At 44.9% G+C, this 72,089-nt stretch overlaps 1 protein-coding gene, 1 long non-coding RNA gene and 2 pseudogenes across 3 annotated transcripts; 1 reads left to right on the plus strand and 3 right to left on the minus strand.

Moving 5' to 3' along the window:
• Window positions 1–9,225: 9,225 nt before the first annotated feature.
• Window positions 9,226–42,664, minus strand: LOC126061598 (uncharacterized). Of its 2 annotated transcripts, XR_007513847.1 has the most exons (4): window positions 42,339–42,664; window positions 36,237–36,355; window positions 22,209–22,347; window positions 9,226–9,429 (listed from the first exon to the last, which is right to left on the minus strand). It is a non-coding gene; the product is annotated as an uncharacterized LOC126061598 (long non-coding RNA). The 2 variants fall into 2 exon arrangements; XR_007513846.1 differs by lacking the exon at window positions 9,226–9,429 and having other exon boundaries at window positions 21,968–22,347.
• LOC126061597 (40S ribosomal protein S15a-like) lies at window positions 14,722–15,596 on the minus strand (annotated as a pseudogene).
• On the minus strand, window positions 34,124–34,242 carry LOC126061841 (uncharacterized; annotated as a pseudogene).
• Window positions 42,665–43,986: 1,322 nt separating the features above from the next.
• On the plus strand, window positions 43,987–44,144 carry LOC126061604 (60S ribosomal protein L39-like). Its single transcript, XM_049858254.1, has one exon. The coding sequence runs from the start codon at window positions 43,989–43,991 to the stop codon at window positions 44,142–44,144; it is 156 nt and encodes a 51-aa protein (XP_049714211.1). The 5' UTR covers window positions 43,987–43,988.
• Window positions 44,145–72,089: the final 27,945 nt, after the last annotated feature.

Here is a 72,089-nt window from a genome sequence, read left to right on the forward strand (position 1 = left end):
GCTTTTCAACACTTTGAAGAGGTCTTTTGCAGCAGGTTTGCCCAATGTAATGTGTCTTTTGATTTCTTGACTGCTGTTTTCATGGCTGTTGATTGTGGATCCAAGTAAAATGAAATCCTTGACAACTTCAATCTTTTCTCCGTTTATCGTGATGTGACTTATTGGTCCAGTTGTGAGGATTTTTGTTTTCTTTTTGTTGAGGTGTAACCCATACCAAAAGCTGTAGGCTGTAGTCTTTGATCTTCAGCGGTAAGTACTTCAAGTTCTCTTCACTTTCAGTAAGCAAGGTTGTGTCATCTGCATAACGCAGGTTGTTAATTAGTCTTCCTTCAACCCTGGTGCCCCCATTCTTCTACAGTCCAGCTTTGCTCAGCATACAGATTGACTTATTAGGAATAAAAGAATGTAAAATATCTCCTTAATATTTCTATGTTGTTTACCTGTTGAAACGATAACATTGGCTGTAGTGGATTAAATAAAATATAACATTAAAATTAATTCCACCTGTTTCTTTTTAATGTGGCTATTAGAAAACTTTAAATCTCATACATGGGTTGTATTACAGCCTACTGGGCAGCACTGTTACAGCTCTTAAGTGGCTATAGAGTATTTCTGGGATGATTTTAAAAACTGTTTACAGCGATTAACCCTGGAGAAGGAAGCTGGAAGACTGAGGCGGTGTGGAGAAAGACTCAGCTTTTACCATTTATCCTCTGGTGCCTTCTACATTTTTTCCACATGTGTATATTATCTATTTAAAACCTAAAAATTTAACATAATAATTAAAGTAAAATGAACTCTTAAAACTCTATAATCAAATTATTAATGTTATTTGATCAAAAAGGCGAAGGCTTTATTCTTTGCTGTCCAGGAAAAAACAGCTATCAGGGCATGCTATTTCTTGTTGTTACTAAGTGTGAATTGTCAGTGTATTTTTACAATTTTATTGCAGCCAGAATTAGGTCCTATTGGCTCAAGGCCTTACTCTTCCAATTTATACTGAAGAGTAGTTTTTGCAAATTTCAATTAGAGACAGAAATAATATTTTTGTGGTGAAAATTAAAATATATTTCCAGAATGCCCTCTATTAAGAGGAAGACAGTAGGTGGAGTTGAAAATCCTGGCTTGGGATACATCTTCCACAAAGGAAGTAACTTAATGATCTTGTGGCCCATTTAAAACAACAAATACTTTTTCCACAGACATAAAAATACAATTGTTAGCTTTTACTATAAATCCAGTTTACTTTCTTCTTAAAAAGAAATCAATTGCAAGACAACAACCCTTAAAATTAAACACGTTATCTAAACTACCATTTAATTTTCTTTTGTGGAGAATCATTCCTTGAATTATAGCCAGAGATCAAATTCTGTTAATTTCTTAATTATCAGTTTTGTTACTAGTGGTCTTGTTCATCACCATCTTAAAAAACAATTAAACTCTAAAAAGCTATTCTAAATATTAATTTGTATTCAGTTAATAGCTTTTTTTCCTAGCACTCTAAAATGTGATAAATTTCACAAAGCTCGTATGTTAAGACTCTGATTACAGCAACATTGCCATTTAGTATGAGGTTAAAACCGTATGAAATTGCTCTTATTAGATCACCTTTGACTTAAAAATAGCAATTTTATATGGTTCAACCAGTCCTTACTGAAGTTTCGTCATTTCTCCTCGATTGCGTTTTGGGAAACAATCTGTGTTCTAGACGCAGGTCACTGTTTCTGTGTACATTTTATTTACTCAGCCACATTAGCAGACAGAATGAGAGGGCTCTACTCCAGGCTGAGGGCATGATGCCTACAGGTAAGCAGCTCACCTGCTTTGACTGTATAAATTCCTCTATCCTTCCTGCCCCACGTTCTTCACTTGTCCTCTTCTGTTGGGCCAACACCATCTAGGCTTTCATCAGCCTTATCACAGTTTCCTGAGCTTTTCTGGGAAAGAATTTCTACTCAAAAGGTCAGGCATGTTTTTCCCACTGTGGTCACACATCTATTAATTTAAGAAAGCCAACACAACAATTGAACTTTTTAAGGTTGTTGTTGCTGGTTGCTGTCAAGTTGGTTCCAACTTATGGTGACCCCATGTTTTACAGAGAACTGCTCCATAGGGTTTTCTTGGCTGTAATCTTTATGGAAGCAGATTGCAAGGACTGTCTTCCACAGCACTGCTGTATGGTTCCAAACACTGACCTTTAGGTTAGCAGCTAAGCTCAAATCATTTGTGCCACCTACAATAGATGCTGGCAGGCAACTATTAGTTTTATATTATCGTTAAAAAAGGAATACCTTAGTTGAAAGGGAAAGGCTGGCTCCATGCTGAACACTGGAAAGTCAGCAAAAACAGATAAAATATACAAGTCTTCTTTGGTGGCAGATGGAAAATGAGCGTTTACGAAAACGCAATACCGATGGCAATTCAGGCCTGCTTAACAATTTGAACTTGAAAAGCATTGAAGGGTACCTTTTAGGGATAAAAAGATTTTGAACTCCCTGTTTTTGCTTAGAGGGAAAATCCCATGGTTCCTTAATGTTCAGCTTCCAGGATTTGCAGGCTAAATTAAAATGATAGTTTTTTATGCATTAATGTTTACATAAGTGCTATTTTTGTAGCCATTTAAATTATAGAGAAGAGCAATTGTTGGGGGGGGTGGAGCAATATAAATAAATAGAAGCTAGAATTTCCCCTTCAGAGGTAAATGTTTGCTATTCCTAGCAGAGAAAACTTGTGCTGTGTGTGTGAGGTTTTCTTCAGGCCACTAAAAACCAGTTTTCCCCAAAATAAAAATATCTCAACTAGGAAAACATACACTAGGCTAATAAAACAGCTTTTGGATCTCCACAAGTGATATAATAAACTATTCAATTTTTTTAGAGGTATTTCTGCTTATATTAGCTATCTCTGTTCTTTTCCAGAAAACAAAAGAAGAAAAACAAATAAAGTTTCACATTATATGTCTTTAGCTTGGGCACAGTATATATCCCAGGTAATTTGGTATCTGACATTTTATATCACAAAGTACCTGTCTGGCAATATTATGAGCCATTTGTGAATTCCTCAGGGGGGGTATCCAAAATGTTTTATGGTCTTGAGGATGGAGGAAATGGATTAAAAAATATGTGTTTCAGCTTGGCTGAGCCATGATTCCCAGTATTGTGTGCTGTCCTCCATTTTGTGATCTGATTGTCCTCAATTCTGTGATGTGTTCTAAATTCTGGGCTCCATGCCTGTGGTTAAAGAGCCCTGGTGACACAGTGGTTAAAGCAATCCATTGCTAACTGAAAATGTCGGTGGTTTGAAACCACCAGTGGCTCTGTGGCAGAAGGATGTGGCAGTCTGCTTCCGTAGAGATTTACAGCCTTGGAAACACTGTGGGGTAGATTTGAGTCGAAATCAACTCAATGGCAGTGGGTTGGAAACCCTGGTGGTGTAGTGGTTAAGTGCTACGGCTGCTAACTAAAGGGTCAGCAGTTCGAATCCGCCAGACACTCCTTGGAAACTCTATGGGGCAGTTCTACTCCGTCCTATAGGGTGGCTACGAGTCGAAATCGACTCAACAGCACTGGGTTTGGTTTCGGTTTTTTTTGACAGTGGGTTTGGGTTTTCTTATGCTTGTGGTTATGGTCCCATTTAGGAGTGAGTTGCCCATTATGTTAATAAGGCATGATTAAAAAAAATAATAATAAGGCATGATTAGGTCATGTTAATGAGGATTAGGCTGGGATGCAACACCTTTACTCAGATCCACAGCCCTGATCAGATGTAAGGGGAGTTTCTCCGGGGTGTGGCCTAAATCACTTTTTATCTCATAAGAGATAAAAGAAGAGAGAAGACATCAGAAAGGAGGGAACTCCTACTACCAAAAAAGAGCCAGGTCAAGGGTTGTGGTTATAGAGGGTGAGGGGGAGCCTGGTCAAGGGCGGTGGTTATAGATGGTGAGAGGGAGCCTGGTCAAGGGACAGGAAAGTACAGAAGTTTGAGGCTGGGATGGTATTAGGACATACATGTGGTATAGGACATGTACGAGTCACAGGACATGCCTGTGTTGTAGGACACGCATGTGTTGTGGGATGTGTGTTACAGGCACACGTGTTGTAAGACATACATGTGTTGTAGGACATGTGTTTGTTAATAACCCAGGGTTTCCTGCTTGGTGTATTCATTTCTTAGAGCTGCTGTAACAAATTACCACACACTGGGTGCCTTAATTAAAGCAGCAAAAACTGATTGTCTCACTCTTCTGGAGACTGGGAGTCTGAAATCAGCATGTTGGCCAGCACAGGTCCCACCTAAAGGCTCGAGGGGAGGACCTTTGCCTGCCTCTTCCAGCTTCTGGTGGCCGCCGGCAATCCTTGGCGTTGCTTGGCTTGTGCCTGTATCACTCCAGTCTCTGCTCCCACTTCACATGGCCTTCATCTCTGGGTGTCTCTGTGTCTCAGACCTCCCTCTGCCTTTCTCTTATAAAGACACAGGTCCTAAATCCAGGAAAATTTCATCCTATGACCCTTAACTTAAAGTCTGCTTTGACAAACGAGGCCACATTCACAGGTCTGGGGTGGACATAACTTTTTGGGGGCCACCATTGGACTCACACCATCTTGCAAGAGCGGGCCTTACTCAGAAGCATGAAACGCAGCAGAATTGTTACTGCGGAACTGCGTCCACTTCTACCAAACCAATTGCCGTTGGGTCAGCTCTGACGCGACGACCCCATGTGTGTCGGAGAACAATTGCTCTCCATAGGGTATTCAGTGGCTGATTTTTTGGAAGTTGATTGCCAGGCCTTTCTTTCAGAGCACCTGTGGATGAACTCAAACCTTCAATCTATCGGTTAACAGCTGAGAACATGAACTGTTTTCACCACCCAGGGATTCTCCCACCCTTCTAGTAGGTCATAAAAACTTCTTTCTGCCCCTTGACTGCCCACTGCACCTCACTCTGTTGCTTTCCCTTGAGTCCCCCTCACCTGTCTGGCAGGTATCTGAGCTGCGAACCTGCTCAGATGAATTGTATTCTAATTGTGTCATACCTATATAACTTATACGTGCTTTAAATTCATCTGCCGTGTGTATAGTTTCCATGTTTCATGAGCAAGCAAGCAGGCTGCTATCACAGCAAAGGGGGAGGTTCCATTGTACCCCTTCCATCGACAGATTTTCATCTGACAAGGCTCTTCTCAGGAGGAGTCCCTGGGTGGTGCAAGCGATTAACACAGCTGCTAGCTGAAAGGCTGACCGTGTGAGGCCACCCAGAGATGCCTCAGAAGAAAGGCCTGGCAATCTACTTCCAAACAATCAGAAAACCATATGGAGGGCCGTTTTACTTTGATTCACAGGGGTCACCATGAGTTGGAATCAACTCCATGGCTGCTGATACTGGTACTTCTTCAGGTAATGCGTTGACTTTGGGGGAACAGCATGTGAAATACAACGCCAGTGTGCTTGAAATCACGCTGTATCAACATCCGCCCCCTTGCAGGGCAGGCTGGCCTGAGTGTCTGCCTGCGGCTCCCTAGTCTGCCTTTTCCTTGGCCAGGTCCCTTTGATCATTTTCTCACTCCATGCCAAAAATAAACCTTGTTATCCACTGTGTCTGGAAGTCCTCCCACTTCCCAGGCCTTGTTGTTTCGCGTTTCTGAGCTGATTTCCAAGTCCTCCTCCTTCAGGTTAAAGGGATGTCATGACGTCATCACCCTTATACTTCTTAAAGGTGAGAGTTTTTAAAAAACAAACGTTGCCATTGGAGGACAGATACTGGATGATTGCACTTACATGAGAAAGGCGGATGTACGGGGACCAGGTCTTATCAGTGTGACCAGGGGTGGGAGAGAGGAGGAAAGGGGAACTACTGTTTAGGGGGGCTGGGTTTCTTTTAATGGAGGTGGAATAATTTAGAAAAAGACATGGGAAAAGTTGCACAACATGATGAATGCGACCAATTATACTAAATTATACACGTAAAAACTGTTGAATTGGCAAACATTTTACCAAGATAAAAAGAAAAAAAGTTATATTACAAAAATGAAAAACCCCAAATGTTTCCTTTTGAATAAACACCTAAAAGCCAAGAGTTGTGCCCACACTGTGACCCGCTCATTGGCCCAGGATGGTGATGCAGATACTGAAGCTAGGTCACAAAGCCTGATTATGCATAAGTGAAAGACATCTCCAGAAACCCCTGGGTCTTCCTTATCACAACGACTTTGCGCAAGCCAACCCATCTGCCTGGGAATGATTTGTAGTAAAAGTATCTAAGGAACCTATGCAAGATTTATCCCTGGTGAATGAGGCAAGAAAAATGCCAGGGTGCTGACTTCCCCAGAGTACAGCAAAATCGGAGAAATATTAACATTATTTTTTCTCTTAGCTTAAGACTCTCATATTTCATTTGAATTATTAAAAAAAAAAAATGCTCCACGAAATGGTTTGATTAAATAAGCATTCTCTACTTACATGGTGAAAATAAATATCAAAAGAATAATTACACAGGCCAAGCGTGTTCACTGAAGCAGTATGTGTAGGCAGCACTGGAAACAGTGACACAGTGATTATCTGTGCATAGCTTGGTCATAATATCATCACTGTCTAGACTCCTAGACAATTAGCAGCCAGACATACTATAGCTCATATTGAGGAAAATTATAAAAAATGAAAGGGAGAACAGGCCTGTTTGGGGAAGAAAGATCCGGTTCGTTCTTCTCTAGAAAGGTGAGTTATTGGAGCTTGGCTTTGGACTGAGATGTGCCTTCAGGGTTGGCTTCCTTTTATGAGTCTCTGTTTGGCTCATGTTTCTATAAATGCACGTAACAAAAGCTACTTCTTCCAAACATCTGGTTGTGTGTACGTGTGCGTGTATTCACAAACACGTGTATATATATATTCACACATACATGTATGTGCGTACATATGTATATGCGTACGACGTATGCATGTATGTATGTATCTACACATATAATATATGGAGCACCTGGGTGGCGCAAAAGGTTGAGTACTCGGCTACTAACCTACAGGTTGACAATTTGAATCCACCCAGAGGCTCTTCAGAAGGAAGGCCTGGTGACCCACTTCTGAAAGGTCATACTGAAAACCCTGCGGAACTCCATCCTACCCTGACGCCCGTGACGGCCACCAGTCAGAACCGGCAGCAACCGGTATATATGATGTGTATACATAGAAAACCCATCGCCATCAAGTCGATTCCGACCCTACAGGCCTGAGAACTGCTCCTCAGGGTTTCCGAGGAGAAGGTGAATTCAAACTGCTGACCTATTGGTTAGCAGCTACAGCTCTGACCTACTACGCCATATGTATATATGTATATATGTACAGTGGACGGCACATTTGTTTGATGTGATAGTTTCCCCAGTTTCCACCTCTTCGTCCTTCTTCCTCTCCATTACTTTAAAGACAAACTTCAACCTTTAAGGAAACATCAGCATTATAATGGAAGTCCCTGCATAGAAGATGCCATGCCAAAAAAGAATCCTCAGAGGAGGCTAGGAAAACCTAAACAGACACACCTAAAGGAAAGGAACAGCATGCAAATTCCAAGTTACTTTCATCCCCCTCAGGTATTGGAAAATGTACGTGAAATAAATCCACAGGGCAACAGGAGCTGCTGTGCGTTCACAATTTCCTGATTTTTTTTCACCCTTCTACACAGCTAGACCGCATTTCCCAGGCTCCCTTGCAACTGGGTGGTTTATGTGACTGAATTCTGGCCAATGAAATGTGGGCAGAAGTAATGTGTGCCTCTTAGGGGTCTGGCCCCCAAAACTTGCCCACCAGTTCTCCATGTGCAAGCCCTATCTTGTCTACTACCATCTCCTACAAAGCCTGGAGGGTGGCAGAGTCAGGAATAAAGAAGCCTGGGTGCCAAGTCTTTGCTGACAGGAGAGCAGTCTCACCTGGAATTCCTGTTTGTTTATTGCACGAGTGAGAAATACATTTTGATTTTGTTGAGCCACTGAACGCTTGGGTTGTTTCTTAACAGCAGTTAACCTATACTGAGTCATATGTATGGCTAATATTGTAGCTATTTAGTTGGTGTGCTAAAATAGGAAACTTTCAGAGAAAGTTTCACCTAGGGTGGCTGAAGTCTATTGTCTCATATGAGCCTAAGGAATCACTCTTTGCGTGGATATGTCCCACGATATGTTTCCCAGATTAGAATATCCACTGGTTTTTAATACCACCCTTTATAGAACATACATACTTTTTAATACAACATGTTTGGCCTGTGTGTATGTGTATGTATATGTATGTATTCTGTGTATATATATACACAAAACATGTTTGTATTTATGTCTTTAAAAATACCCATTTTAGTTATGAGAAAAAGGTCACACAAAGCCAAATTAAGGGAAATTCTACAACATACCTGACCGGTACACCTTACAACTGTCAAGGTCATCAAAAACAAGAAAAGCCTGAGCAACTGTCACAGCCAAGAGGTTCCTGAGGAGACATGACCATTACATGTAATGTGGTGTCCTGGATGAAATCATGGAACAGAAGAAGGACATCAGGTAAACATTAAGGACATCTGAGTGAAGTATGGACCTCAGTTAACAACGCTGCCTAGATACTTGTTCATTAGTTGAGACAACTGCACTGCAGTGGTGTGAGATGCTAACAACAGAGAAAACGGGGCGTGGGATATACCAGAACTCTCTATACTGCCTTCCCAACACTTCTGAAAATCTAAAACTATTCTAAATAAGAACTTTGTTAAATTTTAAGTGAATACAAGATTTTCACATGACAACTTGCAGGAAAAAAACCTCAAATTCCTTCCCAAATACAGTTGGTTGACCTTTGGTAGTAAAAGCACAGGTGTGGGGTCAAGGGACAGGTGTACCTGGGCGTTGCTGGCGATGAGTGAGGCAGTGAGCTGCACACACGGCAGCTGTGGTTAACCCCGTGGCCGTTCCTTGGTGATCAGGAAGCGAAGGTGTAAGCTTTTATCGCCGTGACCAGACACTGATGCACAAGTCAGGTAGAAGGGCTGGTGTTGGGCGAGTGGCATCATGAGCTTGCCTTTGCCGTAGTGGTCCCGTGCCATTCATTTAGCCAGAATGGCCCCAGGTCGTAACTTCACTTGACACCTGTTCTGTCCTACTGCACTGTTTGAGTCATAAATCCCCTGAAGGACTGACTGTGCTTTATTCATCTTGCCCTCTCCTTACTCCCCACAACCACACAATATTATCATCAGCCCACATCTACTCACTCACACACACGCCCTCACAGCACGTGGTATGCCGGAGACCTTCTAAACACTGGGTTCAGTGGGAAGAAACATCATTGCGGACTACATGGAGCCCGGAAAGTATCCTAGGCAGAAGGCCTTGATTCTTCTGCCAAGGATGCTGTTGCCGTTAGCTGGTGTTGAGCTGGTCCCTGACTCATGGTGACCCCCAGGACACTGAAATGAAAAATGAACAGGTCATGAGCCATTCGCATGATCGGTTGCAGACGGGACCATTGTGATCCATGGTGTTTTTCATTGGCTTATTTTCAGAAGTAGATCACCAGGCCTTTCCTCCTAGTCTTAGTCTGGAAGCTCCACTGAAATGTGTTCAGCATCTGTCTTAGTCATCTAGTGTTGCTATAACAGAAATACCACAAGCAGATGGCTTTAACAAACAGAAATTTATTTTCTCACAGTTTAGGAGGCTAGAAGTCTGAATTCAGAGCACTGGCTCTAGGGGAAGGCTTTCTGTCTCTGTCGGCTCTGGGGGAAAGTCCTTGTCTCTTCGGCTTGTTTCCTGGTCCCTTGGAGATCTCCATGCGGCTTGGCTCTGCTCCTGTTATATCTTGTAAGAGATTGGCTCCAGACAAGCCCTACACTAATCTGCCTCATTCATATAACAAAGACAGCCCAGTCCCAAGTGGGGTTATAACCACAGGCGTAGAGGTTAGGATTTACTACACATATACTTGAGGGACACAATTCAGTCCGTGGCATTACCATAGCAACACACAGGTGCTCACTGACAGACGGGTGGTAGCTGCACATGAGGTGCACTGGCCAGGTTTCGAACCCAGTTCTCCCTCATGGAAGGTGAGAACTTTACCACTGAACCGCCAGTGACTCTCTGCTCAGGACCGAGTCCTTCACTAGCTGTCCAGGAGTTGGAGCAGGACATTGTGAAGGGACCGCGAGCCGGTCTAACCAACGCAGTGGCTGGTGGAGGCAAAGGAGCAGCGAACATGCGGAAACTGACACAGAACCAGGAAAGCCCGGAGCAAAGCCCTTTCTCCGGACTTAATTTTTTTCTTAAACCTACTTCAGTTCTCAAACTTGAAAGAGTTAAGATTTTTTTTTTTCCTTGAAAGGAAAACACAATACCAGAGATACAAAAAGTAGGCTTTCAAAGACAGATGCTGAAATAACAAAGTTGGTTTCCAAATGAGTACTTAAGAAAATGGCCCCTTTAAGTGGCATGGCACCAACGTGGTTTACAGAAGTGTTTATTTTCCTATGGGACGTGTGTATATTGTGAGTTGTAAGTGGAACGCTGGCCGAGCCCAGCCAGGCATAAAGGAATCATTTAGGGCCCTTCAAATCATTCGGACTATTAGCCCTGACTCGCAATGAGTAAAATGCACGCGCTGCTGCCAAAGGGCGGATGGCTTCTGCTACTTTTCAAAGTCATCAGAGCCAGCCTTGCCAGGAGGAAATATTTCAGAGCAGAGAGCCTTCCTGTGCAGCTGTCAATGACCTGTAACGAACGTGCCAGGCCATGCCCTTTGCCATCCCCTCAGCCCTCCACCCTGTGAAGGGAACCCACCAAGGAAAATGCTCTCAGTGGCCCTCAAGTGTTCTTTGCAGGCAGGATGGACGCTCTTCTTTATCTGGGCGGGTGATGGGCACATGCTCGGGGCCGCCCCTCCTAAAGACGCCAGCCTTGATCCCAAGGAGCTCTTCCTGTACGAGGGGTCCTGACTTCAGCCCTCCACTTGTCTCAGTTGTTGTTATCCCTTTCATGGTACAATGGGGGCTGTTTATGTTGTTGTTCTTGGTAATTGCCCTTGAGTCGGCTCTGACCTATGGTGACCTCATGAACAGAAAAAACGATGCCCAGTCCTGTGCCATCTTTGTGATTGTTGGTATGGTTGAGTCCACGGTTGCAGCTATTGGGTCAATCCAACTCATGGAGGGTTTCCCTTGTCTTGCTGGCCCTCTACCAAACATGATGTCCTTTTCTAGAGATTGGTCTTTCCTGATTAAAAAAAAAAAAGCCCATTGCTGTGGAGTTGATTCCGCCTCATAGCAACCCTATAGGATGAGTAGAATTGCCCAAAAAGGTTTCCAAGGCTGTAATCTTTATGGAAGTAGACTGCCGTATCTTTCTTCCTCCCTTAGAGCAGTTGGTTGGTTCAAACTGCTGACCTTTAGGTTAGCAGAAGAGTGCTTTAACCACTGTACCACCAGGGCTCCTTCTCCTTGCTGCTGACGGGTCCAAAATAAGCAAGGTGAAGTCACCATCCTCGCGTCTAAGGAGCATCCTGGTTATAGCTCTTCTATGGCTGATTTGCTTGTTCTTCTAGCAGTCCACGGTATATTCAATATTCTTTGCCAATACCATAGTTTCAATGTGTCCATTCTTCTTCTGTCTTCCTTCTTCGTTGTTCAGTTTTTGCATGCATATGAGGCGACTGAAAAGACCGTGGGTTAGGTCAGGTGCACCTTAGTCATCAAAGTGGCACATTTGCTTTACAAAACGTAAAAGAGGTCTTTCAAAGCAGATTTCCCCAACGCAATATGTTGTTTGATTTCTTGCCTGCTGCTTCCACGGATCTGTTTATTTTACAGATTGTTAAATGGAGAGCCACCTGGCACCTGCATTACTGAAAACCTTCTTTTAAAGCATGCTGATACACATGCGGTTTGGGAGAAAACATCTGAGTAGATGAAATGGGTTGTTGTTGTTTTTTCCAATAAGTGTACACACCCACGGCCTTCTGAACAATTACATACACTGAAAATTTGGACAAGCCTCTTAACCTTGCAATGTCTGAGTGATGTTACCTTTCAAATGAGGGGACTGGCTTAGGCCAGAGCTTTTCAAACTGTGGGTGGTGAAATCAGTTTAATGGGTTCCAGCCAGCATTTAAAAATATAGAACAGGAGATGACAGAATAAATCACAGTCGACAAACACTCGAAGGAGTTGAGATAACTGGTCCACAGGATGTTTGAGAGAACATTCCGGGCAGAGGAGACACCCTAATTTGGGGAACATGGCTGGAGGGCAGAAGTACCACCTGGAGACCCCTGAGGGTGCTCAGAGTGGGTGAGGGCAGGAAGGAGAAGAGAGGGGAGCATAGGGAATTCTGAGATTTCTCCACTTGAAATGGGGAACCACCGAGGGACTTAGGCAGTGACCTGAGGTGACATGAGGGGACACTGGGGTGGGGAGAGCAGTAGGAGACAGTTGGCTCAGATCACAGAAGCAGTAGGAGGTGGTGAGAAGTGATTAGATTCTGGATGTATTTGGAAGGAGAGCCAAGAAGTTTGCAGTGAGAGGAAGAGAAGAAACAAGGATGATGTCAAGATATGGGACCTGATTAAACTGAAAAATGCCTTTCATGAGGCCCATATCACAGGAAACTATGGCTCCGGGAATCAGCTCTAATGCTCTTCCCAAACCATGTGATGAATCACATTGCAAAAATTATTTTTCCTAAGAATTCGCAGCTAACTGTGAACAGTTAGAGATCTCAAACAGAGCTCAGTTCAAGTTCTCCTCTAACTTTCTGTCTTCCTATGTTGACTATTCCATAAGCTTACTCTGAGGCTCTCGTTTACGTGGGTCAGGTCATGAAAGGTGGCTGTGGAAGACTTTTGAAGGAGCCAGACTGTAACTCTGAGGCCAGATTTCATATTAAGTGTGTTTCGGTGAACAGCGTCCCATTAAAATAACATCTCGGAGCCTGTTTGCCTGCCTATGTAACTGCTGGTCCACATGCAAGCAATTAACCACTGATGTGTGTACTTTCATTCCAACGGGTGCTAAGAAAAGACACATTCAGTGGATTATTTTTAAAGATTTGAGTGCTATATAGACACGACTGGGCAGTAACTGTAGAAGAAAGGAGGAATATGTAAAAGCTGCCATGTACTATAATTAATTCCAGAGACAGGCTCTTTAATACAGCTCAGATAACCAAAAATTCCTTAAGACACAGAAGTGATAGCCAGAAGGGATTATCTTCATCAAAGAGTTCAACCGCCAGCCTGAAACAGACGATGGAAATGAGGACGGACCAAGAGCACACAACTCGTTAGCAGAAGAGTTGCTCAGACTAGAACCTGGATGCTCCTCACATACACAGACTGGTTCCTTCTCTCAGGTCTGTGTTGTTGATGTTCGTGCCGCAGAGTGGGCTCTGACTCATGGTGCCCTAATGGTCCTGCGCCACCTTCACGACCATTGGTCTGTTTGAGTCCACCGCTGCAGCTATTGTGTCAATCCATCTCATGGTGGTTTCCCTTAATTTTTTGCTGATCCTCTACTTCACCAACCATGATTGGGCAGTAACTGTAGAAAAAAGGAGGAATATGAAAAAGCTGCCTTGTGCTGTAATTAATTCCAGAGTTTTTCCAGAATTTTCTAGTGATTGATTTTTCCTGATACTGTGTCACAAATTTACATATAATGAAGGGACTTATCTTTTGAGTCAAAAACAAAAAAACCCTGACAGCATGAAGACCAAGGGATTCTGGGCAGTGGAGCCCATGAGAAGGACCCTGGTCCATTTTGCACAGACTCTTCTCTTCCTGTTAGTCTTTGACTCGTGTTCCTCCAGGAGTTACAGACGCCCAGCTCCCAGCTCTGTTGGTCTGTTTTACGAACATTCCCCGGTGAAGCAGGGTCCGTAGCCTCAGCGTCATCCTTAATGGTACTGAAGGGTATGTCTTTCATGAAGATGCTCTTGGGCAGCCCCAACTTACCTCGAATCAACCTCAGATCTGCTCCCTTGAAGTCTCAGCTTGGCTGCCCTCCTCATCCGTCAGTGTTGCTGGCTCAGCCCTGAGTGACAGGGAAATGGCAGACAACCTGCTACTGACTTCACTACCCAACACTGGGTTGGGGGCATAACAGCCACACCCAGAAATAGCTGGGGTGCCACTACTCAAGGGGAAACCTCACAGTAACAACTGCCCACTGGCCCAGCCATGGGTAATATGGGTAATTCGAATCCCCTGTTAAGGTCTTCTACCCATGCCACATCACAGGGGTGGGCTGTGGGCACAGACTCCTGGCTGAATCCAGGGTGCTGACTTCTGCAGACAAGTCAGCACCCCAGGCCCTAACCTGCCCTGATTCCCAGGACTTCTGCTGGGTTTCACTCTCTCTTCATTCTTCTCTCCACACTGTTGCAGTGTGACCAAATCATTTGTCTAAAATCAGTCCTGAAGAAGCTGTAGGGGCATTGTAGAGTACTAGATAAGGAGTTAGGTGAGCTCAGATCTGGGAAGAGGGATGAGGAGCCTTGCTGGTTGAGCCTGCTTTACAGAGCTGGTGTTAGCAGCAAGCGAATGTGAATAATTCGCGTGGGCGCAGACCTTTTGTAAGCAGTGAAAATGCAAAGCAGATGAGAGACACCGTTACAACCAAATTACGCTGTCTTTCACTTGTGAAGATAATCCCAGCGTACTGCCAACATTTTTTCATTTGTTTTCTCATTCAACATTCAATAAACATTTTTCAGATGTTTATGGTAGGCAGAACTCTAAGATAGCCCCAAAGATTCCTGCCCTCTTAGGACAATCAAATGTTACTCTAGGTGCTGCTGTGAAGCGTTGCTGCTGGTTTTTTCTCCAATGAGGCATTTTATTTGTATGTATCACATCCCTAGAAAAAGAACCCCAGGATTTTCCCTCTGATGTGCTTTCGGCTTGCTTCCTCTAGTCCATGATGCCAGCTGAGGTCATACAATGAAACTAAACTGACGGGTTGAGCAAATCATTCTGTCACTTTTCTAGATCCTTGAGATGTAAATCAGGTCTGGGGCTGATCACTCCACACTTGTTTAAACTGCTGTGAGGCTCACAACAATTTTCTCAGCCCCGTGAACATCCATGATTTCAAACTTGCCAATGTAACCCTGCTTCATCATCACAGTCAGAAGCTAAACAATGACCCTGGAGCACAGCCTGGCAAGAACCTGGAGTTTGCCTCTCTTCTTTGCATCGTTGACGCTCTTCAGACGTCTGCCAGGACATTCACACGCACCATCGTGGCAGCATGGAAAGATATCAGAAAGAAACTGCTCAGAAGGATTTTGCAGATGCATCTAAGGCCCCAAATCAGCTGGCTTTAAGAAAGTGAGATTATTTTTGGTGGGCCTGACCTAATCAGGTGGCTAGAGCGATTCAAAGTGTGGGAGGATTTAACATGGGTGGAAGAGATTCTTCATTGCTGGCTTTCGAAATGGAGGGGGCTATATGGCAAGGAATACAAGAAGCCTCTAGGGGCTGAGAGAGGCCCGTGGCTAACAGCCAGCAAGGAAACAGGGACCTTAGTCCAACAAGTTCAGGGAAATGAATTCTTCTGACAACCTAAAAGAGCTTGGTAGCAAATATTTCCCCCAGAGCCTCCAGATGAGAACAAAGCTTGTTATGGACTGAATTGTGTCCCCCAACAAAAATACAAGTGTTGGAGTCCTCACCCCTATAGCCATGGATGTGATGCAATGTCATCACCCCCCATCATGCCATCTAATGCAATGTAATCACTTTTCACACCTGATCTAAAACCTAATCACATCTGAGTCTATAAAAGGGCAGGTTAGACACAGTGGCTGGCACACGTGGGGGAGGACAGGCCGTGTGTCTGCCAGGATCACCAGAGAACCAAAGAGCTTCCAGGGCTATCAACAAGGAAGGAATTGGCAGAGCTGAGACCCTGATTTAGAACTCTAGCCTCTAGATGTGTGAGAAAATAAATTTCTCTCCTTTAAATCCACCCCCTGGCGGTATTTCTGTTACAATAGTACTAGGTAACTAAGACACAGCTTTATTCAACACACCTTTATTTCAGCCTCCTAAGACTCTGAGCAGAGAACCCAGTCACAGACTTCTGACCTACAGAATTGTGAACTAGTAAGTGGGTATTGTTTAAAGTTGCCATGTCTGTCACAGTTTGTTACATAGCAGAGAAAACTAGAACAATGCTCCTGGTAGGCAAGAGCTATGATGCTCCAGAGTCAACACAGTGTCTTCTAACCAAAAAAGCCACCGCCGTCTATTCAACACTAGCTCATAGAGACTCTACAGAACAGAGTATAGCAGCCCAATAGAGTTTCCAAGGGTGTGAGCGCTCCAAAAGCTGCCTGCCATATTTTCCTCCCACGGAGTGGATTCCTACTCACAGGGACCTACAGGACAGAGTAGAACTGCTCCGTGGAGTTTCCAAGGAGCAGCTGGTAGATTCGAACTGTCAACCCTTTGGTTAGCAGCCTGAGCTCTTAACCACTGTACCACCAGGCCTCCTGAAAGCACAGAGATTTGTCTTTTTTTCTAGATTCTACCTTCCCCTAAGACTTCAGAGATTTTGGCACCAACTTTTAAGCAGAAGGCAAGCCGTGTATTCTATGCTTCTCTCTCCTCCAAAATCTCTGCGGGGAAGAAGCCACTGATGTTTCCCTGTGACACTCCCCTCTGTGTGTATACTGTGAGAGACAGCGCTCTTCTTCAGTCATTTCAATTGAGTGCTGTATTCACGTTCATCTTCATTCCCACTGTTCGGCTCCCTCTGCCCACCATCCCATCCGCAGCACCCTGGTATGACACCTTCCGTGGCTTTGCCCACTTTGAGCTGCAAGGAGGCAAGCTTGTAGTGTAATTAGCAAAACCTCTTAACTGCCCTAAAGTCTTCACATTCCTGTGTAGTTTTTTTTTGTTTTTCAAATTTTTGCCTTCGGAAAGAACATTTGGTGGCAGCGTTCCTGAGATTTGTTTAAAAAAAAATTTTTTTTAATTATGTTCCTGGGGGAAAAAATGAGTATAATAGAACATAAAAATTCCAGAATACACTCCTTCTTAGCTGATATTCTGAAGTATTTGATGGTTGCAGCCTTCGAAATTCCTGAATTGCTTAATTCCCATCATTGTCTGGGATATTCTCCCAACTGTGTGTTCTTTAAACACATCCAAATTGTTTGGAGAAAACTGCTGATAGCATCCAAAGAATTTAGCTCCATTCCAATTTAAATTATCCTAAAAATCTGATGTAAGGAGTCATTCTCGACTTCTCTCCTCCTTTTTTCTCTACATCCTATTGGTCTTCATGTCGTCCTCGGCACTGACATTGTTATCCTTTGAGTTGTTCTTTCCTCTCTTCACTCTTGCTGCTACTTCCTTGGTGTTAACCTTGGTCAGTTCAGATAGATCCACTGCCCCATACCTTGGCTCCCTGACTGGTCCTTCTTGACCCCAATCCAGTCTTCTGTGGGTACATCCACCTGATCACGTCACCTCTGATCAGCACCTCCTTAGATTCCCGTGGCCCCCAGTGTAAGGGCCAACCCACGAGACAGTGCACCCAAAGCACTCTGTGATTTGGCCCTTCTCTCCTCTTCAAGCTTTGCCTCTAGTCTCACCCAGGAGTGACTCAGCTTCCAGCGTTCCCATCCAGGAGTGACTCAGCATCCAGCCCTCCCACCCAGGAGTGACTCAGCATCCAGCCCTCCCACCCAGGAGTGACTCAGCATCCAGCGCTCCCACCCAGGAGTGACTCAGCATCCAGCCCTCCCACCCAGGAGTGACTCAGCATCCAGCGCTCCCACCCAGGAGTGACTCAGCATCCAGCGCTCCCACCCAGGAGTGACTCAGCATCCAGCGCTCCCACCCAGGAGTGACTCAGCATCCAGCGCTCCCACCCAGGAGTGACTCAGCATCCAGCGCTCCCACCCAGGAGTGACTCAGCATCCAGCGCTCCCACCCAGGAGTGACTCAGCATCCAGCCCTCCCACCCAGGTGTGACTCAGCATCCAGCCCTCCCACCCAGGAGTGACTCAGCATCCAGCCCTCCCACCCAGGAGTGACTCAGCATCCAGCCCTCCCACCCAGGAGTGACTCAGCATCCAGCCCTCCCACCCAGGAGTGACTCAGCATCCAGCCCTCCCACCCAGGAGTGACTCAGCGTCCTGCGCTCCCACCCAGGAGTGACTCAGCGTCCAGCGCTCCCACCCAGGAGTGACTCAGCGTCCAGCGCTCCCACCCAGGAGTGACTCAGCGTCCAGCCCTCCCACCCAGGAGTGACTCAGCGTCCAGCCCTCCCACCCAGGAGTGACTCAGCGTCCAGCCCTCCCACCCAGGAGTGACTCAGCGTCCTGCGCTCCCACCCAGGAGTGACTCAGCGTCCAGCGCTCCCACCCAGGAGTGACTCAGCGTCCAGCGCTCCCACCCAGGAGTGACTCAGCGTCCAGCCCTCCCACCCAGGAGTGACTCAGCGTCCAGCCCTCCCACCCAGGAGTGACTCAGCGTCCAGCCCTCCCACCCAGGAGTGACTCAGCACCCAGCCCTCCCACCCAGGAGTGACTCAGCACCCAGCCCTCCCACCCAGGAGTGACTCAGCACCCAGCCCTCCCACCCAGGAGTGACTCAGCACCCAGCCCTCCCACCCAGGAGTGACTCAGCACCCAGCCCTCCCACCCAGGAGTGACTCAGCATCCAGCCCTCCCACCCAGGAGTGACTCAGCATCCTGCGCTCCCACCCAGGAGTGACTCAGCATCCAGCGCTCCCACCCAGGAGTGACTCAGCATCCAGCGCTCCCACCCAGGAGTGACTCAGCATCCAGCGCTCCCACCCAGGAGTGACTCAGCATCCAGCCCTCCCACCCAGGAGTGACTCAGCATCCAGCGCTCCCACCCAGGAGTGACTCAGCATCCAGCGCTCCCACCCAGGAGTGACTCAGCATCCAGCGCTCCCACCCAGGAGTGACTCAGCATCCAGCGCTCCCACCCAGGAGTGACTCAGCATCCAGCCCTCCCACCCAGGAGTGACTCAGCATCCAGCGCTCCCACCCAGGAGTGACTCAGCATCCAGCCCTCCCACCCAGGAGTGACTCAGCATCCAGCGCTCCCACCCCGGAGTGACTCAGCATCCAGCCCTCCCACCCAGGAGTGACTCAGCATCCAGCCCTCCCACCCAGGAGTGACTCAGCATCCAGCGCTCCCACCCAGGAGTGACTCAGCATCCAGCCCTCCCACCCAGGAGTGACTCAGCATCCACTGCTCCCACCCAGGAGTGACTCAGCATCCAGCCCTCCCACCCAGGAGTGACTCAGCATCCAGCGCTCCCACCCGGGAGTGACTCAGCATCCAGCGCTCCCACCCGGGAGTGACTCAGCACCCAGCCCTCCCACCCGGGAGTGACTCAGCATCCAGCGCTCCCACCCGGGAGTGACTCAGCATCCTGCGCTCCCACCCGGGAGTGACTCGGCACCCTGCGCTCCCACCCGGGAGTGACTCGGCACCCAGCCCTCCCACTCGGGAGTGACTCGGCATCCAGCGCTCCCACCCGGGAGTGACTCGGCATCCCGCGCTCCCACCCGGGAGTGACTCGGCATCCCGCCCTCCCACCCGGGAGTGACTCGGCATCCAGCGCTCCCACCCGGGAGTGACTCGGCATCCAGCGCTCCCACCCGGGAGTGACTCGGCATCCAGCGCTCCCACCCGGGAGTGACTCGGCATCCAGCCCTCCCACCCGGGAGTGACTCGGCATCCAGCCCTCCCACCCGGGTGTGACTCGGCATCCAGCCCTCCCACCCAGGAGTGACTCAGCTCAGAGTGCTCCCACCCAGGAATGACTCAGCTCAGAATGCTCCCACCCAGAGGTGACTCAACGCCCAATGCTCCCACCCAGGAGTAACTCAGCTCACAGTGCCCCCACCCGGGTGTGACTCAGCTCCAAATGCTCCCACCCAGGGGTGATGCAGCTCAAAGTGCTCCCACTCAGGAGTGATCCACCTCACAATGCTCCCATCCAGGAGTGATTCGGCTTCCCCAAGGGGACATTTGGGAGCATGTGGGGCACCATTTGGTTTGTCACAATGACTGGGGGCATTTGCTGATATTTTAGTGGCAGGGTTGGGGATGCAGGTGGTCCCGTGATGCACAGGATGATTCTTAGACCATAAAGAACTACGTGTCCAAATTCCCAGTAGTACTCCACTGAGAAATACAGGGTCTTGGTGCTGACCTCAGCTTCCGGTTGTGGATCTGCCTCCAGGAGGAGTGTGACAGGGGCTGGCCATAGCAAGCTCAGGGTTCACAGACATCATGTCTAATTAAGTGGTTGGAAAAGACTCCCCTCCAGCTCCAACTAAAAAATTTCAAGGAAGGACTCCAATTGGTCTGACTGGTCCATGTGTCCCCTCTGACCAGTCGGTGTGGCTGTAGGGATGCCTGTATGATTGGCTTTCTGGGTTGTGACTGTGACCGGGGTCTGCATCAGAAGAAAGGACGAACTCCAGGTTGTGACTGTGACCGGGGTCTGCATCAGAAGAAAGGAGAAGCCAGATGTGGTGGGTGTTGTTTTCCTAGAGCTGCTATAAAAAAGCACCACTAACTGGGTGGCTTATAAGAAGAAACAATTATCATCTAACAAACTAGAGCCTAGGAGTCCAAATCGGGGTAAGAGCCGTGTTGATTCCTTTTGAGGGCTCGGGGGAGAAATTGTTCCTTGCCTCTCCCCCAGCTTCTGGTGGCTCACAGCTGCATCTGCTCCATCTCCACACGCCGTCCTTCCTCTCTGTTTCTGCGTGTCTTCTCTTTCATAAGGACCAAGCAAACCAAACCAAACTCACTGCCTTCGAGGCAATTCCGATCCATGGCGATCCTACAGGACACAGTTGAGCTTCCCTGAAGGGTTTCTAAGGAACGCTGGTGGATTCGAACTACCAACCTTGTCGTTAGCTTCCGAGCCCTCAACCACTGTCATAAGGGCCAGCTGACATACAATCAATCCCAGCTCATGGCGGCCCCACATGTGCAGAGGAGGACTCTGCTGTATGGGGTTTTCGGTGGCTGATTTCTCAGAAGTAGATCACCAGGTCTTTCTTCCAAGGTGCCTCTGAGTGGACCTGAACTTTCAGCCTTTTGGTTATAACGCAGCCGAGTATGCTAACCATTTGCCCCATCCAGGGACTCCAAGGACACCCATCAAATATGATTGAGGCTCATGCTACTCCAGTATGACCTCATATTAGCCTACCTGATAACACTGTCAAAGACCTATTTTCAAACAGGATCCTATTCATAGGTGCAGGGGTTAAAACTTCAGCGTTTCCTTTGGGGGGCACAATGCCATTCATAGCTGGGTCCTAAGTGGACATAAACAGTGGCCTAACCAGTGATTTTCTCTCCTAGGTAAGTCCACACAAAACTGACGCTATGATCTGAAGGCCGGGTCACGTTCCCCACTGCTCTGAGGAACTCAGTGATCCACAGGAGCCACGGTGGCACAATGGTTAAGCACTCAGCTGCTAACCAAAGGCTGGAGGTTTGAACTCATCAGCTGCCCCCTCGGGAGAAAAGACTGGTAGTCTGCTCCTGAAAAGATTACAGCCTAGGAAACACTACGGGGCAGTTCTATTCTGTCCTATAGGGTCGCTGTGCGTGGGAATCGACTTGACGGCATACAACAATAACAACAGATACTTTACGATTAGTTTCTATCCGAGTTCAAAGACTCAAACCAAATGATATGCTTATACCCCAGGAAGTGAAAGGAGCTTTTCCTTTCGTAGGCGGCTTGGTTCTCCAAATTCATAATCTACAGCCACGGAACACAAATCATTCATGACAAACACACTTTTCAAAAGCAAAGCTTCAGAACAAATGTGTGGATGCAGAAACGAGCCCCACGTAGGCTCCTTCTGTGACAAACCTCTCAGAAATGCATTAGCTCTATCTTCAGTGAAAAGCACTGTAAAATCAAGACTGGATAGGAAGATGATATTTGAAATGGCTTGAGTTCCTTTTAATGGAACTAAAAGAGAACGAATTTACTGCGATTATGATATGCTTTTAGCCACACAGGAGTCAAGGTCAGAGACTTAAATGAAACCAACAAAAGTGTGGCAAACTGTGGTTTTGTCCTGGGGTGAACTGGTGAAGTACAGTGATCAGCAGCCCCAAAGATAGAAATGTTTTCTGTCTATACATGGTACCTTCATAGCTCGATACCTTCAGAAATGGGCTCTCTCAGGCTCCTCAGAAGAGATTTCTCCTCTTCCCACCTGCATTTCCAGTATTTTCTTCTTTTGTTCTTAGTGCTGAGAAGGGGTGAGAATTGTGCCTTTGACTGGAACTGGTGGCAGGAACTCTAAGAAATAGACACACAACCCATTTTACTGTAAAAGCAGTAATAATGTGCTCCAGACCTTCACACGGCTTCCTTCTGTTAATCTGGTGTCTGCTCAAAGGTCCTCTCCTCACAGACCCGCTTCCTGTCTCTGCGATGGACCCCTCCGCCCCGTCCCATCCTCTCCCATAACAGATCCCTCCGTCCCCAGCTTTCTTCACAGCACTACCACCACCATCACTAGTTGCCATTGAGTTGACTCTGCCACATGTATCAGAGTAGAACTGAGCACTATAGGGTTTTCAGTGGCTGGTTATTTGGAAGTAGATTGCTAGGCCTTTCTTCCAAGCCACCCCTGGGCAGACTTCAACCTCCAACCTTTTGGTTAGCAGCCGAGCACGTTAACTATTTGCATCACCCAGGGATTCCAAGTGGGACCTTGTTTTTGCCACTCCAGGAATATGCATGTTCGCGCAAGTATTTAAGGGAATAATCAAATTCTCGGATACGGAATCCATGAATAATGAAAGGTCAACTTGTACACTTATCTGGCTGTGATCTGTTTTCTTTCTAGACTATAAGCTCCAGGAGGGCACGGACTTTGATGGTCTTGCATCCCCAGGATACAAACAGTGCCTGACACACAGGGGGTAGTCAGTACTTGTTGAGTGAATGTATGAACGTAGCTGTGAATTCATTCACCGTGTGAGCTGACTTTTTTAGTCCTCGGTATTGTGACAAGGATGGCAAAGTGAGTCACTGACAAGCATACTTTTGTTGCTAGCTGCTGTCAAGTTGGTCCCCGACTCATCGGCACCTCATACACAATGGAACAAAATGCCGTGCCATCTCCATGATCAATGGCAGACGGGACTGTTGTTTTCACTGGCTGCTTTTCAGAAGTGGGTCGCTAGGCCCTTCTTCCTAGTCTGTCTTTGGAAGCACCCCTGAAAGGTCACAGCAACAAGGCTGTGACCTTTCGGAAGCAGATGACAGGGCTTTCTTCCAAGGAGCCTCTGGTGGGTTCAAACCACCAAGCTCTTGATGGAGTGGAGCTCTTAACTGTTTGCAACACCCAAGGACTCCTGAGAGAAGCAGAGAGGTTGAGAAGTTAGAGAAAGGCATTAGTGAGAACACACACTTTGAAGCCAGACTGCTTGGGTACTGACACTGATTGGCCAGGTCCAGCCTGGGTGGCCTTGGCAGGTTACTGCAGCATACCCTGCCTTTACTTCCTCATCTGTAGAATGGCAGCATAGTGGTACCTATCTCCATGGCTGTTAGTATGAGAAGCAGTGACACACTGCGTACGCTGAGAGCAGAGCCTGGCACCTGGAGAGCACTCACTAAGCACCAGCTAGCACTGCGCCCCTCGTACAGACGAGGAAACTGGACTTACAGTCAGGTGTCCTGCAAGACCGCAGCATCTCAGAGATGGCAGAGCCAGAATCTCCACCCAGATCTTAGTTGCTCTGGAGCCCAAGTCTAGCCGTGGCCACACATGAATTTACTTGACAAATTTGAGGACTTGACAAGAAGGAAATTAGGCTAATGGCAAGAGAGTGCTATAGCGATTTCAAGGTTGGTGCATTTAACACCGCAAATGGCGCCATTACCAGATGGGCTGCTACAGTAAGGACATTGGTCAATATGGAAGAAAACAGCACTAACCAGTGTGGGAAAAAGACTTCATGTCTGTGCAAAACCAGATCTGGCAGCTTTCATTTTGGCTTCTCAGAAATCTTTTTTTTTTTAATTATTAGTATTTTTAAAAATATATATTACACAACATTTGCTAACTGAGCATTTTTCATGTATGCAGTTTAGTGGTATCAATTCCCCTCGCCATGAACAGATGCTGCTTCCTTCTTGACGGCTTCTCAGGGATCTTGATACGGTGGGAGAGGCCAGCTGTACCACTCGACTGGGAAGCAAGCTGCATTAGACCCACGTCAGAAGATGCAAGAACCTTTTAGCTTAAGCAGTGGTTCCGCATGAGAAAAAGCAGAAATCGCTGGATGACTCACAGCAGCTATGGCCCCAGATTCCTGCCCTGCTCAGTGGCCTTCACCGCGACATGTGTGTATCTGCTATGTGTGCATCTGCTGAGGTCCTGTTAGTCCATGGATCAACCAGACCACGGAAAATCCAAACTACAGACACATTGTTCCTTTTTTTCCAAACTCATCTTACCTTCCTTGCTATTTTTTTTCCATCAAAAAATTATAATTTGTATTTTCATATACAAAAATTATAATTTTTGTATTTTCCATGGTTTTGGAATTTTCTTAGGCATATGGTGGGACCACTTTTTACATCTGTTTTAAATTTTTCCATTGATAATGTGTGATGCAATTGTGATTCAGAACCAACAGTTCTGAGCATCAAAGCTGTACTACAGCCTTAGGCATCCTGGTCATTAAGCCTCAAGGGCATCGGGAATACTGCCACTGGGGTCTTGAAATTCCAGCTAAGACGCTGGGTCTTTTTTATCTGTTCATTTTTTTTTTTTAATCGTGTTGAAAATACACGTAAGCAAACATATGCCATCTCAACAATTTCTACATGTTCAATTCACTGACATTGATTATATTCTTCAAGTTGTACAACCATTCTCCCCATTCTCTTCCCAATTATTCCACTATTAATCATAAACTCACTGCCCCCTAAGCAAAAACTCCCGTTTTACCTCCCACCTCTGGTAGCCGCTAATAATCTTTGGTTTCTATACTTCGCTTATTTCATATAAGCCAGATGATCCAGTATTTTCCTTTTGTGACTTACTTCTTCTGCTCAGCATGATGTTTTCAAGGTTCGCCCAAGCTGTAGGATGCTTCGGAACTTCATTTCTCTTTGTAGATGAGTAGCGTTCCATTGTATGTACAGAGCACACTTTGTTTATCCTTTCATCTATTGATGTTCCTTTGGTTGTCCCCTCTTTTGGGCTATTATGGCCAGTGCTGCGATGAACACTGGTGCACAGGCTTCTGTCTGTGTTCCTGCCTCCATTTCTTCTGGGGACATAACTAGGATGGGGATTGCTGGACCATACGGTAGTTCTATGTTCGACTTTTTGAGGAGCCTCATCTACTGATTTTTCTTCTATGCAGTTTTTAGAAATAAAATCTATTGAAAATAATTGACCAACTGCTTGTTGTAACAGCAGAGAGAAGAACAATTTGCTTCAACATTTATTAATTTAGCTAATCACTAACCACTCTGAAAATGTCAAATTGAAAAATACTCCATCTTCTTCTCACTGGTGACACATTAAGAAACTGCTCTAACAGCAGTAGTAATAGATTTAATTTGTCAGTTTTCCCAGGGATTATTTCCTGATAGTCAATGACAACATTAATGTATTTCCAAGCTGATTTGTTTTTATTTATTTATGTCTTTATGGTCTCTGAAGAACATCTACAGTTTTCTTTGAACTTTGGTCACTGTAAAAAGAACTACTTGTTCTTTTCTAGGCTGGTCCTTGGGAATTAGCATTATAGCATAAAATCCTGTGAAACTCATACCGATAAAACATCAGTTTACATTTTCCCCTAAGTTACACCTCTTTTCCCATGCACGCACGGGAAGTGCTGTTACTAACATCCAGAATAACTACAATTTGCACGGAATTTGTTTTAACAAAGATACACAGTGAATCACCTATTGTTGTTGTCGTTTGCTGCCATGGGGTCAGCCCCATTCTCATGGACTCCAGGCACAAGAGAACAAAACACTGCCTGGTCCTGTACCGTCCCCAGGATTGCCTGTAGATCAGACCGTTGTGGTCCACAGAGTTTTCATTGGCTGGTTTTTGGAATTTGATCTCCAGGCCTTTCTTCCTAGTCCATCTTAGTCTGGAAGCTCTGCTGAAACCTGTTCAGCATCATAGCAGCATGCAAGCCTCCACTGACAGATGGGCGGTGGCTGCACATGAGGTACATTGGCTGGGAACCAGCTCCAGTCTCCTGCATGGAAGACAAGAATGCTACCACTGAACCTCCTCTCCAACGGCCCTGTTTTATGCGGGGCCTTAAAGAACACAGCAGACTAAAGTCCTTCTGCAAACTTCTAGTAATCACACAACGCATCCTGGAGCAAAACAGAGTACTGGTCCCAAAAGCCTCTGGTCAGGCCTTCCTACACCACGTGTTAAAAGCTTAACATCTTTCAAGATGCCTCCTGGGCTACTGCCCAAACCAACAGAGAGCACAGAGTTGGGAGAACTTTCTCTGTTAGAAAGCCTTTTGGTTGCCAGGAATGAGAAAATCCATAATGACCACTTTATTCTGTTCTTTCTATATGTTTTGTTTTTGCTGATAACAAAGCACACGAAGCTGCCGTATTAATTTCCTTCCATCTGCTCTTCCCCGGTATCTGTAGCATGTTGCTTCCATCAAGATCTGCTGACTCCACTGAATATTTCTGTGGGCTGAGTCTTGGTATGTTAGGAAGAGGGTGTCCACTTTGTGGAAGAAAAAGGGAACTCCATTTTGAAAGGAATTAAAAGAAGATAAGGCTAAAAATAATTGCTCTTAAAAAAGAAAGACAGTGTGCTATATTCACATTCCTTCCAAATTTTCAAATAACTTTCCAGCTTGTTTACTGAGAATTAATCCTTAAAAAAAATAAAAAAAAAAAATTTTTTTTTTTTTTTTTATTCCACATACATCCCTAGGTGGTGGTTCACACTTGGCCACTAACTGAAAGGTTGGAGGTTCGAACTCACCCAGCAGCACCAGGGAAGAAAGGCCTGGTGATCTGCGTCCACAGAGGATGCAGCCAGGAAAGCCTGGTGGAGCACAGTTCTATGGTGTAATACACAGGGTCGTCGTGAGTCGTAATCGACTCGACAGCAATGGATTTGGTTTCGGATTTTTTTAATCCATGTAAAATCTCTGTGGAAAAAAATGATAATCTTTGCCTTCCAGATCTTACTTGTTTAGGATTAAGCTACTTCCTATCCAAGGGATATTTGTCTTTTAATACCTGAATCTGGGTGACTTCAAGACCATAGATTATATCTCTCTAGTGCAGCGTTTCTCCACGTTGGTACTAGTGACATTTTGGGCCAGACAATTATTGAGAGAGCTTGTTTTAGTGGTTTGTAGGATGCTGAGCAGCATTCCTGATCTCTAGATGTTAGTCGCTTCCCCTCCCCATTGACGAATATCAAAACATCTCCAGACATTGCCAAATTTTTCCTGGAGGCCAAAGTCACCCCCCATTTGAGAACCATTGCTCTTTCACAAAAATAGCAAAGGGGGTCCAGTGTAAATTCTAATTCATATTAACTGGCATGGATGTCTGGAGGGCAGAGTTGAGGGGCTGGAGATTCTGGGTGCTCAGGTGAGAAAGAAGGTCTTGGTCAATTAGCAATGTCAGCCATGGGTTCTATCACCCGTCTGTCAGTTTGTTGTACTTGGGGGCTTGCTATTGATCCCCCCTGATGATGTGACCGAAGTAAGTTGGACAACATTCTGTTGTGATCCATAAGGTTTTCATTGGCTAATTTTAGAAGTAGATTGCCAGGCCTTTCTTCCTAGTCTGTCTTTGTCTGGAAGCTCCACTGAAACCTGTTCACCCTGGGTGACCCTGCTGGTATTTCAAATACCAGTGGCATAGCTCCCAATGTCACATCAACACACAACCCATGACAGTATGACAAACTGACAAACGGGTGGGGGGTCTGTCTTTTTTTGGTCCTCATATGTATACTCTCTATATTCTACCATATGATATGAAATACCCACTCAAATCATTAGAATACAATTTTATAACTTAGTACTTTGTCTTCTGTTCTTAGCTTCTCCTTTAACAAGGGAATAGAGACCTCAAGGCTCGCAAGCAAATCACTGTTTTATTTGGTCTGAAGTCAGATGGGAGCCGTCCAAGGAAAACTCCCTTCTAGCCTCTTCCAATTAGAAAGTGCTGCACGCTGCACCAAGAAACCACGTTCACTCCCACTTTCCATTTACTTTTATTGCCATTATTTATCTGAGAGGATCATATTTCAAGGAAGACTTGTTCACCAACCCAAAGGAAAAAATATTTCTTCCTTTAAAAAAAAAAAAAATTCCAACAGACCCAGATCCAGTAAGATGTCAATCACTTTCACTTGTGATATTTTTAAGGAGTTCTGAATAAGTGGACATTAGGAAAAGTAGTAGCTTATAAAAGCAGCTTTGTGGATAAAGACCTGTTTGGAAAGGGTTTTAAAAAGTACATTATTTACCCACTGGAGCTGTCAGGTTACCAGGTTTACTCAGGGGAAGGCAGTTTTTCTTTTATTTTTTAAATCGGGCCTAAGCTCTTCTTAAAACAGGCTATTGACTGAATCTTTAATGCAGAAAGTGGCCTAAAGGATACAGGGTAGCAGGCCTCACTGGTACCTAAATAAATCCTGAGTCCAAGGTCAGCCCTCCATGGGTATCGGAAGCTATTTTTGAGTGGCAGATATCAAATTGAACTGCCAGAGACTCAGAGGGTTAGATACAAAAATGGCTTTGGGATGAGAAGGCACTCCATGTTGTTGTTAGCTGCTGTCATCGAGTTAGCTCCCGAATCATGGCAAGCCCGTGCACAACGGACAACATGCTGCCCAATCCTGTGCCGTCCCCATGATCATCAGCCCTTGAATTCTTCAGGGTTCTCTCTGTTACTTAAAGAAAGAGTGGCACGTTTTGAGTGTCAGCTATCACGGAATTTGATCACTAAAACTATTTGTAATTACAATTCCATTTACGTGAGTAATTCATATACCAGGAAAAAAAAAAAAAAAAGTTGCCATTAAGTGGATTCCAACTTGTAGTAACCCTATAGGACAGAGTAGAAATGCCCCATAGAGTTTCCAAGGGCTGCCCAGTGGATTCAAACTGCCAACCTTTTGGTCAGCAGCCACAGCACTTAACCACCATGCCACCAGGATTTCCAATGTTCATTTAGTTTATTCAAAATTTAATATGAAATATAATCAATCTCTGCTCATCTCATTTCCTCTTTAATTAACAGGCTTGTATTTGAACAGACCCTTGCTGTAGTCTATGACCTCTTCTGTCAGAATTGTACACAGAATATTCTGGACTGCTCAGATGTGACTTCGAACCTTGTTGTCCTAAGCGGATGTATTAGTCAGAGTCAGCTAGGTTACGGTGCTGTAACGCACAAGCCTATAACCTCAGGGACTTAATACCACAAAGGTTTATTTCCCACTCAGGCAACATTGGCCATGGGTTTGGGCCTCTCTCTGGGGTAACTGTCCTCCATGCAGAAACCCTGCTATCTAGGGCACTTTAATCTCAGGGTTTGGCCGGTCAACACAAGGTCTTTTTCACAACTGCCACAGTGGGCAATTGCAGGGATGTGTTACTCTGCTTAGAGTCCACTGGCTAGAAGTGGCCACATGGCCTCATCCAATGGAAAGAGTAGGAAAGTAGGACCCTCCCTCCATGTGCCTGGAAAGAGAAGGGTGCCAGATAAGGAGGGAGCCCTAGAAATTTTACTACAGTGGGAAAGGGGAGTCATTTATTTACCTTTAGGATAGGAAGGTGTGTGTGTGCATGTGTTTGAGTGAGTGTGTGAATGTGTGTGTGTGTGAGTGCATGAATGTGTGTGTGCGCGTGTGTGTTGAGTGCGTGTGTGTGTTGAGTGTGTGTGTGTGTGAGTGGGTATGTGAAGGTGTATGTGAAAGTGAAGAGAGGAAGAAAAGGGAGGGGAGGGGAGGGGAGGGAAGGGGAGGGGAAGGGACGGGAAGAGATTAATTGTACAATGAGGGCGGTGTGGTGGCAGGAGGTATGCTTCTGATCTGGAAGTGAATTTTACGTGCTCTTGTGCCTAGGTAACTCATAAACGGTCAATCGTGAAAACGTGTGATTAACGTTATTGGAACACAGAAAGTGTTCGTTCCATTTAGTTGTTTATATTCTTATTGTTTTTGTTGATTGAATGAGACTGAACAGGAGTTTTAAAATGATATTTAAAACTAGAATTCTTTAAATAAAAAAAACAACTTTATTTAGACAGAGAAAAATAACGTACAAGAAGGTCCTTCTGCGTAATTCTGAAACAATGCTCCCAGCTGGCTTTGTCCCCCAGAATGTCCGGAGATATTCTGGTTGTCCCAGTGAGGCCTGGGGGTGTACCTGGCACCTAGTGGGTAGAGACCAGGGATTCTACTGAACTTACTACAATGCACAGGACAGCCCCTAACAACATAGAATTATCCAGTCCAAAGTGTCAATAGTGCTAAAGTTGAGAAACCCTGTTGTAAACAGTTGTCTCGTTGTAGGCATGTTCTTCCAGGTTGAAGTTTTGACATTTATTAAGCAGATAACTTATTTTTATCCCTCATGCATTAAAAGATTGATAAATAAGAACAAGTACAGACATTGAAATAACTCTTAAAAAAATCAAACCAAGCCCATTGCCATAGAGTTGATTCCAACCCATAGTGACCATATAGGACAGAGTAGAACTGCCCTACAGGATTTCCAAGGAGTGGCTGGTGGATTCAAACTGCCGACGTTTTGATTAGCAGCTGAGCTCTTAACCATTGTACCACCAGGGCTCTGAAATGACTCTGGATCCTACAGTTCCCATACACCTAAAACCTTATGAGCTTTGAGAGGTACCTGTGTCATCATTTATTTGTTCAGTGGACTGGCAGACATCTGCAGAGCACCTGCTCTGTTCCAGGCCTGGTGTTAAGCTCTAGCAATATGGAGATGAACAAGACACAGCAACCACACCGAAGGGCTCAAGTCTAAAATGGACATGTAAATAGATAACCCAGACACCTTTGGTGGGTGCTGTGGGAGAGGTGTACACCAGGACCCATGGCCAGTTCATTCAGAGGTATGAGTGTCTGTGTGTATAACACGTACACACATGTACATGAACATCAACACACTAGTCAGTATTTCAGTGTATTCACCCATCATGAAACACAGTAATTACATTATTCAGTGTATTCATGCATTGAAATGCATAGTAATTACATTAGTTTCCTAGGGCTGCTGGGACAAAGTACACAAACTCATGGCTTAAAACAACAGACTGCATTCTCTCAGTTCTGAAGGCCAGAAGGACATGCTCCTCCTGGCAAAAGCTCTGGGAGACGATCCTTTCTTCCTTGCCTCTTCCAGGTGCTCCTTGGATTCTGGCTGCATAAGTCCAGTCTCTACCTCTGTTTTCACAGAGCCTCTTCTCTTACCCGGGTGCCTCTCCTCTGTGTCTCATGTAAGGACACATTGGATTTAGGGCCCATCTGGGTAATCCAGGGAGGTCTCATTCCAAGATCTTTAAATGCAAAGACTCTTTCCAAGTAAGACTGCACTCACAAGCTCCAGGGCTTGGAACGTGGACACTCCTTATGGGAGCCACGATTGAACCCAGTACAGTCACATAGGACACCGTGGTCTTTATTTCATAGTGAGCTTGGAAAGACTTTCTTGTATTCATAGCAGGGGATTCCCGGGGTTTAAGGAGCCCTGGTGGCACAGTGGTTAAAGCAATCGACTACTAATGGAAAGGCTGGCAGTTCGAAACCACCTGTGGCTCCTTGGGGGAAAGATGTGGCAGTCTGCTTCCGTAGATATTTACAGCCTTGGAAATCACATGGAGTCACTAGGATTCAGAACCGACTTGACTGCAGCAGGCTTGGTCGGGTGTGTGAAAGCAACGATCAGGAATTGACTCAATCAACCACCTGTTAAACCATCAAGTTAAAAAGGCAGAGGGTATGCTGATGGCTCCTAAAGTCCTGAGTCTGAGTCACTGTTCTAGATTTATATAACAAATATCTCTTCAGTACCTACTATGTGCTAAGCACTTTGGAAAATAGGATGGTGTGGGAGGGGAATGATATATCCAGCACTGTACCTGACTCAAAAGAAGTGATGGCAGGCACATGCTGAGGAATAAAAAGGGTAAAAGAAGGGCAGGCTGGCACACACTGAGGAATAAGGAGGGTAAAAGAAGTGCAGGCTGGCACACACGGAGGAACAAGGAGGGTAAAAGAAGTGCAGGCTGGCACACACGGAGGAACAAGGAGGTAAAAGAAGTGCAGGCTGGCACACACTGAGGAACAAGGAGGGTAAAAAAAGTGCAGACAGGCACACACTGAGGAATAAGGAGGGTAAAACAAGTGCAGGCAGGCACACACTGAGGAACAAGGAGGGTAAAACAAGCGCAGGCTGGTACACACTGAGGAATAGGGAGGGTAAAACAAGTGATGGCACACAGAGGATAAGGAGGGTAAAACAAGTGCAGGCTGGTACATGCTGAGGACTAAGGAGGATAAAAGAAGTGCACACTGGCAGGGGTGAAACAGAAGGGGCTTCAAGCGCTCCATGTGGACCAACTCGTGGGAAATCTGGTACTGGATACCTAGGATATTTGTTAGGAGTCACTGGGCAGTGCAAACCCTTATGACTCTGCTACCAGTCAAAATGTTGGTGATCTGAACCCACCCAGAGGCACCTCAGAAGAAAGGTCTGGCAATCTGTTTTCGAAAGGTCACAGCTTTGAAAATCCTATGGGGTAGTTCTAGTCTGCACATGAGGGGTCACCCATGAGATGACAGCAGCTAATGACAACAGGACAACAGGATGATATCTGTTTACCTGTGTAATGACCACCCCTTCTCCTTGTCTATCTTTTTCATCACCATACTCCCAGGCCCTGGAACAATGCTTGGCACCAAGTCTGTGCTCAGTAAACACTGGTTGAATGAAAGAATGGATGTACCTCAGTCTCAGGAGGTAAGGAGCAGCTCTATAGACCAGGAAGGTATGGTTATGGCAGGGACCAGAGGCAGATCGTAAGGAATCATCGAGCAGACCCTCACCTGCTTGACCTGTGGAACAGAGGGCAAATAAGGAAGGGCTGGATTTCAGAGAGGGCAGGAGAGGGCTGGGAAGTATTACGCAGGCTCTGACAAAAGGGGATACCAAGGAAGTGTCCTGCTTGGAGTTAGGCTGTGGGTCTCGGTCCTGGTGAAGGTCAGGAGCTCAGGTAAACCGTGCCTTGCTGCAGACTAAGGTCCTTGATCCCCTGTCACCGCCTAAATCCCACGAAATTGTATGGCAGAAATTTGAATCTGACTTTGCAACACTCATGGACATGTCTCATCATCCAGAAATGGTCCCCGGGTGGCACAAATTGTTAAGTGCTCAACTACTGGCCTAAAGGTTGGCTGTTTGAACTTACCCAGAGGCACCTCAGAAGAAAGTCCTGGCAATCTACTACCAAAATAAATCAGCCACTGAAAACTCTGTGGAGCACTGTTTTACTCTACAACACACGGGGTCATCATGAGTTGGAATCGACACAAAGACAATTACTGTTTGTTTCAAATCTATCATAAATATTTTAGGAAATTTTTGTGAAACCGTGTTCCACTGTGGTAGCCCCCAGTGTGCAGGGAGGCCATAAGCCCTGTGAAACAGAGCTGTTACATGCTTTTTGCTTAACCTGTAAAAAACAAAAAAAAAAACCCATTGCCGTCGAGTCAATTCTGACTCATAGTGACCCTATAGAACAGAGGAGAACTGCCCCATAGGGTTTCCAAGGAGCTCCTGGTGGATTCGAACTGCCGACCTTTTGGTGAGCAGCCATAGCTCTCAACCACTATGCCACCAGGGTTTCCAAAACCCACAGCCGTGGAGTCGATTCCGACTCATAGCAACCCTATAGGACAGAGTAGAGCTGCCCCATAGGGTTTCCAAGGAGTGGCTGGTGGATTTGAACTGCCAACCTTTTGGCTGGCAGTTGTGGCTACACCACCAGCGTTTCCTATAAAAGCCTACGGCACCTGGTATTCCCAGGTGGCCCCCCATCCAAGTACTAATGAGGCCCGACCCTGCTTAGCTTCTGAGATCAGACAAGATCGGGCCCATTCAGGGTGGTATGGCCTTAGTGAGATGTAATTCACACACTGTAAAATTCACCCTTTCCAAGTATCCAATTCAGTAATTTTTTAGTATACTCACAAAGTTGTGTAAGCATCACAACTATCTAATTCCAGTATATTTTTATCACTCCCCAAAGGAAAAAAAGCCACCAGTAGCCATTAGTAGTCACCCCCCAATCCTCCTCTCCCACCAGCCCCAGCACCCCCTAATTTACTTTCTGTCTCTATGGTTGCTGAGTCCGATATTTCACATGAATGAAGTGGCCTTTGGTTTCTGGCTTCTTTCACTTAGTATAATATTTTCAAGTTCCATCATGTTGTATCATGAATTAGTACTTCATTCCTTTTTATTGCCAAATAATATTCCACGGTACGACTACACGACATTTTGTATATTCATTCGTTAGCTGATGAACATTTGGGCATCACATGCTTTTTCCAGGCTTATTTCATCTGGCCCTGTCCTGCCAGTTCCATTTTCAGTGAATTTTGAAGGCTGTGAAATCCCCCTGTTGGGCTGGGGTCCATGGCTGCTTTAGGGTGCAAGTATCAACATGGCAGACTGGTTTCCAATCCTGCTTTCTTCAGGAACATGATTGGCAGACAGATCTCTTGTGTGGCCAAGAGAATGGGTACCTTGATTTCAGGGCCCTGGAAGTATTTCTTTGATTCCGTTGGTATGGAGTTATCTACACTCTTGTCTGGCTGCAGCTACCCTGAAAGGAAAGCTCGGAAGGAGAGTAATACTTGAGGTGTGTATGGGTTTATAGAAAACCCCCGTGAAAATATACACAATCACCTACACAAGGCTGTGTGTCACAGTGGGGCTCTTGGGCTTGGTCTCTCCCAAGCACTGACTACAGTGAATTTCTATGTGGGAAGCCTGCTGAGTTTGGCCCAAGTGACAGAAACAGATTTTGGGGGGTCTGACACGTGAAGGCTCACGCCTCTGAGACTGGCACGGGGAGGCTCCGTGTGGAGCCGGGCATCTCTGACCAGACTGGGAGTGCAGAGCAGGAGGCGACGAACAATGCTCCCATTCTCACTCAGAGCTCTGTAGCAGCCTGTGTGCATTTATTCCCCGTGTCTACACCATCAAAAAGTATACTTGCTCACGTACTTACAGAGTGAAGCGTATCATGCTCCTTCTCAATTTAAAGAGAGGATGCAGAAGAAAGGACATCCCAGAATCGAATTTTCTCGTTTCCTTAACCTGAGGCAAAACCAAATTCCTGAATTTAAACACTGATGGTGACAGCAGCATACTTTCTTTTTTTATTATTGTTAAATTTCTCTCATTAGGCAACTCTCTCAGGAAGCTGAGTGATGGAGAAAGTGGTAGTGTCTGTGTTTGGGGGTGTAACTCTTTGCTCATTAGCACTCCAGCTGCGGCTCAGGATCCTACGGAAGGAGAGGGGTGGGAGGCAAACAGGTAAAGGGCGCAGTGGTACTGTCAGATCTGTACAAATTGTGCTTCCAGCCCCGCCACCCTTTCACAGGCTCTGGGATACTCGGGCTGTTTGTGTAATTACTTCTTGTAAATGAGCTCCTTGGTCTGTAACACTTTCCAGTAAAGCACTTTCCTTTGCCATCTGGTACCCAGTTGTTTTAACCCGGTTTCCAGCATTTGCATCAGTCATTTACAAGAACCTTTTTAACCTTCGGAAAATGAAATAATTGAAGTCTATCCTTTCAACTTTGCATGTGTTTCACAAAGGCTTTGAAATCAAGAAATGGAGGGGCTGGGAAACAGGGGAGATGAGGAGGAAAGGGCTTGGCCCTTCTCCCTCTGAGCTGGTAGAAACGGCTGTCTTGAGAGGAGTCTCAAGGCTGGGGTGGGTTATCACCTTGGTTATGGCTCATCTTCATGGAAAAACTTTTTCTTTCGATTGATGATGAAATGGAGAGGCTGAGAAGCTGGAAAAGGAGTGCCCCTCTTTTGATCCCACTCTGAGGACCTTCCCTTGGCATAACTGACGTCCACCCCCATTTCTCCACTTACCTTCTCCCCCTCTGCTTGAACCACGAGCTCAAGGCTGCTCAGAAGGTGAGGAAACTGAAGAAAAATCCCGATATGTGCAGCACGCACTTCTCTTCAGCAATGATGCAGGGGATAGGCCGCTAGATAAAATGGGTGGATTTTATTTACATTTTCCAAGCAGTCCAGAAATAAAATACTTTTGTTGTAGGTAAGTGCAGTTCAAATGAGTTTGGCACTCTATCTGGCCACCTTGTGTCTTACTCGTGTCCAATCCTAATGACTACAGATGGCATAGAAGCTTCCAGAAGCCTAAGTAGAAGTAGAGGTAAGCTTTAATTAAAAGTAAAATAGCCATTTTTCCTGAGAAAGCCCTTTTGAGGTGCCTGCAGTTGTTACTTAAATCTTCATCCCATAATGACTGCTAGCCCTTTGGGCAGTAGTTTAAATTCACTTCTAACCAACAAACCCCAATTTCCTTGGGTTGCTCTGATTTTTCTGTAATTAATAACATTCACACTCCCTAAATAACTAGGATGCCCATATTACTACCTAAATAACTCCATAACTGAAAGCTCTTTTTTTTTTTACATTTAACAAAAGGTTTTCTTCAGGGTTTCAAATTCAAAGTCTTTCCTAAGGAAAAGTCCCTGTTTTCTTTCATGTTCCTGTCTTCTACTTCCTGTCTCCTGACTGTGGGTGAGAACTCTGCCTTGTGGGGGGAAGCGTGGGACATATTCATGAGAAAAAAAATAATCTATTAACCTGAATAAAACTGGATCCTCATGACTCATCTCAACAGGGATATGAATCTACAAGATTAGATTCATCCAACTCCAAGAAAGCTGAAAAGTGATATGATTCTTTTTTCAGGCCTTCTTTGGGAAAGAGGGAATTATGACCACATTGTCCAACTAGACTTCCTAAACATCGTCTTTACATATCTCTTTCTCATCCTGCTCCTTGTAATGTCTGCTTCCCTCACTCCGCTCACTCCAGCTCCTCAGCCGTTCTCTCTTTCTACCCACACTCCCCTCCCCTCTCTTCTTCGTTTCCACTAGTAACAATCCAGCCTCAGCCACCTCTCCACCTCAGATGACAAAAGTATGGAGGCTGACCCAGCAGTTCAAGGGTCCCACCTCCTTAGGAGGCTGGGATATCGGCAGTGTTAGAGAGACTGACAGCCAAACGTTCTGTGACTTGGTGAAAATGGAGCAGGGTCAAGACAAGGATCTGATCTCTGTGAGTGGCAGAAGCCCAACGGGATGCTCACAGTCACTGGGCCAAGACACTTCGGGCCATTTCTTCTTGTGTTTGAGACTTAGCTCAGAGTTGCCCCAGAGGTTGTCCAGGGCTGGGTGGCCTGTGCTAACCACATTCTATCAGGTGGGAGGTGAGTCCAGGTTTCCTAGGAAGCCCTGGCTTTCGACTTCTTCTTTGTTTCCTGCTTCTCAATTTCTTTATTTTATTTCTCTTCCTGGCTTCTTTAAACCATACAAGAAAGTAAATCTCTTCACCTTAAGAGAAGCCAGGATGCAAAATGTTGGTGGGTTTGAGTAAAAGTTTTTGTTGTTGTTTTCTGGTAACATAATTGAACAATGCTTTGCTGACAGTATTCCCTGATAGCATCTCCTAAACCACAGAGGCAGAGGCTGATTCTTAAGCTTGACACTGTGGCCATCCAGGGACCATGCCCTCTTGAGGGTTTTTCAACTCCCACAGCTGAATACACCTGTGGAGAAAGGGTACCTCCCTCTTATCAGCTTGTCAAAGAGGGCCATGACCCAAGACAGGTTTAAGTTGTTGCTGGCCCCCTGCCCATGGGGACCCCACACACAGTGGATGGAAATGCTGCCCAGTCCTGTGCCATCCCTATAGTCAGCAATCCATACAAGTTAAAAACCAGGTTAAAAGCATTTCATTAGTTCTCAGTTTGAAACCCATAATCAGAAAATGACCTGCTGCTGTCAACTGGTGTCCATAGCTCTGGTAGCAAAGACTGTTCTAGCAAAACTTTTATTGGATGTAATATCTTTACTCAGCCAAGCAGCAAGTTATGTCACAGCCACTCACTCGAAGCAACTGCTTTCTATGGGGTGGGGGTGCTGGCAGCTTGCCCACAAGGCACCTTCCTGCTACAGCCCAGGCTTGACCCCCTCCCCACCAAGGAGGGCTATCTGGCATGAACAGGAGCCTGTGCTGAAGCTGATGTCCAGGGTAAGCGGAGCGGGTCTGGATTTTTACTGCTTGGTGTTCCAAGTCAACAATTTGCTGAGAAATATTAAGTGTAACCAAATATTACAGGGAACACACTGTTCCTGCTATATTTCCAGAGCATCCGATCAGTGGGAAAAATGAGAAGTAGAAATAAACAGAGAAGACGGGGAACTGAGCAGGGATTGGGCTCAAAGGAAAACTGAGAAAAACAGGGGAAACGATTTTCAGAGTAAATACAGATAACCAGGGAAAGAAAAGCCAGTGCTCAGCAGAGAAGAAATGTCTGGCTGTCTCGACTGGTCTGGGCCAGGCCAGGGAGTGTGGTGGACGGTGCTGCGCATCCTCGTCTGGGACCTGGGCTCTCAATAAACCCATCTGTCAGAGGCAATGCCAGGAACAGGCGAGATGAAACACAGTCAGGGGAAGGGGGTGAACCTCCGGGAGAAAACAACCCTGCAAAATGGGAGCTGGTGAGCCACAGGCGGAGTGCCAGGCAGCCATGTTGCCCTGCAGGATTTGTTCTGAAGGAAGCCTGGGCTCATGTAGGAAATGGATCTTCTCACTGAAGCAGACATGGAGGGAATGCACCCTTGAGGGTTGTCAGCCAAGGGTTCTCACATGGGTTAGTGAGCTTTACCCCCATCAGCACCTGGAAAACTAAGAAAGTGCAGGTCATAAGGCCTGTGCCATAGAGCAGGGTTTCTCAACCTCAGCGCTGTTGAAATTTAGGGCCGATCGCTCCTGGTTGTACGGGGTGTCCTGTGTACTGTAGGGTGCTGAACAGCATGCCTGGCCTCTACCTAGCTCCCGCTAGCACCCCCCCCCCCCCCACTCAAGCTGTGACAACCCAAAACGAGGAACAGAGGAACAGAGTCATGGAGTCATGTCTGGCTGAGATGAAGATACTAAAACCCAAAAAGTCATTGTGGCACTCTGGGGTTGCCCAAGAGATCAACATAACTGCGACACTGTGAAGGTGTCATGGCCTTTTACGTAACTTCAGTCTCAACTGAAGCTAAAGAGCTGTGTGGAGTCCAGTTTCAGGAGTCAGACTTCAGGGTTCGAACCTGGGCTCCACACTTCACTTGCTGTCTATGTGAACTTGAACCACGTTACCCCATCTCTTGGTGCCTCAGAGTCTTCATCTCAGCTTTCGTGATGACACTGCCCACCTTATAGGGCACTGGGAGAGTTAAACAGCACAGACCAGGTGAAGGGCATAGTACAGTCTTACCACTTACTGCCGAGTCAATCGCAATCATGGCGACCACATGTGTGTCAGAGTAGAACTGTGCTCCGTAGGGAGCGCAACTGGAAGTACATCACAAGGCATTTCTTCTGAGTCTCCTTTGGGTGGACTCAAACCTCCAACCTTTCAGTTAGCAGCTCCAGGGAGTTACACTGTAAATTCTCAATAACCGCTAGTTTTTGCCTCTCCCTACTACCTACTTTATGCTCTAATAAACTGCTTTTACTTTCCTTTGCTTAGATGGTTCCCTCTGCCTGGAACACCCTTCCACAAATCTCTTTATGACTAACCCCTCCCCATCCATTGGGACACAGTTTAAGTTTCATGTCATGTGCACCTCCCAGCCTGGCTATGGGCACCCACACTGTGTGCTTACAGCAGCCCCCAAAGCATAAGGCTTACCACACCAGGTGTGTTGAAATGTCTGTTTGTGACTGTCTTCCAAACTACACCTACTATGACCAAGTTGGTCAGGGACCCTGTATAATCAATTTATATATGCCTCTGTGGCACTCAGTGAAGGGGTTGGGTGGCCTGCTGGTGGAGAGACCTTTAAAAGGAGAAAAGACTGAGGTGTCTGAGAACAGAGATAATGCTTAGAGAATTCCTAAAGCTTGGTTTGAGGGCAGGAGTGCCAGGCTGGGGCCATTGGAGAGCTTTGTACTCATGCAACACCAAGGGAAAGCTCTCAAGTGTCTTGAGGCAGGGAGGGGGTGACTTGATCAGAGCTATGCCACAGGAGATTAAACTGGGAGTAGTTTGCATCTTTGGATGGCACGAATGATTAACACTCGATTATTAGCCAAAAGTTTGGCAGTTTGAACCCACCCAGAGGTGCCTTGGAAGACCTTTTACAGTTGTGTTTGTATCTTCGGTCTCCGTGCTTCCGAAAGGTTACAGCCTTGAAAACCCTGTGCAGGAGTTCTACTCTGCACACACAGGGTCACCGTAAGTCAGAAACAACTCGAAGGCAACTGACAACAGTTTGTCATCTAAACTGGACTAGAGTTCTGTAGTCAGGAAAAGATTCATTAAGCAACCACAGGCAAGAGGTCATGGAGGCCAAAACTATGAACACAACTGGAAAACGGCTTCAAGTTAATAAAACCTTAGTATCAGGGGGACTGTGACAAACTGTCACTGGCTGTTTCGGGAAGATGAAAGAGAAGAGGCACCCTAAGAAGTGGTATGAGTGTTCTGGGTTATAAGAACACCGGTGAAGATTATTGCATCGGGAGTGGGATGTCTAAGAAAGTTCCAGAGTCTTCTCCGGATATCTTTAAAAACAGAGATGAGCCTCCCCTGCCAGGGAAGGTTAAGTACCCTGATTGAAGGATGACTGGAGGGTAGTAGTGATGGGATGGCTGCAAGGCTTAAAACAGGTTCATTCGTGTTCAAAACCCTGCTGATAATTTGTATTTCCATCCCAGATACACTGAGTCAGAATCTACATTTTAACAAGCTCCCCAGGTAATTCTTATGTATAATAAATTTTGAGAACCTCTGCTCTTCTGGTGGTTCTCAGAATTGGTCCCTAACCAGCAGCGTTAGCACTGCCTGGGAGCTTGTTAGAAATGCAAGTTCTAATGAGAGATGCGAGTTCTAACGAGGGATGCGAGTTCTAACGAGGGATGCGAGTTCTAACGAGGGATGCGAGTTCTAACGAGGGATGCGAGTTCTAACGAGGGATGCGAGTTCTAACGAGGGATGCGAGTTCTAACGAGGGATGCGAGTTCTAACGAGGGATGCGAGTTCTAACGAGGGATGCGAGTTCTAACGAGGGATGCGAGTTCTAACCAGAGATGCAAGTTCTAACCAGCTCCAAGCTCTGGATGAATGTCCCTGTAGTGTCCTTCTCCTGGGAATCATTTCCCACAATTTTAATTAGAAATCCGAAATAATATTCAGTCTTACTTTTAAGAAGAAATATTGATATAGAAACCCCTATGGGTTTATAAGGGGAAGAAGTTTGAGAACTGTTTGGGAAAGTAAGACCCACTATAAAACAAAGAATAATATCAGACTCCAAGCGCATTGCATTATTTTGGAAAGTTATTGCTGGATGCTGTCCAACCAAAAACCAAATCATAGTGACTCTATAGGACAGAGTAGAACTGCCCCATAGAGTTTCCTAGGCTGTAATCTTTATGGAAGCAGATCACCAGGTCTTTCTCCTGCGTAGTGGCTGGTGGGTTCTAACTTCCAATTTTTCAGTTAGCAGCCGAGTACTTAACCATTGTGCCACCAAACCAAACCCATTGTTGTCAAGTCGATTTTGACTCATAGTGACCCTACAGGCCCGAGGAGAACTGCCTCAAAGGGTTTCCAAAGCTATAAATCTTTACGGAAGCAGAGTGCCACATCTTTCTCCCTCGGAGTGGCTGGAACTGCAAACCTTTTGGCTAGCAGCCAAGCGCTTTTACCATTGTGCCACCAGGGTTCCTCCTTTCAAAGTCGAGGGTTTAAATACCTACTTACATACGCCCCAGCATCATGAAACAAACACACTCTAGACAAAAGAGCTCAACTCAGTCTCCTCTCAAACCCCACACAGAAAAGTCTAGCACAAGCTTTCTATATGCCTGTCTTAAGTCAAGGGTCACATTTCCACCTTTGAGTCTCATAAATATTTGTAATATTAAAGAATGCAGTTTTCTTACCTGGTGGGGCTTCAGAAGGCTGGGTCTGAAGCTGGGATCAGAACCCATCTTGGGTTGGCATGCTGACAGAGGACCAGACAGAAGGGCTTCCGCTCCAGACGTGGCCTCTGGCATTAGCACAGACTAAGGAAAGCCCCTGAGTAGCTGAAGAAGGAGAACAAAAGTAGATCTCAATTCCAGTGTCAATGTTTACCACATTCCCTCCCCAAGCTCAGCTGTGGTCTGGGCAGCCAGGAGCCGGGGTGATCTCGGCAGAGCCTTGCAGGAGGGAGCAAATGAGCTGCTGGCCTGGTGCTAGGCCCTTTGCCCTCACTTGGGCTTTCAGAAGGGAGCTGGTGTCTTGAATAATTGATGCCTCCCTAAGTAAACAGTTGCAGAAAATAGGAGGAGCCCCCTCCCCTCCCATCACCACGAAGCAAAAAGAGAGTGAGGGAAGCACTCCTGACGGGAGAAAACCTCAACAGAATGCTCACAGCAGGCCTAGGGCCCGAATGCGTCCACATGTGGAGCTTCCTTTCCAGGTTCCCTCTGCGGTTGTTGTTGTGTGTAGTTGAGTTGATTCCACCTCACAGTGACCCCATTTGACAGAGAAGAACTGCCCCATAGGATTTTCTAAGCTGTAAACTTTCTGGGAGCAGATTGCCAGGTCTTTTCTCCTGCAGCACGGCTGGTGAGTTTTAACGAGTGACCTTTTGGTTAGAAGCTGAGTGCTTAACCATTGCAGGACTTCCTACACAGAGACCTCTTCAAATTTGTTCCTGAAAGACTATGACTCATGGGCTAGAAGACACCACAGGTTAAGACAATTTGAGCTAACAGAAAGATAGAAGCGAGGGTAATATCTGCAAATGAATTGCATTAAAAACCTTTAAGAAAGGAAAGGAACAATAAGGGAAAGGAACAAGCAATGGCTTCCTTATGGTGCCTGGTTATACGAGCGAGGGCAGGAGGTCCTTGGGAAGATCCTGGAGAAATGGGCTGACGAGTAGAGGACACGGAAAAGGAAAGGATGAGTGAAGGAGGTGGACAGAAAATGATGTGACTCTACGTGGCTGCAGGTGACAAGATGGGAAACGGCTGCCCATATTTATCTTTACAATTTCAGCCACTTCACATTTTTAAAATAAAACACCTTTTACGTTTTAGAGCAGCTTTAGGTTTATAGAAAAATTGTGCAGGAAGTACAGAATATTCCCACGTAATCTCTTCCCCCTGCACAGCTCCTCCTATGATTATCATCTTGCACCGACTTTAGTTAATAACGCATCAGGTTAGTCCTGCCTCCTCTGCTATTCTGCACGCGGACAGGCTCCCACTTTGGAACTGACTGTGGCTGTCTGTCTCACCCGCTAACAGGGTGCCCCTACCGAGCTCGTGAGCTCCTAGGGGAACCCACTTGTGGAACCGGAACCAAAGCGAATTCAACACCGCACAAAACACGCTCAGTTTCCAGCGGTCCCACAAGCACACAAGCCGGCGAACACGTCGGAGGCGCAGCTGTCTGTGACGTCACTTCCCAAGTCCCGCCCCCGGCCGCGCCTTCTAAAATGTACTTCCGGCTCTGCCTTCCGTAACGTCCTTCCGGCTTCTTCGCTTTCTTTGACCTTTTCTCCGCCATTTAGGTGTCGGCTACCTCAGTTAGTCCTCGCCATGTCTTCTCATAAGACTTTCAAGATCAAGAGATTCCTGGCCAAGAAACAAAAGCAGAATCGCCCCATTCCCCAGTGGATTCAAATGAAGACGGGTAATAAAATCAGGTACAACGCCAAGAGGAGACACTGGAGAAGAACCAAGCTGGGTCTGTAGTCGTAGACATGATGGCGCACAGATTAACCCTTCTCTGACGATTGCTAGTGTTTTACAGGGTCAAGTTGAAAATTTCGCCATGATCTGTACCGTTGAACATGTGTTGGAACATGTGTTGGGAAAATTCTCGTTTCTTCCTTTGCTCTTACGCTTCCGCATTAAGAGAGTGATTCCGTTAATGTATGAGACCTTTGCTTTGAACTGTTGAATTCTGGTTTGTGGAGTACTCGTTTTACTCCTCTATCCCCAACCTCGGCCAGATGATCTAACAGCACTGCTCAGGAGAACTTTCTTGCAAGGATAAAAAATGTTCTCATTCTGGCCACCAAAGCGCTTGAAATATGGCTGGTATGGTTGGGGAACCAAGTTTTAACGTTTAATTGTGGTAGAAACTGTTAAGTGCTCAACTCTTAGCCTAAAGTTTGGCGGTTGGAACCCACCCATAAGTGCCTTGGAAGACAGACTGCGTGACTGCTTCTTAAAGGTCACAGCCTTGAAAAGTCTGGAGTACGGTTTTGCTCTGACACACATGGGGTTGCCGTTGTGTCGGAATCAACTGGATGGAAACTAACAACATGTGGCTAGTGGCCGCTGTGTTGGACTGCACACCTCTGCAACCCTCACTGAACATAGCATCTTGGTTGATAATCTGATCATTCCGTTATGGAGGCGTGTATCTGAGAGTGACACGTTCTTAGAAGAGCTGGGGTGGTCTAAACCAGGGGTCCACAGACTCTGATCAGCTGCCTATGTTTGTAGAGCTTATATAACCTGTTAACTGAAGTTTCTGCATTTTTAAATGTTTGAAATAAATTTTTCCATGTTAAAAAAAAATAATTTATCAGTATTAGTTTCTTAGTTATTAACAGAAGTCTGTAGTATACATTAGGATTCACTCTCTGTTTTACAGTTCTGTGAGTTTTGGCAAATGCATCTTGTGGCTTCTCTGTCTGCAGAGCATACCTGTACCAGCAGAGCTTATTTCTTTCCAAATGTGCCTTCAACCAATATGCCAAAGAGCCTACTGTGTGCCAGGCATACAGAGACTCACGAGCTGAGATGAATAAGCTGTGCTGAAGGAGTTCCCAGTCTAGTCCTAAGAGCAATTGAGAATATATGGCTGTTGCCTTAAGCAGTTCCATTTACTTTGAGTAACGAGAGTTAATTGAACACATTTCACACTTGCCCACAGTGCTCACCAAGCCTTTGGAGGTTTCAGACCATTGCTGCTGCCAAATGCAGCCCACCAGGGACAGATATTATGTTTAAAAGAATAGTTTTGTATTCCCTCATAGAGCTGGTTAGGAAATGATATTCAAAGAAGCGGGATTATGCAAATAAAAGTAAGATGTTAAATGAAGAGAAAGTTATACATGGGCAAAAACGTATGATTAATCATTTGTTTCTTCAACAAATATTGAATACTCGTATTTAAGTTATTGAATTAGATGCTGACCTTGAGGGCTACCCAGTGCAGTTTTCAGAGCAGTAGGGAAGACCGGAACTCAAATACTGAGAACACAGCACAGTGTATGCAAGCAGTATGGATAATTAGCAGTCTGCTAAACACCATGTATGCAGGTGGTACAGATGGCAGTGTGCTGAACACCGTGCGTGCAGGTGGTACAGACAGCAGTGTACTAAACACTGTGTATGCAGGTGGTATAGGTGACCAGCAGTGCGCTAAACACCATGTATATAGGTGGTATACCAGCAGTATACTAAACACCATGTATGCAGGTGGTATAGATGATCAGCAGGGTGCTAAACACTGTGTGTGCCGGTGGTATAGCTAATCATGCAGTGATACTTGTAGGAGTCCCTGGGTGGCATAAATGGTTAGGGGCTCAACTGTCAACTGAAGGTTGGCAGTTCACACCCACCCAGAGGTGCCTTAGAAAATAGGCCTGGTAATCTGCTTACGAAAGGTCATGTTCTTGAAAACCCTGTGGAGTGCAGTTCTACTCTGCAACACGTGGGGCTGCCATGAGTTGAAACTCATTTGATGGCACCCAGTAACTAGTAAATGTTTCCAAGCATGGGGGGATTATTTCTATCTGGGACAATCAGGGGACTTCACTGAGAAGGAGATTAAAGCTGAGGGTCTTGAAGGATAAGTGGGATTTTGAAGGCAAAGATAGGAGTGAGGAGCATTCCAAGTGGAGAGAAGAGGGATAGGAAAGTGGGAAGTGGGGTAGAGGGACAGTCTGAACAGCAGGTGGGAAGTGGAGCAGGAGGACAATCTGAACAGCAGGTGGGAAGTGGAACAGGAGGACAATCTGAATAGCATTGGGAAGTGGAACAGGAGGACAATCTGAACAGCAGGTGGGAAGTGGAACAGGAGGACAATCTGAATAGCATTGGGAAGTGGAACAGGAGGACAATCTGAACAGCAGGTGGGAAGTGGAATAGGACAATCTGAACAGCAGGTGGGAAGTGGAGTAGGAGGACAATCTGAACAGCAGGTGGGAAGTGGAATAGGCAGGACAGTCTGAATAGCATTGGGAAAACTAAGTCCAATTTGCCTGACACCACCAAGAGGTGTCCCCATCTCTCTAGGTCCACAACTCCCAACCTGGTCCACCTGGGCTCCCCCATCATCTCCTGACTGGACGCTGCCTGAGGCGATTTAGTTAATCCCCTGCTTCTGTTACTCTATATGGAGTCCTGATGGCGCAGTCATTAAGCGCTTGGCTGCTAACTGAAAGGTCAGTAATTTGAACCCAGCAGCTGCTCCTCGGGAGAAAGATGGGGCAGTCTCCTTCTGTAAAGATTGTTGTTGTTAGGTGCCATCAGGTTAGTTCTAACTCATAACAACCCTATGTACAGCAGAACAAAACACTGCCAGGTCCTGCAGCATCCTAACAATCGTTACGCTTGAGCCCATTATTGCAGTCGCTGTGTCAGTCCATCTTGTTGAGGGTCTTCCTCTTTTCTGCTGATCCTCTCCTTTACCAAGCATGATGTCCTTCTCCAGGGACTGGTCCCTCCTGATAACATGTCCAAAGTATGTGAGACATAGTCTCACCACCCATGCTTCTAAGGAGCATTCTGGTTGTACTTCTTTCAAGATGGATTTGTTTGTTCTTTTGGGAGTCCATGGCATATTCAGTATTCTTCACCATCATCATAATTCAAAGGCATCAATTCTTCTTCGGTTGTCCTTATTCAGTCTAGCTTTTGCATGCATATGAGACGATTAAAAATACAATGGCTTGGATCAGGCCAAAAGATTACAGCCTTGGAAACCCTGGGGAGCAGTTCTACTCTGTCCTATAGGGTCACTGTGCGTTGGAATCAACTCAGTGGCAATGGGTTGACAAGGAGCTCTTGCTATCTGACCCTGCCCCAATCCAATCTCTGCAGAGCAGCCAGAGTGGTCTTATTGAAACATAAATCAGATCATGTCACCACCCTCCCAGAAAAATAATAAGCCCATGTACTTATTAAAAACTCAACTCACCTCTCTCTCCCATTGGCTGATGTGGCTAGCCTTAGTGGTCTACCTTCTGCTAATCAGACTGACCAAGTTCATTCCAATGTCAAGAGATTCAGATTCAATTTGCCAAGAATACCCTCTCCTTGAAGTATCTGGGTGGTGCAAAGGCTGCTAACCAAAAGCTGGTAGGTTTGAGCCCACCCAGAGTTGCCTTGGAAGAAAGATTTGGACATTTACTTGCAAAAAATCAGCCATTGAAAACCCTATGGAGTCATAGTTCTCCGACACACATGGGGTTGTCACGAACTGGCACTGACTAGACAGAAGCCTTTTTTAGACAGCAACCTGGTTACCCATCCCCTGACACTTTTAATACTTGGCTCTGTCTTGTTTATTCATCCAACAACCATTTATTGAGTATTTTTGTGTACTACCCACTGTGGCAAATTCTGGGGATGTGGATTCAGGGAGCCTCTAGTCTTAGTTGGAATGTCACCCCCTCAGAGATGCACCGTAGTACTCTATAGAAAGCAGCTGCTTCCCACCCCGTTCCTGCCTTTCATCCTGTTTTTCACCAGCTGTAGTTATTGGGCGTGTCCGTTTATTTGCTGTTTGTTGTTGGCCTCCCTAGAAGGAAGTGAGCTCCATGAAAACTTTCTCATGGGAATTATGTCTTATTTATTTATATTTTTGTCCTCAGTGTCTAGGAGAGCACTTGGCAACATGCTTTCAGTAAATATGTGTTTAATGAATGAATAAATCTTGAGAAATGAAGCTTGGAGAAGTTGGTGAAGACCATATTTTGGAAAGCTGCACTCTAAGGAAAATATTGACCATATTCATTTATGTGCTGGGCCTATGGATACAGTTGGGAATACGATGGAGAAGTGGCCAGCTCTACTGCTGCTTCTGTCTTAGACTAGCACTGCCCATGATCCTTCCATGATGACAGCAGTGGTCTACAGCTGCATGTCCAACAGGCAGCAGCTATTGTCCACGTGAAATGTGATTATACACCAGAGAAACTGTTTAATTTCAGTTAATTTAAATATAAATACCCACATGTGGCTACTGGCTACCATATTGGACAGCACAGTTCTAGATAACCACAACTGCCTCATTAGAAGTACCTCAGTGTGTTTCGTTTGAAGAGCAGTCTGACTTGGGACTAATCCACCTCTTTGGGGTAAATGTTAATTCTTTCAAGGCTTTTTCTCTAACGTTTCCCTTGCTCTGCCCCTCCAGCTGCCCTCTTAGATAACATGTAGACATAGTGGGTGACTTGCATGCCATCCTGACAGCAGTGCAGCCAGGGCCTCAGACCTGGTACAGGTTCATTTCTTCTTCTCTGGGTCTTATTGACTCCTTGGAAATGTCCTGATATTACTCAGTCATAGGATGTCCTGCTGGCACTCCTGCTGAAGCCCACAGCTGGCAAAGCCTGTGGTGTTTCCCAAGCACTCAAGACATGGTGACCTCTCTTGGAACCCCCAGGATCTCGCTGGCATTGTCGACCTACTGCTGCTCAGCCCCATCACCATCCTGCCCCTGCCCTGGAATATCTGCCTTGCAGCCTCACCAATAGCGTGTTATTCCCTTAACATGGTGTACCCTTCTGAGTCCCCCACTGGGAACATGAGGCGTATGATGTAGGACCTAAGGGTCATTTGGGGTTTCCCGCCACCTGCCTGTCACTCTGTCAGACTGTGGTGGCTTGCCTGTTGCTGTGATGCTGGAACCTATGCCACTGATATTCAGATAGCAGGGTCACCAGTGGTGGACAGGTTTCAATGTACCTTCCAGACTAATACAGACTAGGAAAAAAGGCCTGGTGATATGCTTCCAAAAGTTAGCCATTGAAGTGGGTCACATAGAACATCTGACTCATTCGCTTTGAAAAAGTTACCAGGGTGGATTAATCACTAGAGGATGTTGTGTTTGGTGAAGCAGAGGGCCAGCAGGTGTGACGGAGACCCTCAGTGAGATGGTTTGGCACAATAGGCGCCACGACAGCCTCAAACGTGCCGGCAATCATGAGGATGACACGGGACCAGGCAATGCTTAGTTCTGTCATACGTAAGGTCACCCTGACTCAAAGTCGACTTGCTGGCAGCTATTTGTCTATCTGGGCCTTAAACATAACCGTCCTGCCTCTCCTTCACCTGCCCGTTCCCCGTTCCCCTGCACAGGATCATGGAGCTGCCCTCCAGCTGACGCAGACTGTCTTAGGCCCTGAGCAAGTGCCCTCTCATAATGTGGTAGGTTTGAGCCGCTCTGCAGCCCTGCAGCAGCTGGGGGCTTCGCTAACGTAGCAACCTCACTGCTCCATTTCAGGGGCTCACGATGTTGTCATCTTGGGCTCTCTGATGTCATTTCAGGGGCTCAGTGATGTCACTTCAGGGGCCTGCTGATGTTGTGAACTGCTGGCCAAGGATAGGTGTCTGCAAGGGGCAGTCCACATGCATCTTAACAACTCTCGGGCCACGGGTGGGCCTCACTTCTGCTGGGTGACTCCCAGTGGACGGGCCTCCCTGGCAGTGAAGAATGTTGGCTGTTCCCCTCTGTAAGGAGTGGTCTGCAGGCCCTGGCTGGACTTCCAGGTGGGTTTTTGGCCTTGGCTGCATTGGGCAGCCAATGACCTAAAAAAAAAAAAATTCTGATAGTATTTTTGGTCGACTTGCTTATCATCATTTGCCACTGAATCAGTTCCAACTCGTGGCAACCCCACGTGTGCCAGGGAAGAACTGTGCTCCACAACGTTTTCAATGGCTAATTTTTTGGAAATAGTTTGCCAGCTCTTTCTTCTTAGTCACCTCTGGATGGACTCAAACTGCCAACCTTTCAGTCAGCAGGCATGCATGTTAACCGTTTGCACCACCAGGGCTCCACTTGCTTATTAAACCCATTGCCGTCGAGTCAAGTCCAAATCTGTCCACGTGGGACAGAGTAGAACTGTCTCATAGGGTTTCTGAGGAGTGGCTGGTGGATTTGAACTGCCAGCCTTTTGGTTAGCAGCTGAGCCCTTACACTGTGCCGCCAGGGCTCCAGCTTGCATATACCAAAAAACAAAACAAACAAAAAAAACCTTCCCCACTGAGTCAATTCTGACTCATCGCAACCCTATTGAACGAGTCAAACTGCCCCATAGGGTTTCTAAGGCTGAAATATTTACAGAAGCAGACTGCCACAGCTTTCTTCTGTGGAGCGGCTGGTGGGTTTGAACCACCAACCTTTCGGTAACTTGCCTATGGTCATCTATTAATTATCCTTGCAAGCTCTCAATCTTGTTAGAATTTGCTTCCTAAACTCCGTGAATTTCTACGAGAGCAGGATTGTTTTCTTTTTGTAACGACACGTGGCACGTACACCCCAGTAGCTGAAGGAAGAGCAGAAGGGAAGTGACCCGCTTGGCCAACAGCACAGGGACATTTTCTGTAGTTTTGTGTCATGAAGTAACCAGAGGCCAGGAGCATTGCACAGGAAGGTGGAAGAGGCTGACCCATGACCCATAGAGACAATTTCAGGGCGAGGAGGACTCAGACAGAAATAAGAGGGTCACCCAGAGCCTCAGGGTCGTGGCAGCCAAGTGTGGGTTTAGGGGTCGGGGGGCCCCAATAATAAAGTGTAGCAGTGGCAACATCAACATGTGTAATGTAATCACAGAATCCTATTCTCAGACTGGGAAACACCCCAGATTGATCTAATCTAGACTGTTACCCCACAAAGGCAGCCTCTTTGACATATGTTTCTCTCAGTCATCTGGGCTAATAAGATAAAATCTCCTCCCAGGGAGTTAGCAGCAGATGGTTGCCGATGATTTTTGTTCTGCTAAATTTCAAAATGCTGGGGGTGGGCAGCAGGAACCAGCCATTGTGAAAAATGGCTCCATTGTCCCTGGTGTCCTTGCTTCTCTCAGCCCCTCACCCTTCATCAACATTGTAGGGGCGTGCTTCCCCTAACGCACCCAGGTAAGGACCACAGAGGGGAGCCCTCGCTCTGAGGCCTGGGCCCTTCCTGGTCCTGCCTCTACTAACACAGCTGCACCTTTCCCACAGCACTCTCACGTGGGTGCACCCCGGGCTCCAGGAGAGCAGACGTGTGCTGGACTGGGCTCCAATGCTCCGCTGTCTCTTACAGGTGGATGCAATGCTCCTGCCTGGAAGGCCCCCCCACCCCGGCCTTGCTTCTCTGGGAGAGGCTAACAGCAGCAGCATCACCAGCTCTGCTTGGCCCAGAACAATCCCTCTGACCCAGCCATCCCAGCCAAAGGGCAGTGCCTCCACCAAAGGTGGAAAACTAAAACAAAGGAAGCAAACAACAAACAGCTGTGTTGTCCCTTCCACAGATCAGGAAGGGATTGCTGTAGATCACCCCCACAGTCTGTCGCTCTGAGGAGTCTCTGATCCCTTCCTTTCTCTGGTATTTCCTCCCTCACCTCTGCTCGTGACAAGCTAAGAATAGGCTGTCAAATTTTATAAACAATTTAATTACAGCCACCTTATCATTTATTCGTACACCCCGTTGCTCTTCTTAGCTGCTGTGGAGCCAGCTCTGATTCACAGTGACCCCAAGTACAGTAAAATGTTGCCTGACCCCACACCGTGTTCATGAACAATGGTGTGCGCTGTTGCTTCCACTGTGTACAGCCTTCCAACCTAGGTGAAGCAGCACCGCACTCGACACTATTCTTTTGTGATCCATAGGGTTTTCATTGACTAGTTTTCAGAAATAGATCTCCAGGCCTTTCTTCCTAGTCTGTTTAGTCTGAAACCTGTCTATCATGGGTGACCATGCTGGTATTTGAAATATCAGTGGCATAGCTTCCAGCATCACAGCAACATCCATGCAAGCTACCACAGTACAACAAATTGACAGATGGTTATGTGGTATACCACATTACCAGTACGGGTTGATATCGAGTGGATTCAGATTCATGGCGACTCTATGTGTGTCAGAGTAGAACTGCGCTCCATAAAATTTTCAATGGATGATTTTTTTGAAGTAGGTAACCAGGCCTTTCTTCCAAGGTGCCTCTGGGTGGGTTTGAACCTCCAACTTTTCAATTAGCAGCCATATGTAAGCGTTTGTACCACCCAGGGACCATCTTCTTTCTTCTACCTCGACCGACCTCCTGACTGGAGTGACGGAGCCGCCATCTTCTCTCTTCTACTTCCAACCGACATCCTGACAGAAGCGGCAGAGTCGCTGAGTCCAGCGTCCTCACTGGTCTCTGGGTCTGACTTTCCCCTGACCTCATTTATGGCCGTCTACTCTCTCTGGCTATGTCTTAATTTCCTGATTTAATTTTAAATATGTCTTTCATACACAAAGCCTCAACCTAAGTAATGGCAAAACCTCCCAGCCACGTTTTTTTTTTTTCACCTTTACCAACCCCAGGACATGTCGACCCTTTCCCTTCTCCACCTTGGGTTCCCTATTAACCAGCTCTCCTGTCCCCTTCTGCCTTCTAGTCCCCGCTCTTGGGCTGCTGCACCCCTTTCCCCTCCTTTTGTTTCATGGGCCTGGCCAATCCCTGGTCCAAGGGTGAATCTCAGGAGTGACTTCATTACTGAGCTAAAAGAGTATCTGGGGCCTATTCTTGGGGTTTCTTCAGTCTCTGTCAGGCCAGTAAGTCTGGTCTTTTTTTGAGTTAGAATTTTGTTCTACATTTTTCTCCAGCTCTGTCCGGGACCCTCCACCTTGCTCCCCATCAGAGCAGTCAGCGGTGGCAGCCGAGCGCCACCCAGCAGTGCTGGACTCAGTCTGGTGGAGGCCATGGCAGTCTCTGTCCACCAGTCACCTGGATCAATTCCTCTCCCGTGTCCCTGGTTTTCTTCATTCTTCCTTGCTCCCAAAGGGGTGAGACCAGTGGAGTATCCTAGGTGGCTACTCATGAGCTTTTAAGACCTCAGGTGCTACTCACCAAAGTAGAACGCAGAACATTTTCTTTATAAAATATGTTAGGCCAAATGAACCAGATGTTCCCGGAGACCACAGCCCCCACAGCCCTCAGCCCAGCAGTTCAGTCCCTCAGAGAGTTTGGATGTGTCTGTGGAGCTACCATGACCTTGCCTTGTAAAGGTTGTGCTGGCTTCCCCAGTATTGTGGACTGTCTTACCCTTTGCCGAAGTGCCCACTTACCTATTGTCTAGCCAGCGTTTTTCCTTCCCCACCCCTCCGCTCCCTCATAACCATTAAAGATTGTTTCTTTTTATGTGTAAACCTTTTCATGAATTTTTATAGTAGTGGTCTCATACAATATTTGTCCTTTTGTGAATGACTTATTTCACTCAGCATAATGCCCTCCAGATACATGCACGTTGTGAGATGTTTTGCAGATTCATCATTGATCTTTATCGTTGTATAGTACTCCATCGTGTGTACGTACCACAGTTTGTGTATCCATTCATCTGTTGATGGGCACCTAGGTTGTTTCCATCTTTTTGCTGTCGTGAACAATTCTCAGCTACTTTTTTTAAGGAGATACCGTATTTGTACATTCTCTTACTCAATGTCAACCCTCCACCCCACAACCCTGTCTTAATTACCTAGTGCTGCTGTAATAGAAACATCACAAATGGTGGCTTTAAAGAACAGAAATCCATTTCCTCACAGTTCTGGAGGGTAGAAGTTTGAGTCAGGGCCTTGGCTGTGTGGATTCTTTCTGTGAGCATCTCTAGTTTGTAGTGTCTGGTGGTGGTCTTGGCATTCCTTTGCTTATAGACTGGCCCTCACCGGATGCCTGTCTTCCCCTGTGTATGTGTGTGTCTGTGTCTAATCTGCTCTTTTTAAAACTCAGAAGTGATTAGGTTTGAGACCCATACCTACTCAGTATGACCTAATTAACAAAGCAAAGAAAACGCCATTTCCAAATAGTATCCCATCCACAGGTATAGGGGCAGGACTTCCATACAGATTTTGTGGGGACACACTTCAGTCCATAACAGTCCTGTTATACAGATCAAAGAGGGATTAGAGATGCCCTCAGAGTATCTCTCCCTAATCAGTTTGTGGTTCTTCCCATTCTCAGGTATTTCCTCTGTCAACTTCCCATTCTTGGGTATTTCTTCTGTCATCCCTGCTTCTGATCAGCTGAGGACATGCCATCAAAATTTATATTAACAATTCCCTTGCAGCCATTTTATCCTTGTTAATGCCTCCAGTTATGTGGCACCAGAAGTCTATGGAAATTACCTAATGAGAATGACAGTTTCTATCACCAAAAAGGGAGTGCTAAGCGTGTGGGAGATTACAGCTCATATTCCCCTGAGAGATAAGCAGCTTCACTGATTGGCCCTTAACGTGGCAACTCATGCCATAGCTCAAGGCGGATTCCAACTGAGAGCTAAAGAATAAAAAGTTCCAACAGGGAGCTCAAGAACAAACCCCAGGGATGTCCGTGTGCTTAAGTTTAAAACAGCACTATTCTGCATTAAGACAACACCAGCACTTGCAAACACTCTGTGTGATCTGATGATTTGTTCTTTCCTAAGTGTCAATGCCCACAGAAAATTACAAATCAACAAAACATTTTACCTTCTTAGTAAGGTTTGATACCAAAAAGCCAAAATTGGATAAGAGATGATAATTATAGCAGATAACTAAAGAGGTGGCTCTTCAATTAAATATACATTTTCATTGAAGGGCAGGTCATAAAAAACAATGGACTAAAAACTAAAATGGGGGAGTGGTAGAATTCTCGCTCTCCATGCGGGAGACCCAGTTTGTTTTCTGCCAATGCACTTCATGAGTAACCACCACCTGTCTGTCAGTGGAGGCTGGCATGTTGCTGTGATGCTGAACAGGTTTCACCAGGACTTCCAGACTAAGGCTAGGAAGAAAGGCCTGGTGGTCTATATCTGAAAAGCAACAAGTGAAAACACTGTGGATCACAAGAGTCCACTCTACGCATCATGGGGATGGCACAGGACCAGACAGTGCTTTGGTCCTTTGTGCACGGGGTCACCGTGAGTCTCAGGTTGACTCGACAGCAGCTAACAACAACGACAAGCACAAAATAAAATGTGGCGCATCGGTCATAGCAGCACTTACCCCAGTAAGTTAAGTAAGAGCGCCATCTAGTCCCACTGGTATCTTGTCTGTAACAACTGTGCCTCCTTCTGGTAGAAAACTACAGCCTAATGTGTACAAGGTGGTCCCACCCCTTAGCCACAGTGGATCAATCCAGGGAGTAAGTTTGGAGCAACCTGAACCAATCATCTTTACGAGAGGGTTGCTAGTGCTGTTCACGAGAGAGCTGAGTCTGGCCCAGGTACAGGGAGCAGCAGAGAAAGCCGCTCTGACGGGAAGAGAAGAATGAAGAGGGATGGAGAAAAAACCAAAAACAGGGTTCCGTACACAGCCAGGCAGGTGGAGGGAGTAACTTGCCTCAATAGCTTTACGGCTCACGGTTCTTACCCTTTGCAAGGGCTGGCTGTACCTCCTTCCTGGGACTTGAGATATTTCCACATATGCCTAATTATATTGCCTGAATCTTTGGTAATTCAAGTGGGTTCTGTTACTTTAAACAAAACAAAACAAAATGATCAGGAAAGGTTTTTTTTAAACTGCCTTTTAATGTATTAGTTAGGATTGGAGGAGAAATTCTCCAGTTGTCAACAATTTGATTCTACTTGGATCGTCAATCAATGTCCATGGAAACAGGAGTCAAGAAATCAAATGACATATTGCATTAAGCAAACCTGCAAAAGACCCCTTAAAAGTTTTAAAAAGCAAGGGTGCCACTTTGATGACTAGGTACACCTGACCCAAGCCATAGTCTTTTCAGTTACTTCATATGCAAGCAAAAGTTGGACAATGAAAAAGGAAGACAGGAGAAGAATTGATGCATTCAAACTGTGGTGATGGTGAAGAATATCGAATATACCATAGACTATAAAAACCAGAGAACAAATCAGTCTTACAAGAAATACGACCAGAATGCTCCTAGAAGTGAGGATGGTGAGGCTAAAACTTGTTTACTTTGGACATGTCACCAGAAACATCTAGTCGCTAGAAAAGTGCATCACGGTTGGTAAAGTAGTGGGTCAGCGAAAATGAGGGCAACATTCAGTGAGATGGATTGACTCAATAGCCACAACAATGGGCTCACACACACCATCGATCATGAAGATGGTGCAGGGTTGTTGAATGACTCATTCCGTTGTACGTAAGCTCCCCATGAGCTGGAGCCAATTCAACAGCTCAACATTAGTTAGGAAAAGTATCGCTAGTTGCTTTAATAAACAAGCTCTGGTATCTCAGTGACTTGCATAATAAAAATATATTTCTTGCTCGTGCCACAGGCTAATGTGATACGCAGTGTATAGTCTGTCTTAGTCTGGACACTTCACTGAAAACTCTCCCCCATGGGTGACCCTGTTAATATTTGAGATACTGGTGGCATAGCTTTCAGCATCATTGCAACATGCAAGCCACCACAGTAGGACAAACTGACAGACGTGGTGGTGGAAAAAAAAACTAGTGAAATCTAAATAGAAATGTACCAATGTGGTTTCATTATTACAACAAACGTACCATGGATATGTACGATGTTAACAATAGAGAAAATGGGGTGAGGGCTGTATGGACACTCCTGGTACTATCTTTGTAACTTTTCTGTAAATCCAAAACTATTCTAAAATAAAAAGATTATTTTTTTAAAAAAAGCAGGTACTCATGATCAGGCCATTGGAAAGCGCTGGAGCAATCTAAACTGACAGAATTTAATGGCTTTTTTCTATCTGATCTCGTTACTTTCAATCTGTCCACTGCGTATGGTGGATGGTGAATTGTTCTCTGTTATTGGGCCATTTGCGTTATCGTGTAACTTGAAATTATTTACAATAACACTTTGAGAGCACTTCCATCAGAGTGATCTGGTTTGAAATTAATATTTATATCCTCTACAAGTCTTCCTGGCGCACGTGGAAGGACTCTGCTGACTTCCTTTTAGATGGCGCCTTTCTTTCCAAGTGAGGTAGTAAATATTGCCTGCTTTACCCCACGTGACCTGAGAAAACATACAGTAAACTGTTAGAAGATTAAAAAAAGCAGAACTTGGTGTTCACTGATTACTCATGAAAAAAATGGCTCTGTGCATTGGAGGGAGCCCTGGTACCGCAGTGGTTAAAAGTGCTCGGCTGCTAACGGAAAGGGCGTCGTTTTGAACCCACCAGCGTCTCTGCAGGAGAAAGATGTGGCAGTCTGCTTCCATAAAGATTTACAGCCTTGGAAACTATGGGGCAGTTCTACTCCGTCCTATAGGGTCACTGTGAGTCAGAATCGACTCACAGATCATCAGCTTTACAAATAATTTTTTAATATATCCTGTTTAAGTACTGAGTGAGCCACCTTCTTAACTGATGGCAGTGATTTTCTTCTAATCTTTAATTGCTGTTGTTGTTAGGTGCCATCGAGTAGATTTTCAACTCATAGTGGCCCCATGTGACAGAATAGAACTGCCCCATAGGGTGTTCTAGGCTGTAATCTTTATGGCAGCAGATTGCCAGGCTTTCTACCACCGAGCGGTTGGGTAGGTTTAAACTCCCGACCTTTTGGTTAGCAGCGAGCACTCAACTGTTGCACCACCAGGAATCCCTTAAAACAGTGATGGTGATTCCATTTTTCAATCATTTATGAGTTTCCAGTCTCCAAGACAAAGAGGGTAGGAGGGAAAGCAAGGCTGCTGTCTACCTTCGTAAGATAGGATTTTTGGAGTAGAAACACAATCCGAAATGGTTCCTGCGTGGGCTTGAACCACCAGCTTTCTGGTTAACGGCAGAGCACACTAACCCGTAGGGTTTTAAAACAATGAATAAAGCTTCCACATGGTTACTTCATCCACAGTTCTACAATTAAGCATAGCCTACCCTTTGCCATTGACTGGTCCTTGCACTGATCTCAATATTGTTCTAGGGTGTGAGGGTGACAGTTACCTCATGGATTTCCAGGTCTATCGAGCTCATCAGTCAACTTACCAGGAGAGGGGGTTAAACTAAGCTCATCCTTGCTTTACTCTCAGAATGCCTCTGTTGTGTGGGAGTAACAATAATAAGGTCCTATTATGTGCCCCGAGGGGCAGTGATGGTTCAATGGTAGAACGCTCACCTTCTGCGCAGAAGAACCAGGTGTGACGTCCAGCCAATGCACCTCGCGCACAGCCACCACCAGTCTGTCAGTGGAGGTTTAGGTGCCATAATGACAGGGAACAAGCTTCAGTGGAGCCTACAGACTAAGACAAACTAGGAAGAAAGGCCTGTCTATCTACTACCAAAAGTCAGCTAATGAAAACCCTATGGATCACACTGATCTGATCCCAATCGATTATGGGGGTGGTACAAGACCAGGCAGCATTTCCTTCAGTTGTGCACGGGGTTGCCATGAGCTGGAGGCTGACTTGCCCATAACCACACAGCTAAGAACTGCTGAGCTCTGAGTGGTACTCAGGATTGTGTGCTTCCAAAGTCTGCGGTATTTCCTCCTGGGTAAAAACAATGGCTGAGGACATCAGCTGTTGCTGTGCTTTCTCATGGTCTGTGTGTCTTAGGTCCCAGCCCCTGGCCAGAGGCCTGGGCCAGGATTCCTAGTCACCTGTAGCTCCTCTATGGATGGGCCGACTTGGGAGTAAGGTGGGAAGGATGGCGGACTCCCAGAGAAATTCTGGCCTTAGTCGAGCCCAGGAACAAACAATTATCTTTGACCAAGATAATTCTCTTTATTTAAGGAAGTACTTAAAATAGGTCCAACAAGGGTCTCAGGTTTTCCGTTTACTTGTTTTTGTTGGTTTGCTTATTTTCCATTTGGTTCCATTCAACAATCCCTTCATTGTATTTGGTTCTTTTTCAAGCGCTAAGAATCCAAAGATACGTAAGACGTTATTTCTGCAAATGCGTGTAAATTCTGTTGGTTGGGATGGAACGGAAACAAACCTGAAAACATTCTTAACTAACACCACATTAGCCAGGACAATTAATGCTAACTACCACACAGAAAAAAAAAAAAAGTTTTTTTTTTTTTACCACACAGAAGCCCCCCAAATTCCATTGGCTTAACAGAAATTTATTTCTTGTTCACTCAAAGTACAACGAGGTCACTGATGGCTGTTTTCCATCTGGTAACTCAGGGATCTAGTCCCTGTCATCTCAGATACCAGCATCTCCCCCACGGTAGGCTGGATAATGGCCCCAAAAGATGCCCATGTCCTAATCCCAGAACCTGTGAATGTGTCACAGTTGTAAGGTAAATGGGCCTTGAGATGGAGACAATATTTTGGGTTCTCTGGGTGCCCTATATAACTATGAGCCCTAAAGTGGAGGAATGCTCCCAGGTGAGCCAGAGAGATGTGATAACAGATGAAGGCCCAACAGATGCCATGTAGGAATGCTCACTGCACCACTACTACCTTCGAAGATGGAGGAAGGGAACACGAGCCACAGCACTCAGGCGGCCTCTAGAAGCTAGAAAAGGTGAGGAAACAGTCTCCCCTTGAGTCTCCAGGAAGGAATGCAGCCCTGTTGACACCTCGATTTTAGCCCAGTGAAACTCACATCAGACTTATGAACTACAGAACCATGAGATCATGAATTTGCATTGTTTAAGCCACCAGGTTTGTGGTCATTCGTTGCAGCAGCCATGGAAAAAAGAAGTACAGCTTCAAGTCTCTGGCAGTGAAGTTAGGGATGGAGGAAGCACATCGAATTTTAAGGACCCCAGAACACAAATGCTCATGTTGCCCTTGGTCATCACAAAGGAAGGTGGAATTCTGGGAGATGCGGAAGAGCCACAGGCACATGGTACCAAAAGCCTCTGCCACACGTACCAAACACCATTTTTGGCACATAATAGAAAAAAGAAAATCAGTTGCCATCAAGTTGATTTTGACTCATACTAACCACATGTGTTAGAAATGTGTTCCATAAGATTTTCAATGGCTGTGACCTTTCAAAAAAGATTGCCAGGCCTTTCTTCAGAGGCACCTCTGGATATATTCAAATTGCCAACAGCTGGTTAGTAGCCAAGTGTTTAACAGTTTGCACCACTCATGGTGGGCACACAATATTGAGTGGAAAAATGAACAGCTATGTAGTGCACCTGATCTCAATCACCTGCATTCACCTAGAGGAGCCTATCTGTATTTGAAATAACCCAGACACAACAGGTTTACTTCTGCTTTTAGCGTTTGCTTTTCTTTCTTCTACCCCAGGTCTGGAGTGACTCTGGGGGGAAGGCATAGTCTGGTTTACAGCCCTGTGAGTGTTTCTTAGACATATCATTATCTGGCCCCAAATATTTGCCACCCTCTGAAGCCAAATTTAAACTCCCCATAATTCAAACACTACAATTTAGGTAAACGATTTTTAGAACGTGATTATTTGAAGCACATATGTATGTGTGTTGCTGGCTTAGACCTGGTTTGAAAGAGAGCTAGTAAGTGGCCATACAACTGAATTTTCCCTAACCTAGCTTTGCACTAAGTAAAATGAGAAAATGAACACGTAATTGCCTTAATGGATTGGACTAAGGAGTCCATTTGAAAGTTTCGGAGGAAGGTTTAAGAATCTACTTTGGAAAAATGTCTTCCAGCATCTAGGTGGAGCTTGGGTAACACTTACGAATAACTCATATATTCTTGGGTCTGCTATAATTACAGGTTCTAGTTATATTCGTATAAATATCCACAACTTGGTATTTGCAATTATTTATTTAAAAAAATGGAATGACAAAAGAATGCTATGTATTGTTGTTGTCAGGTGCCGTCGAATCGGTTCCGACTCATAGCGAACCTATGTACAACAGAACAAAACACTGCATGGGCCAGTGCTATCCTCACAATCATTGCTATGTTTGAGCCCATTGTTGCAGCCACTGTGTCAGTCCATCTTGTCAAGGGCCTTCCTCTTTTTCCCTGACTCTACTTTACCACACATGATGTCCTTCTCCAGGGACTGGTCCCTCCTGATAACGTGTCCAAAGTATGTGAGATGAAGTCTCGCCATCCTCGCTTCTAAAGAGCATTCTGGTTGTACTTCTTCCGAGACAGATTTGTTCCTTCTTTTGGCAGCTCATGGTATATTCAATATTCTTCACCAATACCATAATTTGAAGGCATCAATACTTTAGTCTTCCTTATTCACTGTCCGGCTTTCGCATGCATATGAGGTGATTGAAAATACCATGGCTTGGGTCAAGCACACCTTAGTCCTTAAAGTGACGTTTTTGCTTTTTAAGACTTTAAAGAGGTCTTTTGCAGCAGATTTGCCCAGTGCAATACGTCATTTGATTTCTTGACTGCTGCTTCCATGGGCATTGATTATGGCTCCAAGTAAAATGAAATCCTTGAAAACTTCAATATTTTCTCCATTTATCATGATGTTGCTTATTGGTCTAGTTGTGAGGATTTGTTTTCTTTATGTTGGGGTATAATCCACATTCATTTAAAAAAATGGAATGACAAAAGAATACTAGGTATTAATGTTCATGTTTAAATTGTTTTCTTTTGTGTATTAAATTAAGCCTCAAGATTTTCAACTTCAAACCTCAAAAGTTTTATTGTATCATTTAATGTTTTACTTCACTTTAATTCTTTGTATATTTTCTTCGCTGGAAGCTGGCCAATGCAGTATCTGATTTGTGTTCATTTTATAGAATCCATTCCTCTTATACTTTGAAATATTGATTTGCTCATCATTCCAAATTTAAATCTGTAGTGCAGTTTGTCTCCGGTACTTAAACTTGTCCCAGGGTATTTGCTAAAGCTAAAAATAAGATCCTGTTGTTAAGTGAAATTTAGTAACAAATTCAGGTTTTTTAGAACCCAAAGCTTAAATTGCTAAAGGGCATCATTATTATTTCATAGTCTGGATAGGAGAAGGGTCTTGCCAACTTCACAATGGACTTGAGAATTGAGAATTCTGTCCTTTGAACCACATTTAAAACTCTGTGTTCAAATTCATTTGTTCTTGGCAAACGTCAACTTCCTGTTTTTAAGAAAGAGGAATTGAGAGACTTAGAAGTCTTACTAAATATCAAGTAACTCATAACAGAACAATTTGACTGACTAAAGTAAAAACGAACTATCAGTGCATGAATTTTTATAATAATAAATGAAAATAAAAATCTAGAGGAGGAAATGCTTGATAAAAAGCTTTGGGGGGTCTAATCAAATATTTGGAGATTAGTTTGATGCGGATAGATATTCATCCATCCATACTTTAATTTTATCCTAATTTTGGTTGTGACTCTCCAAAAAATAATATTCCCGAGTTACAAATTTTCTAGAACTGTGTGGCACAACAGTTAAAGGCTCGGCTGCTAATCGAAAAGTTGGTGGCTTGAACCCACCAGTGGCTCAGCAGAAGAAAAGACCTGGCAACTTGTTTCCATAAAGATTTCAAGCTAGGAAACCCTATGGGACAATTCTACTCTGTCCCATAGGGTCGCTATGTCAAAATCGACTCACGGCACCTAACGACAACAACAATGCTGTAGAGCAGATGTTTAAATAAAATGGGCTGTATAGAATGTAACCACTATTAATGTTGTAAACACAAACGCCATGTGTACAGCGTGAAAAGATTTGTTGTTATTGGTTGCTGTCAGGTCGATTCTGACTCGTAGCGACTCCATGTGTGCAGAGTAGAGCTGCTCCACAGGGTTTTCAAGGCTGGGACCTTTCAGAAGCAGATCACCAGGCCTGCCTTCCGAGGTGCCTCTGGGTGGGTTCGAACTGCCAACCTTTCTGCTAATAGTCAAGCACTTAACTGCTTCTACCAGTTAAATACGTAGTCATTGCTACATTTTTCCTCATGGAAGGTGAATTACCCTAAGTATGCATGACATAATATTTATATTTGCATAATTAACTGTTTGAACAAAACCATTTGCCATTGAGTTGATCCCTACTCGTGGGGACCCCATGTGTGTCAGAGCAGAACAGTGCTTCATAGGGTTTCAGTGGCTGATTTTGGGGAGTAAATCACAAGACCTTTCCTCCAAGTTGCCTCTGGGTGGACATGGACATTCGATCTTTCAGTTAGCGTCTGTCTTAGTTATCTAGTGCTGCTATAACAGAAATATCACAAGTGGGTGGCTTTAACAAAGAGAAATTTATTTCCTCACAATGAAGTAGGTTAAAAGTCCAAATTCAGGGCGTCAGCTCCAGGGGAAGGTTTTCTCTCCCTGTTAGCTCTGGAGGAAGGTCCTTGTCCTCAATCTTCCCTGATCAAGGAGCTTCTCAGGCACAGAGGCCCTGCGTCCAAAGGATGCGCTCTGCCCCTGGTCCTGCTTTCTTGATGGTATGAGGTCCCCCTGTCTCTCTGCTCACTTCTCTCATTTATATCTCAAGAGATTGCCTCAAGACACAATCCAGTTTTGTAGATTGAGTCTTGCCTCACTAAATCAACCCTGCCCATCCCCCCTCATTAACATCATAGAGGCAGGATTTACAACACATAGGAAAATCACACAATACTGGGAATCATGGCCCAGCCAAACTGATACATGCATTTTTGGGGGGACATGATTCAATCCATGACAGCATCCAAGAACATTAACCATTTATACCATCCAGAGACTTCTAAAATCTATTTATCTATTGAACATTGCTAATTAACTTGCATACTATAACACCGGAAAAAATTCCTCCTTTCTCCTTTCCTTCCTTCCTTCCTTCTTTCTTTCCTTCTATCTATCCACAAAAATATATGAAGCATTTGCTATGTTCCCAACTGTGGTACACAAAATGTACCCACATGTTTTTAAAGACAGAGCTCATTCCTGTGTCTTCTTTATGAGGTTTATGGCAGATTAAAGATAGCCAGAAATTTTCTAACATGTCTCCCTCGAATCCGAGGAGACTCTGACTTGCTTGACCAATAGAGTGTGGGGAAAGGACACTGTGTACTTCTGCGAGGCTTTAAGGAGCCTGTAGTTTCTGCCTTAGTCTCTCGGAACACTTGCTTTTAAAGCCCAAGTCACCATGTAAGAAGTCAAAATATACATGGACAGAGGCTGCCATGCTGGGAGAAACCCAACCACAAGGCGAGGCTCTGAAGAATAAGATGCCAGAGAGAGAGAAGGAGAGAGACCAAGCCAGGGTACCAAAATGTGAGTGAAGAGGCCATCTTGGAAGTAGATCCTCCTGCCCAGCCATGTCAGCTGAGCCACATGGAGTAGAGATGGACCAACCAGCCAAGATCTTCCTAAATTCTTGACTTCCAAAACTGTGAGGAAAATAAAATGTTTGATTCAATCCACCAAGCTTTATGGTAGTTTGTTATATAGTGATGGATAAATGGAACAAAGCTTTTATAGATTACTTAAGTAATAAGAACTTGCTGATAGAAGGGGAAAAGTTTTCCTGAGGAATTCTAAGGAAGTCAGGAAGAGCTATAACATATTTATCTTCTAAATGCAAATGAAATAGTTCCATGCCATCAGGCTATCCTTCAAAGCCCTGGATCCTGTGATCTGCTATTGATAAACCTGGAATCACCTCTGGTAGCACCTTTTCAGAACGCTTGATTCACACTTACTAGATTCAAAGCACCTTATCGGTGACTGGGGATTCACATGTGAAAACAATCAAAGTCCCCTCCCTCAAGAAACAAGCAGATGAGGAAGAAAGACAAATATGAAAAGAAGGACTGAGAGTAAAACAAGGTAAGAGTTAAAATCACGGTTCCCAGAGGATGTGATGGGGGTCCAGAAAAGGAAATGGCTGGATGTATGCAGTCCCCAGAAGCCAGAAGTGGTTAACCAAAAGTTGAAAGTTTGAGTCCATCCAGAGGTGCCTTGGATGAAAGGCCTGGTGATCTACTTCCAAAAATCAGCCATTTAAAACCCTGTGGAGTCTAATTATCCAAAAGAGAGAAAAGGATGCAGGCTTTTTTTTTTTTTAAAGCATAAAACTACAAACAAAAAAAGACAAAATCACTCAGCCCTTTTTAAGTGCGTCATCATCAATCCCTTGAAGAGCAGAGGATCATTACTGAAAATCAACACTACCAAGGAATGGAAGTCAGGACCTGAATTTACAGTTCAAAACTTAGGCCTTTAATCTACAAAGCATTCTTAACTCCCCAAGCCAAAGCAATGTTTTTGAGTTCACATCATTTTCTGTCAAAGCTATTTTTATAAATATACTTTTATATTTAATGAAGCTAATATCTGAAATATATATACATATTAATAAAAAGGAGCAAGAGTACAGGAAATGGATAAAATAATGAGCAGTTCATATTTTATCTCACTTAACAGAAAATTACTGTGTGTTTCTACTTCTATCCTAATACCACGCCTTACTCAAAGTACAGCCGATGAGCCATCCTTCATCCCAAGAGCAAGAGGAATTCCATCTCCATCTACAACTGCATGACAAGTTGGTTCTTCCATGTTACACCTTGTTCTTAGTGCATGATCTACCAGGCTCCATATCCTATAACGTTTGATAATGAAAAGACAAGCCATAGATTGGGAGAAAATACTTGTAAAACGCATATCTGACAAAAGACTTGTATCTAAAACACACACGCACACACCTCTTAAAACTCAAAAATAAGAAAACAAACAACCTAATTACAAAATAGGCAAAAGACCTGAACAGGCATGTCATTATAGGAAATACACCAATAGCAAATACATATGAAAAGATGCTCAAAATCATATATTATCGGGGAAATGCAAGTTAAAACTATAATGAGATGTCACACGTATTAGAATGGCTAAAATCCAAAACGCTGACAACACCAAATGCTGACAAAGATGTGTAGCCACAGGGACTCTCATTCATTGCTGGTGGGAAGCAAAATGGTGCCTCCACTTTGGTAGACAGTCTAGCAGTTTCTTACAAAGCTAAACATCTAGGAATCATGCTGCCAGGTATTTACTAAAATGAGTTGAAAACATATGTCCACACAAAAACCTGTACACAGAAGTTTATGGTAGCTTTATTCCTAATTGCAAGAAAGCAAAAATCCTCACAACTGGACCAATAAGCAACATCATGATAAATGGAGAAAATACTGAGGTTGTCAAGGGTTTCATTTTAATTGGATCTAAAATCAACCCATGGAAGCAGTAGTCAAGAAGTCAAACAATGCGTTGCATTGGGCAAATTTGCTGCAGAAAACCTCTTAAAAGGGTTAAAAAGCAAAGATGTCACTTTGAGGACTAAGGTGTGCTTGACCCAAGCCATGGTATTTTCAATAGCCTCATATGCATGCAAAAGCTAGACAATGAATAAAGAAGACTGGAGAAGAATTGATGCCTTTGAATCATGGGGCTGAGAATATTGAATATACCGTGGACTGCCAGAAAAATGAACAAATCTGTCCTGGAATAAGTACAGTCAGAATGCTCTTTACAAGTGAGGATGGCAAGACTTCAACTCAAGTACTTTGGACATGTTATCAAGAGGGAGGAGTCCCTGGAGAAAGACATCATGCTTGGTAAATTAGAGCATCAGCAAAAAGAGGAAGACTCTCAACGAGATGGATTGACATAGAGGCTGCAACAACAGGGTCAAATGTAGCAAAGATTTTGAGGATGGCACAAGACCGGGCAGTGTTTTGTTCTGTTGTCCATGGGGTCGCTGTGTGTCAGGACTGACTCCATGGCACCTAACAGCAAAAACAACACTCTTAATTGCCAAAAATTAGAAGCAATCAAAATGTTTTTCAATAGGTGACTAGATAAACTCTGGTACATCCATGCAATGGAGTATTATACAGTGATAAAAAGAAATGGGTTATGCAAAAAGACTTAGAGGAAGCTTAAATCGCTAAGTGACAGAACCCAGTCTGAAAAAATTATATACTATAAGATTTCCAACTATATGGCATTCTGGGAAATGCGAAACTATAAAGACAGTAGAAAGACCAGTGCTGCCGGGGGTTCAGGGGAAGGGGGAAGGATTAATAAGTGGAGCACAGGGTATTTTAGGAACAGTAAAAATATTGTCTAGGATACTGTAATGGTGGATACATGACATTATGTATTTGTCAAAACCCATAAAACAAAGAGCAAACCCTAATGTAAACTAGGGACTTTAGTTAATAACGTTACTGTGTTGTTTTGTTGTTGTTGTTGTTGTTAGGTGCTGTCGAGTCGGTTCTCACTCACAGTAATCCCGTGTTCAACAGAAGGAAACACTGCAGGGTTCTGCCATCCTCACAATTGTTGTTATATTTGGGCCCATTGTTGCAGCCACTCATCGAGGGTCTTCCTCTTTTTTGCTGACCCTCTACCAAGCATGATGTCCTCCAGGGATTTGTCCCTCTTCATAACATGTCCAACGTATATGAGACAAAGCTTTACCATCCTTGCTTCCAAGGAGCACTCTGGCTGTATTTCTTCCAAGACAGACTTATTTGTTCTTCTGGCAGCCCATGGTATATTCAATATTCTTCACTAACACCATAATTCAAAGGTATCAATTCTTCAGTTTTCCTTATTCATTGTTCAGACCTCACATGCATATGAAGCCATTGAAAACACCATGGCTTAGGTCAGGCACACCTTAGTCCTCAAAGTGACATCCTTGCTTTTTAATGCTTTAAAGAGGTCTTTTGCAGCAGATTTGCCCAGCGCAATACAACGTTTGATTTCCTGACTGCTGCTTGCATGGGCATTGATTGTGGACCCAAGTAAAATGAGATCCTTGACAACATCCATCTTTTTTCCATTTATCGTGATGTTGCTTATTGGTCTAGTTACAAATTTTTACCTATAAGAAATTATAGGTTATTTCTTAGTTTGTCTTAGTTATCTAGAGGTGCTACAACAGAAATACCACAAGTGGATGGCGTTAACGAACAGAAGTTTATCCTTTCACAGTTTAGTAGACTGGAATTCTGAATTCAGTGTGCCAGCTCCAGTGGAAGGCTTTCTCTCTCTTTGGGCTCTGGGGGAACATGCTTGTCATCAATCTTCCCCTGGTCGAGGAGCTTCTCAGTGCAGGGATCTTGGGTCCAAAGAACATGCTGCTTCTGGTACTTCTTTCTTGGTGGCAGTGCAATCCTCCATCTCTCTGCTCATTTCTCTCTTTTATATCTCAAAGGAGATTGACTTAAGGCACGACCTAATCTTATAGATTGAGTCTTGCCTCATTAACATAACTGCTGCTAATCCCACCTCATCAACATCATAGAGGTAGGATTTACAACACATAGGGAAATCACATCAGATGACAGAATGGTGGACAATCACACAATACTGGGAATCATGGCCTAGCCAAGTTGACACACATTTCTGGGTGACACAATTTAATCCATAACAACCTTATCCCTTAAGCATAGTTTATCATTCCTGGGTTTTTCTTTTTTTAGATTTAGAAAAGAACTCAGGAAAGTATAAAGAAGAGGGGAAGTAATCCTAAGAGGCTTGAGAACAAGTCCCGTGATCGTGCTCCACATCCCCACACTCAAAGTTCATCCCCCAGAAGGAGGTGGGAAGCATGGCCCAGGAAAGCTACATGGAGCTGTAGAATTTAGTAGATATGTAATAAATATTAAGCCCTCTGCCCTCCCCACCCCTTTCCTGTGTTTTTCCAAGGTGGGTAGGGGTGTCAATTGATTAACTGGTGACCTCACTTTGGGTTTTATTGCATGTTGATTTAAGAAATATGTCTGATGAAACCAATATTATGTTGGAAGATTTTTAAATGATTTGAAAGCTAAATTTCACTTGTAAATTGTTCCTGTTTTATAATGTCTAAGACTGGAAATATGTTAAAACTGGAGTTCCTACGTGCTTATTAGTCAATCACGTATACAACACCAAATGGCCAACAAATGCCTAGGAGCAAAGACCAGAAGGCAAGAAGGGATAGGAAAAATGGATGGACGCAATGGGGAGCCCAGGGAGGTGAATGGGCCAGTGTTGACACATTCAGCAGACTGCAACCAACATCACAAAACAATTTGTGTATGAATTGTTGAATGAGAAACTAATTGGCTCTGTCAACTTTCACCTAAAGCACAATGTTGTTGTTGTTGTTAGATGCCGTCGAGTTGGTTCCCACTCACAGTGATCCCATGTACAACAGAATGAAACACTGCCCAGCCCTGTGCCATCCTCGTAATCATTGTTATGCTTAAGCCCGCTGTGTCAATCCATCTCCTTGAGGGTCTTCCTCTTTTTCCCCGACCCTCTACTTTACCAAGCATGATGTCCTTCTCCAGAAACTGATCCCTCCTAATAATATATACAAAGTATGTGAGATGAAATCTCACCCTCTTTGCTCCAAAGGAGCATTCTGCTTGTACTCCTTCCATGAACAGACTTGTTCATTCTTTTGGCAGTCCATGGTATATTCAATATTCTTTGCCAACACCATAATTCATAGGGGTCAATTCTTCTTTGGTCTTCCTTATTCACTGTCTAGTTTTCACATGAATATGAGGCAATTGAAAACACCATGGCTTGGGTGAGGCGTACCGCGGTCTTGCACAATGCAATGCGTCTTTTGATTTCTTGACTGGTGTCAATTGTGGATCCAAGTAAAATAAAATCCTTGACAACTTTAATCTTTTCTCTATTTATCATGAAGCTGTTTATTGGTCCAGATGTGAGGATTTTTGTTTTCCTTACGTTGAGGCATAACCCATAATGACGGTTGTGATCTTTGATCTTCCTCAGTGAGTATTCAAGTCCATGAGACATCAGCAATGATATCCCTGGTTCCAAGCCCTCTCCTGAATCTAGCTTGAATTCCTGGCAGTTCTCTGTCAATGTACTGCTGCAGCCACTTTTGAACGATCTTCAGCTAAGTTTTACTTGCATGTGATATTAATGATATTGTTTGATAATTTCTGCATTCAGTTGGATTACCGTTCTTGGAAATAGGCATATATATGGGTCTCTTTGACCAGGTAGCTCTCTTTCAAATTTCTTGGCATGGGCGACGGAGTGTTTCCAGTGCTGCATCCACTTGTTGAAACATCTCAATTGGTGTTTCATCCACTCCTAGAGCTCTGTTTTTTGCCAGTGTCTTCAGTGCAGCTTACACTTCTTCCTTCAGTACCATCGGTTCCTGAAATGGTTGAATGTCGACCACTTCTTTTCAGTACAGTGACTCTGTGTATTCCTCCATCTTCTTTTGATGCTTCCTGGGTCATTTAATATTTTCCCCATAGAATCCTTCAATACTGCAACTCCAGGCTTGAATTCTTTCTTCAGTTCTTTCAGCTTGAGAAATGCTGGGCATATTCTTCCCTTTTGGTTTCCTATCTCCAGCTCTTTGCACATGTCATCATAACACTGTGCTTTGTCTTCTCGAGCTGCCCTTTGAAATCTGTTCATTTCTTTTACTTCATCATTTCTTCCTTTTGCTTTAGCAACCTGATGTTCAACAGCAAGTTTCAGAGTTTCTTCTGACATCCATTTTAGCCTTTTCTTTCTTTCCTGTCTTTTTAACCACCTCTTGCTTTCTTCATGTGTGATGTCTTGGTGTCATTCCACAACTCATCTGGTCTTCGATCATTAGTGTTCAATGTGTCAAATCTATCCTTAAAATGGTCTCTAAATTCAGGTGGGATATACTCAAGGCTATACTTTGGCTTTCATGGACTTGCTCTAATTTTCTTCAGCTTCAACTTGAATTTGTATGTGACCAGTTGATGGTTTGTTCCACAGTTAGCCCCTGGCCTTGTTCTGACTGATGATATTGAGCTTTTCCGTCATCTCTTTCCACAGATGTAGTCAATTAATTCCTGTGTATTCCACTGGGCAATGTTCATGTGTACAGTCACCATTTATGTTGTTGAAAAGAAGTTATTTGCAATGAAGAAGTCATTGGTTATGCAAAATTCTATCATGCAATCTCTGGCATTGTTTCTGTTGCCAAGGCCGTATTTTCCAACTACTGGTCCTTCTCTTTTTTCAAATTTCACATTCCAACCACCAGTAATTATTTATGCAACCTGAGTGCAAGTGTGATCATTTTCAGACTGCAGAAGTTGGTAAAAATCTTCAATATCTTCATCTTTAGCCTTAGTGGTTGGTGCATAAATTTGAATAATAGTCATATTAACTGGTCTTCCTTGTAGGCTTATGGGTATTATTCTATCACTGACAGCGTTATACTTCAAGATAGATCTTGAAATGTTCTTTTTGACGATCAATGCAATGCCATTCTTCTTCAAATTGTCATTCCTGGCATAGTAGACCATATGATTGTCTGATTCAAAATGGCCAATGTCTAGAATATTGATGTTTATGAGTTCCATTTCATTTTTGATGATTTCCAATTTTCCTAGATTCCATACTTTGTACATTCTACGTTCCGTTTATAAATAGATATTTGTTTGCAGCTGTTTCTTCTCAAGGCACCATAAGAAAAACAAAACAAAACTGGAGTTCCTAAATGCCTTTCCAGCTTGTGAAATTTTAAGTTTCCAGAGTCTTCTTCTAGCATTTTCCCCTGCATGGGTGTGTAGAGCTTCATATACATACCCGAGTTTGGGAGGCCCATTGTGTGTGTGTGTGTGTGCGTGTGTGTGCAGGGT

Source organism: Elephas maximus, chromosome 18 (assembly GCF_024166365.1).
Source record: "Elephas maximus indicus isolate mEleMax1 chromosome 18, mEleMax1 primary haplotype, whole genome shotgun sequence".
Taxonomy (NCBI): Eukaryota; Metazoa; Chordata; class Mammalia; order Proboscidea; family Elephantidae; genus Elephas; species Elephas maximus.

Excerpts from the sequence above, each read along its gene's own strand:
- LOC126061604 (XM_049858254.1), top strand. The coding sequence starts at position 43,989 with ATGTCTTCTCATAAGACTTTCAAGATCAAGAGATTCCTGGCCAAGAAA.